At 36.8% G+C, this 72,089-nt stretch overlaps 1 protein-coding gene and 3 non-coding genes across 4 annotated transcripts; 1 reads left to right on the top strand and 3 right to left on the bottom strand.

Moving 5' to 3' along the window:
* Positions 1 to 12,686: 12,686 nt before the first annotated feature.
* LOC148567086 (small nucleolar RNA R71) lies at positions 12,687 to 12,794 on the bottom strand. The gene has a single exon (XR_015881589.1). It is a non-coding gene; the product is annotated as a small nucleolar RNA R71 (small nucleolar RNA).
* A 31,204-nt stretch (positions 12,795 to 43,998) lies between these two features.
* Positions 43,999 to 44,106, bottom strand: LOC148567085 (small nucleolar RNA R71). The gene has a single exon (XR_015881792.1). It is a non-coding gene; the product is annotated as a small nucleolar RNA R71 (small nucleolar RNA).
* An 8,201-nt stretch (positions 44,107 to 52,307) lies between these two features.
* LOC148567084 (small nucleolar RNA R71) lies at positions 52,308 to 52,415 on the top strand. Its single transcript, XR_015881594.1, has one exon. It is a non-coding gene; the product is annotated as a small nucleolar RNA R71 (small nucleolar RNA).
* A 2,177-nt stretch (positions 52,416 to 54,592) lies between these two features.
* Positions 54,593 to 56,580, bottom strand: LOC110271011 (uncharacterized). Its single transcript, XM_088485765.1, has 3 exons — positions 56,153 to 56,580; positions 55,313 to 55,487; positions 54,593 to 54,983 (listed from the first exon to the last, which is right to left on the bottom strand). Exons 1-3 carry the CDS (start codon positions 56,174 to 56,176, stop codon positions 54,949 to 54,951), a joined length of 234 nt encoding a protein of 77 aa, XP_088341891.1. The 5' UTR covers positions 56,177 to 56,580; the 3' UTR covers positions 54,593 to 54,948.
* Positions 56,581 to 72,089: the final 15,509 nt, after the last annotated feature.

Raw genomic sequence — 72,089 nt, 5'->3', positions numbered from 1 at the left:
AATCATGTTTTACTTTAGGCAATGTATCCCCAAATCCTAAAAACCATTAAATTTTCTATGGTGGGGAGAGCTAACCTTGGTCCTTCTATGATCAACGTTGAACATATCAAACGTGTGCAACTAATATGAATTTTAGATGTTTCAAATGAATTTGTGCTGATATAGTCCTATTAAATGTGCCCTACCAAGAATAAGAAATTGACATTTAAGATTAGCCATTATTTATTGTGAATTAGTGATGTTCAAAATATTATTATCACAAAACATCATAGGAATTAGAAAAAAAATTATAATCAGTTTAGTAAGTGGAAATGTACGGTACATATTCAAATCATCCAAATGTTGGAATTCATTTTTCATTTTGAAGTGTTATGCATTACACTTTGTTGTTCTGTTAAATAACAACAGGACATTCGCAAGATAACATTTGCAGTACTGTTTTGTGTAAAAAAATAGTTCAACAATGAAGTAACATCTTAAAAATTGTAGCATAAACAATCAAACTGTCTGAAAGAATTATTCAACGCATTAGGTTTGATCAAATCCCAGCAAATTACAACTTATATGAAGGCCGTAGCTGGAACTCAAAGTAGATTTCCTTTCACATTAACCAATCCTTCTTCTTGTTCAGATATTTCACTAAAGTATGAGTTTGAATCCTGAAGCACTTCATGGGATTTCAGGTTGAACATTTTCATGATGTGTTCATGAACCTGCCGCAACCTTGTCGTTTCATTTACCTGATATTAAAAATTAAAAAACAGTCTTCTTAGCATAAGTACATTGTTAAAAGGGTTCACAAAATCAAGACTTGAAGTTTATAATTACGTGCATTATGTAGTCATCCACCCGTTGGCACTGCCCCTCGTTGACTTAGTCACCCAAAACCCACAATCGTCTCTTGCACATTAAAAAGATGTTATAATTTATATTTAGCATATCATGCTTAGTAAGCAATGCTGGAAGCAAGAGCAGTGTATAGTGAATTAACAATATAAATACCATTCCATCATCCTTATATGTTAGCAATCGTATCCATTTAAATGTGATGCATTCATATTTCTTCTGTCAATTGTTAATAATTAGTTTAGTATTGTTCCCGACTTCATTCTTCCTCATTGTATTTTCTTAAAGAGAGACTGGAAAGGACTACCATATTCGATAGCAACGGAGGTTCCAGCCGGGGATGGATTATAGGTAAAATGGAGCAAGAAAGAAGATGACAGTGTTTGGTTGAATGCATGTCGGTACTGAGTTTTCAAGTTATTGGGATCAAAGCATGAGTATTTTGTGATTTTTAAGTATAATGGTGAATCGAAATTTAAGTTCCTGGGGATCCGTTTGAGTGCTTCAGAGATTGATTACTCAAGTTTGAGAAGTTTCCATAATGTTCACCCCGTATGAATTGGAAAATTATTTCCCACATGGTGGTGATCGTCATGGAAACTTGTCAAACTCGAATAATAAATCTCCGAGTCACTTGAACGGCTCACTAGGAACCTAAATTTCGAGCCACCGTTACACTTAAAAACCATACCCATGCTTTAACCCCAATAACTAGACAACTTTGTGCCAACCTACACGCAACCAAACACTAGCATCATCTTTCTTTCTCCGTTTTCTTGGCAACACGTACTTAACTAATTACTAACAAGCGAGAAAGAAAATTGAACAACATTGTCTGAAATACGTATGGACTATTACTGATTACATTGTTTTTTGTCTACAAACTATTAGATATAATACAAAACCCAAAAAATTATTCATTTTGATAATAACATTTTGCATAACAAAAATTATTAGGATACGAACCCATTCTTGAGAAGGAGTTGCATGCAGGGAAAAAGGATCTAACTCAAAGAAGTTGGAGCTGCTCCTTTGTGTTAAAATGTTCTTTGCGTTATTCCTTAAGAGAAGAGACTAAGTTGGACCCCTGAAGGGTACTCGCCATCTTCAACGGTCAGGAATTCTTCCACCTTATCCGAAGGTGTGTAGGGTCCGTGGGAACTCAGATCACTTAGCCATTGTCAACCAGAAATATGATGAACCAAACAATAAATCAAATACGAAACTTGCTCAGGTACAATTCAATAATGATCAAAGTCACACATCTGAATCCAACATGATAGGGCAGAGGACTTACGATGAAGACCGGAACGTATGACACGAATGAATTGTTCGACAATTCTGGTTCTGTGTGTGATGAATTCGGGTTTAGGGTTTTCATTAATTCTTACTTGTTCTGGATGCCTTCTTGCCTCACCCCTTTTGTTTTCCATTTCCTGGGCCAAGACAAAAATATTCCTACCCGAACCGAAGCCCAAGCCCAACCCCATAAGACCACACCACATCTTCCGCTCAACTTTGAAGTAGTATAAGCCCAATAAAACTAAACGTCCGAACCCTTGATGTAGGAAAACAAATACTTAAACAATGGCCCACTCCATCTCTCTAAATCCAAATGGGGATCTGCTAACAAATGTTTTTCTTGAACTTTTTAAACTTTCATGTTACCCATGTTCAAAAAAAAAATATTTATCTAACTGTATTTTTGGAATTATATTTACAATTTACACCTAGAAATGACATCAAAACAATGAAGATTATTTGTTCCCTTAAGGAATCAAGCTAATGGAGCTTAAATATTAAAAAAAGTCTACACAACTTAACAGTTGATACCAATAGTAATGACTAACGAGAGAATAACCTTGAAGCTTTAGGGTGTGCAACAGTACGAAGTCAATAGAGTATTTTATGGCTAGTGTAAGAGCCATAAATGTTTTCAAAAAAAGTCACAAAAATAAAAAAGAACAACATGCAACAAGAGGACATATTTGTTAATTTCTTCCTACTACCAAACTGAAAGTCTTAGCAACATATATGCAAACATATTTCAAATACAGGGACATAATGCCTTATGCTCCTCATCCTGTAGCATCCTATCTGCATCGAACCTGGATGATCGTCATCAGATCAACAAAGATGACCTCGAAGACACCTACACCACCCGGCTTAAAGTTGCACAATGAAGCAAATGTTTCGCACCCTCCAAAAATAACCCCGAAGCTACCATCTCTTTTTCCACTATATCTTGTGTATGTGGTTTCAACCTCTATGTGGCTGTGGGTAAGGAGGAAAAGGTGCCTCTGAGCAGTGAAGAGACTAAGATGCGGGACATTGGGCTGATGGTAGCACACGATAAATCAGCGCTTGTAATGATTATGGTGGAACATATCGTTAACAAAAGAGGTTGCAAGTAGTATATGCTTACCAACAATCGAGAAGACAGCTTGGGCCCAGTAAGTTCCATCACAAAGAAGGGCCACTTGGAGGATACACTTGCGGCAACGTCTTTAGCCTTCACTGAAGAAGGCTTGTTGATACATTTTGCGGTTTCGAATTTACCTTTCCTTTCATATAGCTGTTCTTTCGGAGGTCGGGGTTGGTATGAATTCTCAATGCCACCGAAATCAAAGATTTGGACCTGGAAATCAGAGTTTCCTTTGTGTTTGAAATAGAGCATAGAGTCCAGCTTGATTTGGTACCTCCTATAGAAATCTGGCCAGCCACGCGTCAATGCGACTTTGCCATTTTGATTTGGTGTCCAGAAGCACCGAAAATGGGCGTTCCTTCCATCAGGGACTACAAGGTTCAGGTATAGAGTACAGTTTGGGAGCTCATCCAGAGTTATCGGGAGCGATTGTTACATGTTTACAACATTGATAGCATCAGATAATTTATAAACCCCAAAGTTCATATCATAGGGATGCGATTTACTAGTTTGAACATTGCTGGCCTAATTACTGGCTTAAGAAACCTTAGTTTGTAGTTCTGATGGTTATTCTGATCGCTAGTTGCCGGTCTCTTACCCTTGTCCCTCAACGAAGTCATATGCCGCAAGTGCAAAATAATGTTCATCTTCGAAACAAGTTTCAACTCAAATAACATGATAAACAACACATACGAGATCCATTCTACCAAACGGTTTAGGATAATCATAAAAATACCCAAAAATATCAACTAGGGTTTCTTCAAACCACTGAAAAAATTGATTTAAATTTTACAGGCATGCAGCTGATCGGAATAAACAATAGTAGTACATTTCATGACAAACATTGCAACTTCCGTTTCAAGTACCAGTTGTTTGAAACCTATCATTCAATGGTTTAAAGAACGTTTTAATCAAACCTACATATGAAATACAGTTGAACAACACCAAAGCTGAAACAAACCCTGTCGTTTGGTTTTTCATGAATTAAGATTTTATTAGTTGTACATTAGGTCAAGAGGAATAGAACGATTGATGTTCTTGAAGTGAAAGGAACCAGTAGGGTTTACCTTCATCGTCGTGTTGGCAGGACTGATGATCTTCGACACAGTTTGAGATCAGCCAGGCGTGTTGGTTGGAGGAACCAAAAAGAAGAAGAGTTTGCCTTGAATGGTTGATGGATAGTGATGTAGTCGGCTAGTGAGTAGTAACCCTTTTGATTTTAAAAATACAAACTCCTAATTAAAAACTAATTTTAGAAAATAAAAAATCCAAATGTGACCTTATCACTTGTAGTCTTCCACAGGCAATTTTTTCAATCCCCAGTCCTCTCTCTTCGTAAATCTGGCTTCATTAATGCCTATGTTTTTAAATTACGTTGAGAAAATAAAAAATTTAGTTTCCTTGGAAAATTAAACAATAAATGATTCGTAAACTAAAAATTGTAACAAACAAAAATCAAATATTAAAGGAGTTTGTGACAATATACAGTATAGTTTAACAATTAAATATTTAATTTTGCGATTTAAAATATTTATAAAATTTATTAAAATATTTAATTTAATTTAAAGCATCAAACACGTTTAAATACATTAGTTAATTGCACGGTTTAGGGTTTAAGTTTTCACATAATGTGAGACTCATTAATATAATATAATTTGATTAATTTCAATGGTTTAGGGGTTTATGGTTTAGGGTTTATGGTTTAGGGGTTTTACGATTTAGGGTTTAGGGTTTAGGCATAAGGGTTACTGTTGATGGTTTACAGCTCAGAGGGTCAGGGGTCAGGGCTCAGGGATCATGGTTCAGTGCTTAAGGATTTATGGTTTAGGGTTTAGGGTTTAGGGTTTAGGGCTTATGGTTTATGGTTTAGGATTCAGTGTATATGGTTTGTGGCTCAGGGGTCATGGCTAGCGGCTCATGGCTCAGGCGTTTAGGGGTTTATGGTTTATGTTTAACGGTTATGGTTCACAGTTTAGGGTTTAGGGTTTATGATTTATGATTTAGTGTTTATGGATTACGACTCAGGGATTAGGGCACATGGCTCAAGGCTCATGGTTCAGTGCTTAGGGTTTACAGTTTAGGGTTTATAGTTTAGGGTTTAGGGGATTATGGTTTAAGGTTTAGAATTTATTGTTTATGGTTTAGGGTTTAAGGGTTATGGTTTACGGTTTAGGGTCTAGGGTTTATGGATTATGATTTAGTGTTTATGGTTTACGACTCAGGGGTCAGGGATCAGGGCTCATGGTTCAGTGCCAAGGGGTTTAGGGGTTTACAGTTTATGGTTTAGGATTTAAGGTTAACAGTTTACGGTTTATGATTTAGTGTTTATGGTTTAGGGCTCAGGGGTCAGGGCTCAGGGCTCATGTTTCAGTGCCGAGGGGTTTAGGGCTTTAGGGTTTAGGGTTTCTGGTTTGGGGTAGGGGGTTTGGGGTTTATGGTATATGGTTTGGAGTATAGGATTTAGGGTTTATGCATTAGGGTTTGGGCATTGGGGATTAGGGTGTAGGATTTAGGGTTTAGGCATTAAGGTTTGGGGTTTGGGGTTTCTAGTTTATGATTTAGGGTTTAGGGTTATTGGTTTAGGCATTAGGGTTTAAGGTTAATGGTTTAGGGTTTAGTATTTATGGTTTATGGGTCATGGGTCAGGGCTCAGGGCTCAAGCTCATGGTTCAGTGCCGAGGGGTTTAGGGTTTAAGAGTTTGCAGTTTAGGATTTAGGGTTTACCATTTATGATTTAGTGTTTATGGTTTTGGGATCAGGGGTCAGGGCTCATGGTTCAGTGCTGAGGGGTTTAGGGCATTAGAGTTTGGGGTTTAGGGTTTCTAGTTTGGGGTTTGAGGTTTAGGGTTTGGGGTATAGGATTTAAGGTTTATGCATTAGGGTTTGGGCATTGGGGATTGGGGTATAGGATTTAGGGTTTAGGCATTATGGTTTGGGATTTGGAGTTTCTGGTTTACAGTTTAGTATTTAGGGTTATTGGTTTAGGCATTAGGGTTTATGGTTTAGAGTTAATGGTTTAGGATTTAGTGTTTATGGTTTATGGGTCAAGGCTCAAGGCTCATGGTATAGTGCCGAGGGGTTTAGGGTTTAGGATTTAGGGGTTATGGTTTATGATTTAGTGTTTATAGTTTAGGGCTCAGGGGTCAGGGGTCAGGGCTCAAGGCTCATGTTTCAGTGCCGAGGGGTTTAGGGGTTTAGAGTTTTGGGTTTAGGGTGTCTGGTTTGGGGTAGGGGGTTTGGAGTTTATGGTATATGGTTTGGAGTATAGAGTTTATGGTTTATGCATTAGGGTTTGGGCATTGGGGATTCGGGTATAGGATTTAGGGTTTAGGCATTAGGCTTTGGGGTTTGGGGTTTCTGGTTTACGATTTAGGATTTAGGGTTATTGGTTTAGGCATTAGGGTTTAGGGTTTAGGGTTTAAGGTTTAGTGTTTATAGTTTATGGGTCATGGGTCAGGGCTCAAGGCTCAGGCTCATGGTTCAGTGCCGAGGGGTTTAGGGTTTAAGAGTTTGCAATTTAGGGTTTACCGTTTATGATTTAGTGTTTATGGTTTAGGGCTCAGGGGTCAGGGCTCATGCGTCAGGGCTCATGGTTCAGTGCTGAGGGGTTTAGGGCTTTAGGGTTTGGGGTTTATGGTATATAGTTTGGGGTATAGGATTTAGGGTATATGCATTCACTACAAGAAAATGGAACATTTGTAAACAAAAATTTGTATCAAATTTAAAATTGTTACAAATAAATAGTATTTTGTAATAATAATATGTGATTGTTACAAAAGAATAATGTTTTGTAACAACATTACAAGTTGTTGCAAAACATGATAATATTTTGTAACAACCTGTTTTATTTTGTTACAAATTATGTTAGTTTTTGTAACGAGATAGTGTTTTGTTACAAAATATTGTAATATTTTGTAACAAAAAAATACAAGTTACAAAAATTCAAAATGTTTTGTAACAAATTTTGTTTTTTGTTTCAAAAACTCCAATTGTTTTGTAACAAAATAAATTTTTATTTCAAAAACTCCAATTATTTTGTAACAAAAAATTAATTTGTCACAAAATTCAATATTGTTTGTAACAAGTTAATTATTTGTCACAAAACATAAATATATTTTATAACAATTTTTTTTCAAAATCTTTAACACTTTAAGAGTAAAAAAAATTGTGTATATATTTTTTTCAAAATAATTTTATTTTGTAACCTCCTACATTTTTGAAAATCTAAATATAAATAAATTGTGATTTTATCTTATTAAGTTTAAACTTTATAATTTTAGAAATTATTTTATTAGAAATAATTAAATAGATTTGGAGATAATTTCATTGTAAATCAATTAAGATTGTTAAGTAATTTTACTATAATTGAATATTTTGCGTAATTTTAGTAATTAAAAAATAAGAAAGAATTGTATAGCTTAATTTAAGTAACTTTTATCATGAAAAAGTTATGACTTATTATTAACTTAAACTTCTTATTTTATAAACTAATCTATTAAGAGTAATTAAATTAGTTTTATTAATATTTGGAGTTAAATTAATTAATATTCTTGTGCAAAGTTTATAATTAGTTATTTGAAATTAAAATTCAATAATAGAAGTATTATACAATTTAATTTAAGAAATTTGTATTATGATTGAATTACGGTTTGTTTTATTAAATTGAGCTCTTAGAGATTAATTTGTTAGAAATGATTAGATTGATTTTTCTAAATACTTTAAATTTAAGATAATTAATAGTTATGCACAATTTCTATTTTAATTAGTTATTTTATATAAATTAAAATTAAAGTTGTGATAAAAAAATAATAAAAAGTCATATAATTAAATTTAAAAATAATTGATATTTCGAGTTTTAACCATATTTAATAAAATGTGATTAGTATGTTCATTTTATAATTTAAATTAAAAATAATGATTTGACCTCATCAATAAATTGATATATAAAGTCTTATGCGTTTTAAAAGTAATCTTCATAGTATTATATTTGAATCTCAAATTATTATTTTATCTCAAATATTTTATAAAATTATTATATTATTCATATAAATTTTACCCTAACTCTAAATTACCAAATAAAAACCTAATTCTAACCTAATTTCACAAATCAACATCGTTCATACACTCAGTCACTCAGAAAAGGGGAAAAAGGGAAGGGTAGGGAAGGGGGGGGGAGGAAACGAGGAGAGGGGAGAAGGAAAAAGGGGGGGGGGGGGGGACGAGGAAGAGGAGAAATCGAGAGGGGAAGATGGAGAGCTCTAGAGTCAGGGAGTAAGGGAAGGGGAGGAAGACGCCGCGATGATTAAGGAGGCTTTGACTTCTTTACCCTCATGCATTCGTCGCTGCCACCATCATCAACCGAAGCTGCTGCGCTTGGAGAGAAGGGGAGACCGCGCCCAGTCGTCACCACCGCACCGTGTCCTGCTGCTGCCACCATCGCACCTGGGTGTTTGATGAGCGGATAATTTATACGCTTTTTGGCATTGTTTTTAGTATGTTTTTAGTAGGATCTAGTTACTTTTAGGGATGTTTTTATTAGTTTTTATGTTAAATTCACATTTCTGTACTTTACTATGAGTTTGTGTATTTTTCTGTGATTTCAGGTATTTTCTGGCTGAAATTGAGGGACTTGAGCAAAAATCAGATTCAGAGGTTGAAGAAGGACTGCTGATGCTGTTGGATTCTGACCTCCCTGCACTCAAAGTGGATTTTTTGGAGCTACATAACTCCAAATGGCGCGCTCTCAACGGCGTTGGAAAGTAGACATCCAGGGCTTTCCATCAATATATAATAGTTCATACTTTGCCCGAGTTTAAACGATACAAAAGGGCGTTGAACGCCAGTTCTACGCTGCAGTCTGGAGTTAAACGCCAGAAACACGTCACGAACTAGAGTTGAACGCCAAAAACACGTTACAACTTGGAGTTCAACTCCAAAAGAAGCCTCTGCACGTGTAAACTTCAAGTTCAGCCCAAGCACACACCAAGTGGGCCCCGGAAGTGGATTTATGCATCAATTACTTACTTCTGTAAACCCTAGTAACTAGTTTAGTATAAATAGGACTTTTTACTATTGTATTTTCATCTTCGGATCATTTTTAGTCTTGGTTACTCCGGTTCCCCTCTGGGGCCGAGACCAATGAACTCCATTATCACTTATGTATTTTCAACGGTAGAGTTTCTGCACTCCATAGATTAAGGTGTGGAGCTCTGCTGTTCCTCATGATTTAATGCAAAGTACTACTGTTTTCTATTCAATTCAACTTATTCCGCTTCTAAGATATCCATTCGCACCCAAGAACATGATGAATGTGATGATTATGTGACACTTATCATCATTCTCACTTATGAACGCGTGCCTGACAAACACTTCCGTTCTACATGCAAACAAGCTAGAATGAGTATCTCTTAGATATCTAATACAAGGACCGAGTCCGAGATATTAGAATCTTCGTGGTATAAGTTAGAACCCATGGATGGCCATTCCTGAGATCCGGAAAGTCTAAACCTTGTCTGTGGTATTTCGAGTAGGATCTGGGAAGGGATGGCTGTGACGAACTTCAAACTCGCGAGTGTTGGGCGTAGTGACAGATGCAAAAGGAGGGTGAATCCTATTCCAGTATGATCGAGAACCTCCAGATGATTAGCCGTGCCGTGACAGAGCATTTGGACCTTTTTCACAGAGATAATAGGATGTAGCCATTGACAACGGTGATGCCTTACAGCAATCTTGCCATGGAAAGGAGTAGGAATGATTGGATGAAGACAGCAGGAAAGCAGAGGTTCAGAGGAACGAAAGCATCTCTATACGCTTATCTGAAATTCTCACCAATGAATTACATAAGTATTTCTATCTTTATTTTCTGTTTATTTATTATTTTTATTCGAAAACTCCATAACCATTTGATATCCGCCTGACTGAGATTTACAAGGTGACCATAGCTTGCTTCATACCAACAATCTCCGTGGGATCGACCCTTACTCACGTAAGGTTTTATTACTTGGACGACCCAGTGCACTTGCTGGTTAGTTGTATCGAAGTTGTGACAAATTATGAATTAAGATTAGAGCACCAAGTTTTTGGAGCCATTACCAGGGATCACAATTTCGTGCACCAAGTTTTTGGCGCCGTTGTCGAGGATTGTTTGAGTTTGGACAACTGACGGTTCATCTTGTTGCTCAGATTAGGTAACTTTCTTTTCGTTTTCTTTTCAAAAAAAAAAAAATTTTTTTTCAAAAATCTTTCAAAAAATTTTCCCTTTGTTTTCAAAAATTATTTTAAAATTTTTAAGAATGAATTCTAAAGTTTCAAAATGGTATGCTGAAGTTTGGCTGGCCATCAAGCTTTAGACTAACCTGGTATGATTCCTGGAATCTTGATTGAGGACTATGAATTCATTGCTTTATTTTCCCTATATGTTTTCAAAAAAATAAAAATATACAAAAATCCAAAAAAAAAAAATTAATAAAATCATAAAATAAAAAAATATTTTGTGTTTCTTGATTGAGTCTTGAGTCAATTTTTAAGTTTGGTGTCAATTGCATTTTTTTTTAAAAATTTATGCATTTTTCGAAAATTCATGCATTCATAGTGTTCTTCATGATCTTCAAGTTGTTCTTGGTAAGTCTTCTTGTTTGATCTTGATGTTTTCTTATTTTGTGTCTTTTGTTGTTTTTCATGTGCATCTTTGCATTCATAGTGTCTAAGCATTAAAGATTTCTAAGTTTGGTGTCTTGCGTGTTTTCTTTGCATTAAAAATTTTCAAAAATAAGTTCTTGGTGTTCATCTTGACATTCAAAGTGTTCTTGGTGTTCATCTTGACATTCATAGTGTTCTTGCATGCATCACATGTTTTGATCCAAAATTTTCATGCATTGAGTCAATTTTGTGTTTTTCTCTTTCATCATTAAAAATTCAAAAATAAAAAAATATCTTTCCCTTTTTCACTCATAAATTTTTGAAAATTTGAGTTGACTTTTTCAAAACTTTTTAAAATTTAGTTGTTTCTTATAAGTCAAATCAAATTTTCAATTTGAAAATCCTATCTTTTTCAAAATCTTTTTCAAAAATAAAATCTTTTTCATTTTTCTTATTTAATTGCGAAAATTTTAAAAATATTTTTCAAAAATCTTTTTCTTAATTTTATATCATATTTTCGAAAATATCATCAACAATTAATGTTTTGATTCAAAAATTTCAAGTTTGTTACTTACTTGTTAAGAAAGATTCAAACTTTAAGTTCTAGAATCATATCTTGTGATTACTTGTGAGTCAAGTCATTAATTTTGATTTTAAAAATCAAATCTTTTTCAAAACTAATTTCAATCATATCTTTTCAAAAATATCTTTTTATCTTATCTTTTTCAAAATCATATCTTTTTAATCATACCTTTTCATATCTATCTTTTTCAAATATCTTTTCTAACTTCTTATCTTCTTATCTTTTAAAAATTGATTTTCAAAATTTGTTTCAACTAACTAATTAACTTTTTGTTTGTTTCTTATCTCTTTCAAAACTACCTAACTAACTATCCCTCTCTAATTTTTGAAAATACCTCCCTCTTTTTCAAAAATTCTTTTTAATTAATTAATTGTTTCAATTTTTAATTTTAATTTTAATTTTATCTTAATTTTCGAAAATCATTAACTCTTTTTCAAAATTTATTTTTCAAAATTCCCTCTCTCCCATCTCCTTCTATTTATTTATTCATTTACTAACACTTCTCTTCATCTCAAATCACTGCTCCTATCCTCACCTTTGTGTTTGGATTATCCATTCTTCTTCACTCTTATTCCCTTTCTTCTTCTACTAACAACAAAGGAACCTCTATACTATGGTAAAAAGGATCCTATTATTATTTCCTGTTCCCTTCTTTTTCATATGAGCAGGAGCAAGGACAAGGACATTCTTGTTGAAGCAGACCCTGAACCTGAAAGGACTCTGAAGAGGAAACTAAGAGAAGCTAAATTACAATAATCCAGAGACAACCTTACAGAAATTTTCGAAAAGGAAGAGGAGATGGCAGCCAAAAATAATAATAATGCAAGGAGGATGCTTGGTGACTTTGCTGCACCTAATTCCAATTTACATGGAAGAAGCATCTCCATCCCTACCATTGGAGCAAACAGTTTTGAGCTTAAACCTCAATTAGTTTCTCTGATGCAACAAAACTGCAAGTTTCATGGACTTCCATCTGAAGATCCCTTTCAGTTCTTAACTGAATTCTTGCAGATCTGTGATACTGTTAAGACTAATGGAGTAGATCCTGAAGTCTACAGGCTCATGCTTTTCCCTTTTGCTGTAAGAGACAGAGCTAGAATATGGTTGGACTCTCAACCTAAGGATAGCCTGAACTCTTGGGATAAGCTGGTCAAGGCTTTCTTAGCCAAGTTCTTTCCTCCTCAAAAGCTGAGTAAGCTTAGAGTGGATGTTCAAACCTTCAGACAAAAAGAAGGTGAATCTCTCTATGAAGCTTGGGAGAGATACAAGGAACTGACCAAAAAGTGTCCTTCTGACATGCTTTCAGAATGGACCATCCTGGATATATTCTATGATGGTCTGTCTGAATTAGCTAAGATGTTATTGGATACTTCTACAGGTGGATCCATTTACCTAAAGAAAATGCCTGCAGAAGCTCAAGAACTCATTGACATGGTTACTAATAACCAGTTCATGTACACTTCTAAGAGGAATCCTGTGAGTACTGGGACGCCTCAGAAGAAGGGAGTTCTTGAAATTGATACTCTGAATGCCATATTGGCTCAGAATAAAATATTGACTCAGCAATTCAATATGATTTCTCAGAGTTTGAATGGAATGCAAGCTGCATCCAACAGTACTCAAGAGGCATCTTCTGAAGAAGAAGCTTATGATCCTGAGAACCCTGCAATAGCAGAGGTAAATTATATGGGTGAACCCTATGGAAACACCTATAATCCCTCATGGAGAAATCACCCAAATCTCTCATGGAAGGATCAACAAAAGCCTCAACAAGGCTTTAATAATGGTGGAAGAAACAGGTTTAGCAATAGCAAGCCTTTTCCATCATCCACTCAGCAACAGACAGAGAATTCTGAGCAGAATCCATCTAGCTTAGCAAATTTAGTCTCTGATCTATCTAAGGCCACTCTGAGTTTCATGAATGAAACAAGGTCATCCATTAGAAATTTGTAGGCACAAGTGGGCCAGCTGAGTAAGAAGATCACTGAAACCCCTCCTAGTACTCTCCCAAACAATACAGAAGAGAATCCAAAGAGAGATTGTAAGGCGATTGATATAACCATCATGGCCGAATCCAAGGAGGAAGGGGAGGACATGAATCCCAAGGAGGAAGACCTCCTGAGACGTCCAGTGATCAATAAAGAGTTTCCCCTTGAGGAACCAAAGGAATCTGAGGCTCATTTAGAGACCATAGAGATTCTATTGAACCTCCTTATGCCCTTCATGAGCTCTGATGAGTATTCTTCTTCTGAAGAGAATGAGGATGTTACTGAAGAGCAAGTTACCAAGTACCTTGGTGCAATCATGAAGCTGAATGCCAAATTATTTGGTAATGAGACTTGGGAAGATGAACCTCCCTTGCTCATCAATGAACTAAGTGATCTGGATCAACTGATATTACCTCAGAAGAAACAGGATCCTGGAAAGTTCCTAATACTTTGTACCATAGGCACCATGACCTTTGAGAAGGCTCTATGTGACCTTGGGTCAGGGATAAACCTCATGCCCCTCTCTGTAATGGAGAAACTGGGAATCTTTGAGGTGCAAGCTGCCAGAATCTCATTAGAGATGACAGACAACTCAAGAAAAGAGGCTTATGGACAGGTAGAGGACATGTTAGTAAAGGTTGAAGGCCTTTACATCCCTGCTGATTTCATAATCCTAGATACTGGGAAGGATGAGGATGAATCCATCATCCTTGGAAGACCCTTCCTAGCCACAGTAAGAGTTGTAATTGATGTGGACAGAGGAGAATTGATCCTTCAACTAAATGAGGACAACCTTGTGTTTAAAACTCAAGGATCTCTCTCTGTAACCATGGAGAGGAAGCATAAAAAGCTTCTCTCAGTACAGAGTCAACTAAAGCCCCCACAGTCAAAATCTAAGTTTGGTGTTGAACTCCCATATCCAAACTCTAAGTTTGGTGTTGGGAGTCTATAAAATTGACCTGATCACCTGTGTGGCTCCATGAGAGCCCACTATCAAGCTATTGACATTAAAGAAGCACTTGTTGGGAGACAATCCAATTTTTATTTATTTAATTTTATTTTCATTCTTATTGTTCTTTCATGTTTTATTAGGTTCATGATCATGTGGAGTCACAAAATAAATAGAAAAATTAAAAACAGAATCAAAAACAGCAGAAGAAAAATCACACCCTGGAGGAAGGGCTTACTGGCGTTTAAACGCCAGTAAGGAGCATCTGGCTGGCGTTCAACGCCAGAACAGAGCATGGATCTGGCGTTGAACGCCAGAAACAAGCAGCATTCTGGCGTTCAGACGCCAGAAATGCATACTGAGGAAAGCTGGCACTGAACGCCAGAAACAAGCATAGAACTGGCGTTCAACGCCAGAAACATGCTGCATTTGGGCGTTGAACGCCCAGAACAAGCATCAATTCGGCGTTTAAACGCCAGAATTGCATGCAAAGGCATTTTACATGCCTCAATGGTGCAGGGATGTAAATCCTTGACACCTCAGGATCTGTGGATCCCACAGGATCATCTCAGCATCTGTGGACCCCACAGGATCCCCACTTACCTCCACTCATATTCTTCCCTCTTCTCAATATTCATCCTCTCTTGCCAATAAACACCCTTACCCAAAACCCTTCACCACTCACATCCATCCACTCTTTTCCATACACCCCACCTACCTTCAAAAATTCAATATCTCTTTCCCACCTAATCCCACCTATATAGCCAAATACACACATCCCTCCATCTCCTCCATATCTTCTTCTCCTTCTTCTTCTATTCTTTCTTCTTTTGCTCGAGGGCGAGCAACATTCTAAGTTTGGTGTGGTAAAAGCATAGCTTTTTTGTTTTTCCATAACCATTGATGGCACCTAAGGCCAGAGAAACCTCTAGAAAGAGGAAAGGGAAGACAAAAGCTTCCACCTCCGAGTCATAGGAGATGGAGTGATTCATTTCAAGGGTCTATAGCTCAGTGGTAGAACATTTGACTGCAAATCAAGAGATCCCTGAGATACCTCAGGGGATACATTTTCCTCCACACAATTATTAGGGACAACTAAGGATGGAGTACCAAGAGCACTCCATCACCCTCCATGAAATTAGAGAAGATCAAAGAGCAATGAGGAAGGAGCAACAAAGACAAGGAAGAGACATAGAAGAGCTCAAAGACATCATCGGTTCCTCAAGAAGGAAACGCCACCATCACTAAGGTGGATTCATTCCTTGTTCTTAAATTTTCTGTTTTTCGTTTTTTTATGTTAAATGTTTTTCTATGTTTGTGTCTTTATTACATGATCATTAGTGTCTAAGTGTCTATGCCTTAAAGTGGTGAATATGAATCCATCACCTCTCTTAAATGAAAAATGTTTTAAAAAAAAAAGAACAAGAAGTACATGGTTTCGAATTCATCCTTGAAACTAGTTTAATTATTTTGATGTGGTGGCAACACTTTTTGTTTTCTGAATGTATGCTTGAACAGTGCATATGTCTTTTGAAGTTGTTGTTTAAGAATGTTAAATATGTTGGCTCTTGAAAGAATGATGATAAGGAGAAATGTTATTTGATAATCTGAAAAATCATAAAATTGATTCTTGAAGCAAGAAAAATCAGTGAATACCAAAGCTTGCAGAAAAAAAAAAGAGAAAAAATATATATAGCGAAAAAAAAAGAAGCAAGCAGAAAAAGCCAAAAGCTCTTAAAACCAAAAGGCAAGAGCAAAAAAGCCAATAACCCTTAAAACCAAAAGGCAAGGATAATAAAAAGGATCCAAGGCTTTGAGCATCAGTGAATAGTGCTAAACCAAGCTGTCCCTAACCATGCTTGTGGCGTGAAGGTGCCAAGTGAAAACTTGAGACTGAGCGGTTAAAGTCAAGGTCCAAAGCAAAAGAAGAGTGTGCTTAAGAACCCTGGACACCTCTAATTATTTTGTAACAAAATAACTTTTTGTTTCAAAAACTCCAATTATTTTGTAACAAAAAATTAATTTGTCACAAAATTCAATATTGTTTGTAACAAGTTAATTATTTGTTACAAAACATAAATATATTTTATAACAATTTTTTTTCAAAATAATTTTATTTTGTAACCTCCTACATTTTTGAAAATCTAAATATAAATAAATTATGATTTTATCTTATTAAGTTTAAACTTTATAATTTTAGAAATTATTTTATTAGAAATAATTAAATAGATTCGAAGATAATTTCATTGTAAATCAATTAAGATTGTTAAGTAATTTTACTATAATTGAATATTTTGCATAATTTTAGTAATTAAAAAATAAGAAAGAATTGTATAGCTTAATTTAAGTAACTTTTATCATGAAAAAGTTATGACTTATTATTAATTTAAACTTCTTATTTTATAAACTAATCTATTAAGAGTAATTAAATTAGTTTTATTAATATTTGGAGTTAAATTAATTAATATTCTTGTGCAAAGTTTATAATTAGTTATTTGAAATTAAAATTCAATAATAGAAGTATTATACAATTTAATTTAAGAAATTTGTATTATAATTGAATTACAGTTTGTTTTATTAAATTGAGCTCTTAGAGATTAATTTGTTAGAAATGATTAGATTGATTTTTCTAAATACTTTAAATTTAAGATAATTAATAGTTATGCACAATTTCTATTTTAATTAGTTATTTTATATAAATTAAAATTAAAGTTGTGATAAAAAAATAATAAAAAGTCATATAATTAAATTTAAAAATAATTGATATTTCGAGTTTTAACCATATTTTATAAAATGTGATTAGTATGTTCATTTTATAATTTAAATTAAAAATAATGATTTGACCTCATCAATAAATTGATATATAAAATCTTATGCGTTTTAAAAGTAATCTTCATAGTATTATATTTGAATCTCAAATTATTATTTTATCTCAAATAATTTATAAAATTATTATATTATTCATATAAATTTTATCCTAACTATAAATTACCAAATAAAAACCTAATTCTAACCTAATTTCACAAATCAACATCGTTCCTACGCTCAGTCACTCAGAAAAGGGGAAAAAGGGAAGGGAAGGGAAAGGGGGGAGGGGAGGGAACGAGGAGAGGGGAGAAGGAAAAAGGGGGGGGGGGGGCGAGGAAGAGGAGAAATCGAGAGGGGAAGATGGAGAGCTCTAGAGTCAGGGAGTAAGGGAAGGGGAGGAAGACGCCGCGATGATTAAGGAGGCTTTGACTTCTTTACCCTCATGCATTCGTCGCTGCCACCATCATCAACCGAAGCTGCTGCGCTTGGAGAGAAGGGGAGACCGCGCCCAGTCGTCACCACTGCACCGTGTCCTGCTGCTGCCACCATCGCGCCTGGTTGTTTGATGAGCGGATAATTTATATGCTTTTTGGCATTGTTTTTAGTATGTTTTTAGTAGGATCTAGTTACTTTTAGGGATGTTTTTATTAGTTTTTATGTTAAATTCACATTTCTGGACTTTACTATGAGTTTGTGTATTTTTCTGTGATTTCAGGTATTTTCTGGCTGAAATTGGGGACTTGAGCAAAAATCAGATTCAGAGGTTGAAGAAGGACTGCTGATGCTGTTGGATTCTGACCTTCCTGCACTCAAAGTAGATTTTTTGGAGCTACAGAACTCCAAATGGTGCGCTCTCAATGGCGTTGGAAAGTAGACATCCAGAGCTTTCCAGCAATATATAATAGTCCATACTTTGCCCGAGTTTAGATGACGCAAAAGGGCGTTGAACGCCTGTTCTACGCTGCAGTCTGGAGTTAAACGCCAGAAATACATCACGAACCAGAGTTGAACGTCAAAAATATGTTACAACTTGGCGTTCAACTCCAAAAGAAGCCTCTGCACGTGTAAACTTCAAACTCAGCCCAAGCACACACCAAGTGGGCCCCGGAAGTGGATTTATGCATCAATTACTTACTTCTGTAAACCCAAGTAACTAGTTTAGTATAAATAGGACTTTTTACTATTGTATTTTCATCTTCGGATCATTTTTAGTCTTGGTTACTCCGGTTCCCCTCTGGGGCCGAGACCAATGAACTCCATTATCACTTATGTATTTTCAACGGTAGAGTTTCTGCACTCCATAGATTAAGGTGTGGAGCTCTGCTGTTCCTCATGATTTAATGCAAAGTACTACTGTTTTCTATTCAATTCAACTTATTCCGCTTCTAAGATATCCATTCGCATCCAAGAACATGATGAATGTGATGATTATGTGATGCTCATCATCATTCTCACTTATGAACGCGTGCCTGACAAACACTTCCGTTCTACATGCAAACTAGCTAGAATGAGTATCTCTTAGATATCTAATACAGAGGACCGAGTCTGAGATATTAGAATCTTCGTGGTATAAGTTAGAACCCATGGATGGCCATTCCTGAGATTCGAAAAGTCTAAACCTTGTCTGTGGTATTCCAAGTAGGATCTGGGAAGGGATGGCTGTGACGAACTTCAAACTCGCGAGTGCTGGGCGTAGTGACAGACGCAAAAGGAGGGTGAATCCTATTCCAGTATGATCGAGAACCTCCAGATGATTAGCCGTGCCGTGACAGAGCATTTGGACCTTTTTCACAGAGAGGATGGGATGTAGCCATTGACAACGGTGATGCCTTACAGAAAGCTTGCCATGGAAAAGAGTAGGAATGATTGGATGAAGACAGCAGGAAAGCAGAGGTTCAGAGGAATGAAAGCATCTCTATACGCTTATCTGAAATTCTCACCAATGAATTACATAAGTATTTCTATCTTTATTTTCTGTTTATTTATTATTTTCATTCAAAAACTCCATAACCATTTGATATCCGCCTGACTGAGATTTTCAAGGTGACCATAGCTTGCTTCATACCAACAATCTTCGTGGGATCGACCCTTACTCACGTAAGGTTTTATTACTTGGACGACCCAGTGCACTTGCTGGTTAGTTGTATCGAAGTTGTGATAAATTATGAATTAAGATTAGAGCACCAAGTTTTTGGAGCCATTACCAAGGATCACAATTTCGTGCACCAGTGTTGCCGTCAACCTCGCAGCTATCGTCACCATGGAGACTGCCAGCATCATCTCTGAAGTCGCGTCGTCGGTTAGGGCAGGCAGAGGGGGAAATACGAACAACCAGGAAGAGGAGAGAACACTGGTGGGTGTTTTCTTAGCCATTGCCGCCGAAGGAAGCTCTGCCATGGTTGTCTCCTCCGTCACTACCACCATCGCCGTTCCGATACCCATTCTCAAAAACACCCCTTTCACCCTTGTTCTGTTTTAGACTTTGTTTCTCTACTATGTTCCTATTTTACTCATGGTAGCATATACCTCTAATTTGGTTCGGCCCCTTTGCTTCACCTGTTTTTCTACTGCAGTTATCTGGAATACTGGCGTTGATGCTATTACGAATCTATTAGAGTTGCTGTCGGTGAGTTCGATGCTATTTCTTTAATTTTGGATTGATCTTTTCCTTATTACGGTCTATTTACACATTTTACTATCACTGCTATGCTTGTTCTGAGTTGATTATGGTATATACCTTGTTTTTAAATCCCCAGGACAGTAATTGCTTCTTACAAGTACTGTTCAAACTTCAAAGAGAGAAGCTTCAAGCTTGCTCAACCATTATCAAATTTTCTTGATCCTGATCAAGTTCTACATATTCTAAGAGAAAACGCTTGTTGTAAGGTTCTGAATGTGTAAGAAGTTTATTTGATTTATAAACTAGAATTATGAAGGAATTGAGAAGCAATAAGTAGGATTGAGATTCGTAAGGATGAATGAACTGTATATTGATAAAATTGAGAAACTCCAGATAAAGTTCCACTAATATTTTGGATGATTCTCTCTAGTTCCATAATTGCTTTTATGACATTTTGTCACTCTAACAAACTAGACACCTCAGCTCACAGTTATAATTAAGACCAATCTAGGAATAATTACAAAATGAAGAAAATTCTAATATTTAATGTTACCAAGAGCTCTTTTCAATTTAATTAACTTCCTCTCATAATTCTATTTTGATGATTCAGCATTTCTAAAGGCAGACTCTGAAGCTTTGAGTTTGCTATCAACCTCTTCACTTTCTTTCACCCAAGTGGCAGCTTTTGTATTGATGCTGAGAGTTTCAACCTCACAAAGTTTCACAGTGGATTCTAACTTGTCCTTCTTCTCATACAGGGTTTTCAGTTTCAGCTCCAAGTCATTGATTTCATTTGACATTCCATTGAACCTTTCTTTTCCCTTGGAAATTGAAGAATAAAATTGGGCCTGCCAGGATTTAGCTGTTTCTAACTTCTTTTGAAGCTGATTCTTGGATTCAATTAACCTTCGATGATTGCCAAAGACTTCTTTTGGTTAATTTTCCTTTTGTAATAATTTTTATGGATAAATTTTTTTGTGAAAGAAATACCCTATATGCTAAAAGAGTATCACTGGGATCTGCTACAGGTTACATCTTTGCTGTCCTAAATTTAGGGATAAGTTAGTATAATGTCTTTTCTACCATAGTACTATAACAATTGTTTCTTAATGCCAATTCTAGAGCCGTTACAACACATGGCAATAGCAACATATATGATCCATGTCAATTAAAGGTAAGAGGCCAATGATTGCAAGCTAAATTAAAATGCTTGAAGGCTTCATCAAGCTCACATTGAAGATAATAAAAATAATTCTACATTGAAGGCTTCATCAAGCTTTCCTTTTTAAATTCATGCCTCAAAATGAGACTTTTGGTTTTCCTTCAGAAATTTAAGGGTGCTTTATTTTATCTTTTTTTTTTGTTAATCTGCTACTTATTTCAGGCTCTTGTCCAAATGCAAGATGTTGCTTCAGCCATTAATGCTTTACAATTTTATGCAAATGTTCAGCCAACCATAAGGTATGCACAGACTTAGCTTGTTTATTCCTCCTGTCTTTAATTTGTTGTTGCCTTAACTATTGTTTTGATAATTTGGTATCATGGTATGTTATGTACTTTTCTTTTCTATTGATTGTGTGAGTTCCTAAACAATCTAGTTCTTTTGTTTTACTCTAGGGGGAGGAATGTTTATGTCCAGTTTTCCTCACATCAAGAACTAACATCAATGGATCAAAATCAAGGGCGTGGAGATGAGGTTGGCATTTTAGAGTTTTCATGTTTGAGTTAAAAGTTATTACTGAAAGTTCATGGTGTCAATTGATAATTGATAAATTTGGTTGTGTATTGGCTGAGAAATAAGTTGTGAATTGGTTATTTTTGTTGGAACCGTAGACGGTAGAAATATTCAAGTTTTAGAGGAAGTTCTGCCAAAATTTTTCTAAACATTTTGGATAAAACTTAATGGAAAAAATTATAATTAGTGTTATATATTGTTTCTAATTTTTTGTTTCGGTTTTTCTTATTTACAGGAGTGCTGAAATGGTGACCACATGCTACCTTGAGAGCGCAAGAATATTTTGATTCATAGAGACACTAATCTATGTTAGAACTTTTAATTTTTGGTTGAACTTATGCTAGACATATAACTTGTAGAACTAATCAATGTACTCACTAAGGTTATTTTGTTTTAAAACAATTTTAGCTAAATGAGGCATGTTTGAATTATGTATGTTTTTTGCATATTATATAAATGTAGAATTGCTTATTAAAATAGTTAATATATTAGTTAATTTAAAAAATAATTTAGTAAATTATGCATGCAATTTGTATTAAAAAAATGGTTACAAAATAATTATTTTGCTTTTGTAACTAAAGAAAAAAAACGTTATAAAATCAAGTTACATTTTGTAACAAAATTTTATGATAGGAAAAAATAGATTGTCATTAAAAATACCTTGAAGATAAAAATTTGTTACCACTTTTGTAACGACTTCTGGTTTTTTGTATCGGAAAAATTTGTTACAAAATATCACTTTGAATTGTAACAGTTCCATTTTTTGTTACAAAAACTTTTTGTAACGGGACATACTGCAACGGTCCCTTTTTTTGTTACAAAATTTTTTTGTTTCAAAATTTTGATTTTTTGTAACAATTTTTTTGGTTACAAATATTGCTTTTTCTTGTAGTGATTAGGGTTTGGGCATTGGGGATTGGGGTATAGGATTTAGGGTTTAGGCATTATGGTTTGGGGTTTCTGGTTTACGATTTAGTGTTTAGGGTTATTGGTTTAGGCATTTGAGTTTAGGGTTTAGGGTTAATGGTTTAGGGTTTAATGTTTATGGTTTATGGGTCAGGGCTCAGGGCTCATGGTATAGTGCCGAGGGATTTAAGGTTTAGGGTTTAGGGGTTATGGTTTATGATTTAGTGTTTGTGGTTTAGGGCTCAGGGGTCAGGGGTCAGGGCTCCGAGCTCATGGTTCAGTGCCGAGGGTTTAGGGGTTTGCAGTTTAGGGTTTAGGGTTTACGTTTTATGATTTAGTGTTTATGGTTTAGGGCTCAGGGGTCAGGGCCCAGGCTTCAGGGCTCATGGTTCAGTGCTGAGGGGTTTAGATCTTTAGGGTTTGTGGTTTTAGGGTTTGGGGTTTGGGGTTTAGGGTTTATGGTATATAATTTGGGGTATACGATTTAGGGTTTATGCATTAAGGTTTGGGCATTGGGGATTGGGGTATCTCTCAAACGTTGGTAGATGAGACATTTTTTCGTCAACAACAGGTTATTCCAACTGCTAACAATAACACCAGTAACACAATCTTCTGCCAACCTAATTTTGATTGGATGCAACATCTCGCACAATTAATCTCTTAGACAAATTTAAGTTCATTTCGTATAAAATAACCACGGACTTCCAGCAAATAAAATGCATCATACATTCACCTAACGAAAAGCAAGACTACCAACCGTGCCTAGAAAAAAATGAGTGATATCCCACTAAATTATCTTCCGTTACCAGTTATTCCGGATGAACTGCTGCAAGAAATCTTCTTGCGAAGCAGTGCCAAAGTTGTAGGGAGATGTATGTACTTGAATAAATTCTGACTCTGACGCCTAAGCAAATCAGACACATGCTTAGAGCACATGTGAAGACAAGTTGTGTTAAATCAACATGTCTTGTTTCATGTTGGATATTCTATACTCTTAATGGGTTCAGATTCACTAGTCATAGTGGATGCCGTTTTGGGAGAACATGTTAATGTTTAGAAAGCATTCGGAGTTGGCTCTTTTGGGTGGTTTCGTATCGTCGGAGCGTCAAATGGGAACATATGTTTCAAGTTCTCTCGGGACCAAAATGACACAAGACTTCTAGTATGGAATCCAATGACAAGACGTTCGAGAGAAATTTTTGACTCCCACATGGAGCACGGTAGATCATATTTCTGTATTTACGGTTTCGGTTATGTCCCAAATTCAGATGCTTACAACATCATACATATGTGCAAAAGAGATATTTCTGATCCTTATATTTTTTTTCTCTAGATATTGTTCAACGCGATTTTTATGGTTTTACTGTGTTAATTGTCTGCCTGGTGTTGAAAAAATTGATCCTAACTTTGTTTTTCAAAATTGTCATTCATACTTGATAACTGATACAGGAGATAGTTATGCTACTCCAAAGTCTATTTTATGTTACAGTCTCGAACATGAATCTTTTAGCGAGGTCTCTATTCCAGTAGGAACATTATATAGCAATCACAGCTTACTAGCCCACAAGGACAAACTTTCACTTCTCACTCATACACAAAATGAATTTGGTTATGTCGCATCAATTTGGCACTTGAATGAGGACGCCGGTGAAAACAAAATATTCGAGCAATACTACAGGTTTGGAAGTCGAAGCATAAGAGAAAATCCAATACTATTCGTGGATAATAATCTAATTCTGTTGGTTAACAATTCAAAGAAAAGGGAATTACTCCTGAATTCCAGATACAGAGAGCTTATGTTGACAGAATATGACATTGAACATGGCACTAGGAATTTATTAGTTAGGAGAGAATGGCCTACCTCAGAAACACCGCACCCTATAACAATTAGGTCTACGCTCAAGTATTTTGAAGGCATGTCTCTGGTGTATAAATTAGACACAATAAAATCATTCCGACTTAATCGATTATAGAACCTTCATGTAAACATCTATATTTGGTCTTCTGATTGGACGTTTATGTGGTTGTTTTTTTGGATAGCTTATTGCTTTGTTGTAATAATTTACAATTTCGGTTATATATATTTTTTAAGCTTTAATTCAATTTGTTGAATTGAGTTTATCTTATTCCAGTTGGTATTTATGTTTTCCGTTGGTTTAACCTACTTTTAACTAAAATTTAAGTTTACATATCAAATTATTTTTATCTGATTCTATGAATCCTTTAGTGTTCTTCAACTAAAAGTGATTTATAATAGTGTTATCCTAACCACCTTACTATATAGATCATGAAACTTGTATCTACTTAACACAGACATATTTGTTATCAAACACAACTTTTCCACAAACTACTTACGAAACTAATCTACTAAAAACTGTTAATCAATTAGAATCAATCAGAAATTTAACAAAATAAATTGCTGCAATTATCAGACATATCTATGAATGGATATGTAAAAATTATCTGAATCAAAGGTGTCATTGCCTCCGAGGGTCAGGGGAGTGATAAACCCCAATTTTGTAATTTTATCTTGTGTTTAATTTAGGAGATTTTATCAACTTTTCCCACATTTATTCACTAAAATAGCATAGTTTTGTAAATTCTCCTTAAATTATGCTTAAGACTGAAAATATACTTTTTAGACCCAAAAATTGATAATTTTAATTCACTTTAATTCCATTTGATACCTTGATATATTTGTTAAGTGATTTCAGGATTAGAAGGCAAAGATTGGATTGAAAAAATGAAGAAAAAGCATGTAAAAATGAAGAACTCATGAAGAAATGTAGGAATTGCTAAGCTGTCAATCCTGACCTCTTCGTACTAAAACGATGATAACTTGGGCTACAGAGGTCCAAATGAGGCGATTTTAGTTGTGTTAGAAAGTTAACATCGGGGCTTCAAAATGATATTCATTTTGCCATAGTTTCCTTGCATTGAGGCGACGTGCACGCGTCGCCCATGCGTGCGCGTCGCAGGATCAGCGTGGGCCATTTTAAGCAACTCGTGGCCAGTGATTTCTAGCTCATTTTGGGCCCAATCCAACTCATTTATGATGCTATTGAACCCAAGGATTGAAGGGTGAGGAACCAAGTAGTCATAATTGGAGTTTCAATCATGTTTTAGGTTAGAATTCTAGAGAGAGAAGCTTTCTCTTCTCTCTAGAATTAGGTTAGGGATCTTAGGTTAATTTCTCTTAGATCTAGCTTTTAATTCTTGCTTTGATTTAGTTTTCTTTACCATTTCTTGTTCCTACATCTTTGCTCTCTTAGCTTTATTTGTTTTTTTCTTTATTTTGTTATTCTCATGTTCATGCACTTTTGTTCCCTTTGATTTCAATTAATGCAAATTATGTTTGATGTTCTTATTGTTTAATTGCTTTGCTATTGTTGTTTTCTTACTTTGGTAGTTGTAGATTTTACATTTCTTACAATTTTTTACCTTTCTTTCCTTTTGTGCCTTCCAAGTGTTTGATAAAATACTTGGTTGGATTTTAGAATAGATTTTCTATTCTTGGCTTGGGATGGTAACTTGGGTGACCTTGAGTTGCTAATGTCCAAGTGATTGATAATTGGTGTCCATTGACACTAGCTTTTACTAAGTCAATTAGTGAGTGGCTAGGACTTATGGATTGGGATTGATAAAGCTCATTTGACTTTCCTTCACTAGTTAGAGGATGACTTAATGGGATTGATCCTTGCAATTATCATATTGTGGTTAGTAACAAGGATACAGATCCTTAACCATCAACCCCTGCCAAGACCTTTTTATCATTTGAGTTTCATTTACTTTGTTGTCATTTATTTTTCTTGTCTTTTATTCCCAAACCCCAAAAATATACTTTCCATAACCAATAACATGAACACTTCCCTGTAATTCCTTGAGAGACGACCCGAGGTTTAAATACTTCGGTTATTTTTATTGGGGTTTGTACTTGTGACAAATGAATTAAATTTTGATTGAGGATTGTTTGTTGGTTTAGAACTATACTTGTAACGAGATTTCATTGAGAAATTCTTTAACGACCAATTTCCCTTCATCAAATGGCACCGTTGCCAGGGAATTGTAAATGTGTGCCTTGTTATTGGTTATTGTACATATGTTAATATTGTGAATAGCTTGATTCTTAGATTGTTTGTTAGTTTTTGCTAGTTTTAGGACTTTGTTCGTTATTTCTTATTAGATTTTGATTTTATTTTGTCTTTTTACTATGAATTCTCATCATCATATTGGCTGAGTTTAGTTCAAATTATGTTGTACGAAATGGGAATTTAAATGAGAATATGCATCAAGGATGAAACAATCAAAGGTGGGAGGAGCCTCAAGCTTATGGACAACCTTTTTGGCAACAACCTCCTCCGATTTCTTATAGGTATAATTCAATGCCTAATGTATATTAATCCAATGGATGTGGTGACCCTCATTGTGGTTGTCAACAACCACCACCATATGCCTATGAGCTTCATCCTCAACATAGCCCTCAACCATACTCACAAGTCCCTTTTTACCGAATACCTTCCTATGACCCTCATCCATCATGTAACCAATCACCCTTACCTCATCCTTGTGACCATTATGAGAGAAAACCCATAGAGCCAACCACATTCTAATACAATTACTCCCAAGGAACACAAATTCCATACACACCACCTCCATACCCTTACCAAGAAGAACCACTTTTCTATCATGAACCCTTCCTCCAAAACAATGAATCCTCCTATCCACCCCAATCTCCAATAGATAAAACCCTTGGTCTCATTCTTCAAGGGCAAAGTGAAATGCAAAGGGAGGTACTAGAATTCACAGCCACCTTAACCAAGGTAGTAAACACTTCGGCCTCCCGATACTCATGCACGCAAAGTACTTCCATGACCACATGTGAAGAATCAAATGAAGAGCATAGCATGAAGGAAAGATTAGAAAATCCGGTGGAAAATGAGGAGTCAGATTTTGTATTGGAACAATTGGAGGAAGCTATGATTGTTGAAGAAGAGGAAGAAGTGGTTGAAGATTTAGGAGATGTTGAAAGTCCATGGGAATGTAGAATCATTGAGCCCTCTTCCAAGAAGCTTGAAATTGATGTTGAGGAGGGTGCGCAACCTCCAAAACATATCATGGTTGAAGATTTTGAAGAGGTTGTTCAAGAGATAGATTCAATCATTGATGAATTCTTATCTACAATTGAATCCTCTCCTATTGGACTTGACATGGAGATTAAATAAGGAGAGGCACAACCTCCCATGCCCTTGGTAAGCAATGAAGAAGAGATTGAATTGGAAGAAAGCTACTAAGAGGAGAAGGTATAAATTGAAGAAGCTTGCAAGGAGGTGGAAGTTGTCAAGGAAGAACACAAGGGAGTGGAGTTTGCAAGGACATCGGAGATACCTCTCTCTAAGCCATCACCATCTGTTCTTTCATTCAAGTGGGTAAATCTCTCATCCCTAAGCTTTATGATTCCACTTGAATATGGTTTGCTTGAGACGGATGGGCAACTTAGAGCTCTTTGTGGCTTTAAGAGCAAAAGGGAGATGGTTAGTAGTTGGCATTGTAAATCAAAGTTCATGATGGTTGCATGTTCAAGGTTTAATAGCAAGAGTTGGTGTAGAACCAAATTGCATGGGTTTAGGAAGTTGTTTGGGTGCTCAAATGAGAATTCGGTTTGCCTACCACCCAATGGGAATCATGATGATCAATTAGAAGATGGGTGTGAAAACAAGGTTTGGGATCCCGGATCGCACAATGAGGATCAACTTTGGGAGTTCCAAGCTTGTGAATGACTCCATCAAGACTTGGTGTAACTCATTAGAAACCTTGGAGCACAATGGAGAACCAAGCATTAGTGGGAGTTCTAAGAAGAATTCAAGCACAAGCCACCTTGATAAGGAGCCTCCCAAATGTCCAACTTAAGGACTTAAACTAAAAGTGCTAGGTGGGAGACACCCCACCATGGTAAACTCTTTTAATTCTCTTGTATATATAATCAATGAATGGATTGAGTTGCCATTGTAGGTAGTTTTTCTTATTTTCTATACTCTTATACATTTTGCTTTTATTGATAGGTTGTTTGTTAAATTCATGTTTTGATTAGAATAGTTGTTGTTAGATTGTATTTTGCTCGAAGTGTAAGTTTTGTTTATTTTGTATTTGAAAATTTTTCAAAAACCAAAAGATTTGTTGTTAAATTTGAATTTTGGGTGATTTAGAATGCTTATAGGTTAGGAAAGTGCTAAATTCTGTTTTAGGCTTCTTTAAAAAAAAAGGGGGTCAACCCCACACTTAAGCGTTGGCGACGCTTATGCGTCGTATGCCATATGGGGACTCCTAGTACAAAAACCAAAGAGTTGTGCGGGAATTGTGCTGCCTTTGTGCGAATAGCACAATCTGGACCCACGCATACGCGTGGGCGACGCTTACGCGTCGCTTGTCCTTGATGCACCCCACGCTTAAGCGTCTGCGCCCTGTTTTTCTCCTTTCTTCTTCTTTCTTCTTCTTCTCTCTTTCTTCTTTCCTTTTTCTTTCTTTCTACCTTTCTTCTTCTCTCTTCTTCCTTTCTTACTTCATTTTTTCCTTCTCTTCAAAAAATAATAATAATAATAAATAAATAAATAAATAAATAAAATAAAAAGAGAGAAAAAGAAAAAAAATTTCTTTTTATTTTTCTCATCTTTCATTTTCTTTTGTTTATTGAATTTGCATACTTTTATTCATTGCATTTTAATTTTGTTCTTATAGCTTGTTCTTCTTTTCCTTTCTAAGTTTCTTATTTTAATAATGGTGTTGAATTCTCTTACTCAATTGTTGAGAATTTCTTAGTTATATTGGTGCTTCTTGACTTGTTTGATATTGTTGGGTGATGAAACTTTTAAACCAATGCTTAATTTTTTATGACTCTTACATCTTTTGTGCATTGATATGTACTCATATTGTTTTTCATGACCCACTCATTCCTATTTGAACTTGATGCTTCTGAATGTTCTCTCCATGTCATTTACTTATGCCTTGATTTTACTCTTGCATCAAGTGTAGTGATATACCTTAGCTTGTATTATTTTCTCACTCACATGTTGTAGCTACCATGTAGTTGAGAACCATACTCTTACTTGGCATTAGCCCTCGCCTATGTTCTATTTGCTTTGATGTCTTTGTTGTGGGCTTAATTTTCTTTCTTTTTCTCTCCTTTTAGGATGGTCACCAAGAGGGGAAAAGGAAAAGTTTCTACATGGGGAAACAAACAATTTATCCGCACAATCTTTTGAAGAAACTCGTCACTTGTAGCAACCCATCCACCTTGCTCATCTTTGGATGTACCGAGGACGGTGCAATCTTTAAGTGTGGGGAGGTCGAGGACCAACCTCCGTGGGTAATAATTTTCTTCTTCAACACCAATTTTCAATTTTATTTGTTAGTTAGTTGTTGCATTTGCATGCTAGGTTGCATAATAGTTAGAAATTGTACATATTCTACCATTTTTTGCTTGCTAGGACTACTTGGTTAGAGTAATGAGTTCCTTTCCAAGAAAATATTTTAGGGCATTTCACTAATTTGAAAATTATTGAACTTGCTTGAAGGATGTATTAAGGTCTTTGAGCTAAGAACACACAACCTTGTGAGTTTTGAGCCTAATTGCGTGGTTACATCATATAACCACTACTTTCCTTCTTGTGTTCATCATTCTCTTTCTATGATTATAATCTTTGATTTGTTTGATTCTTTATGTCCATTAATTTGTGTATGAATGCATATATATGATTGAGGCCATCATTTCATTTATCTCACTTACGCAAATAGCCTACCTTTTATCTTCCATGGTTAGCCAACTTTGAGCCTACGATTAACCCACTTTATTCTTTAATTTAGCACATTACAAGCCTTAAAGACAAAAACAATAAATGTCCCTTATTTGAATCTTTGATTAGCTTAGGCTAGTGAATGTGTGTATCATTTAAGTGTGGGAAACTTGGGACATTGGTTGAGGTAAAAGTGTACTTTGTCTTTTTATTAAAAATATTGGGAATTGGGTACATACTCATACATTAAATATGTAAAACCATATGCATTGATATGTTTGTATATACTTTATTGTGAAAAAAATGTAGAAAGAAAAATAAAAAGAAAAAAATAGAAAAATAAAAAAATATATAGAAAAAAATGCAATAAAAAAGGGGACTGCAAAGTAGGAATAACAATGTATATGGAATGTGAATTAAAGAGAATGTATGAGTATGTAAAAAAGTGGGAATCGTGGGTAGCTAGGTATTGTATTAGAATTGTATAGGTTGTTATGTGTGTTTGGTGAGAGCTAAGGTTAATCAAAGATTCAAATTTCAAACTCACTTAACCATATGAATCCTTACCTTTACCCTAGCCCATTACAACCTATGAATAAGTCCTCACGATAAATGTATGCATGCATTGAATAATTATTGATTGTTAGATAAAAAACAAATCATGGAAAGCATGATTAGAGGAGAATTGAGTGATCAACCCTATACACTTGAGTGACTAGAGCAGATACACTTCCGGTGAGGGTTCGATGCTCAATTCCTTATTCCCGGCTTTCATGAACTTTCTTCTTGCAAGTCTGTGAACTTCATCTTGATATTTGAATTGGTAGGATTCATGAATCATCATACTATCTTTTTCCTACTTGCTTATATATGTTCTTAGAGATTGATTCATTCTTAAGCAAGTAGGTAGAATCACTTTTGCATCTAGTTGCATGCATATAGATAGGTTGTTATAGTTTATTTGCATTGAATAAATGTTCATGCCACTTTTCTAGTCTTTCTTGAGTTTAGCATGAGGACATGCTTGGTTTAAGTGTGGAGAGGTTTGATAAACCCCAATTTTGTGGTTTATCTTGTGCTTAATTTAGGGAATTTTATCAACTTTTTCCACATTTATTCACTAAAATAGCATGGTTTTGTAAATTTTCCTTAAATTGTGCTTAAGAGTGAAAACATGCTTTTTAGACCCAAAAATTGATAAATTTAATTCACTTTAATTCCGTTCGATACCTTGATATGTTTGTTAAGTGATTTCAAGATTAGAAGGCAAAGATTAGATTGAAGGAATGAAGAAAAATCATGTAAAAATGGAGAACTCATGAAGAAATGAAGGAATTGCTAAGCTGTCAATCCTGACCTCTTCGTACTAAAACGATCATAACATGAGCTACAGAGGTCCAAATGAGGCGGTTCTAGTTGCGTTGGAAAGTTAACATCCAGGGCTACAAAATGATATGCATTTTTCTATAGTTGCCTTGCAGTTAGGTGACACGAGCGTCACAGGATCAGCGTGGTCCATTTTAAGCAACTCGTGGCCAGCGATTTCTAGCTCATTTTGGGCCCAATCCAACTCATTTCTGATGCTATTGAACCCAAGAATTGAAGGGGGAGGAACCAGGTAGTCATAGTTGGAGTTTTCAGCATGTTTTAGGTTAGAATTCTAGAGAGAGAAGCTCTCTCATCTCTCTAGAATTAGGTTAGGGTTCTTAGGTTAATTTCTCTTAGATCTAACTTTTAATTCTTGCTTTGATTTAGTTTTCTTTACCATTTCTTGTTCCTACATCTTTTCTCTCTTAGCTTTATTTGTTATTTCCTTTATTTTGTTATTCTCATGTTCATGCACTTTTGTTCCCTTTGATTTCAATTAATGCAATTTATGTTTGATATTCTTATTATTTAATTGCTTTGCTATTGTTGTTTTCTTGCTTTGGTAGTTCTAGATTTTACATTTCTTACAATTTTACCTTGCTTTCCTTTTGTGCCTTCCAAGTGTTTGATAAAATTTTTGGTTGGATTTTAGAGTAGATTTTCTATTCTTGGCTTGGGATGGTAACTTGGGTGACCTTGAGTTGCTAATGTCCAAGTGATTGATAATTGGTGTCCATTAACACTAGCTTTCACTAAATCAATTAGTGAGTGGCTAGGACTTATGGATTGGGATTGATAAAGCTCATTTGACTTTCCTTCACTAGTTAGAGGATGACTTAATAGGATTGATCTTTGCAATTATCATATTGTGGTTAGTAACAAGGATAGAGATCCTTAACCATCAACTCTTGCCAAGACCTTTTTATCATTTGAGTTTCATTTAATTTCTTGTCATTTATTTTTCTTGTCTCTTATTCCCAAACCCCAAAAATATACTTTCCATAACCAATAACATGAACACTTCCCTGCAATTCCTTGAGAGACGACCCGAGGTTTAAATACTTCGGTTATTTTTATTGGGGTTTGTACTTGTGACAAACGAATTAAATTTTAATTGAGGATTATTTGTTGGTTTAGAGCTATACTTGCAACGAGATTTCATTGAGGAATTCTTTACCGACAAATTTTCCTTAACCAAGGAGACACATAGCATATGCTTGGGCTTAAATTTCCAGATGGCGTACTGCTTCCTCGGATTCGGGCCACTGTCTGAAGAAACTTGTCTTGAAGATTATTTTTTATAGCTGGCCCACTTTACTTGGACGGTGACCTACACTATAAAAATAAAAATTTTTTCGGGTTAGTTCAAGGAGCCCAAAACCAACCACAACATATAGACATTATTTCCTTAATTAAACTAACACTGGGGGAAAAATATGGAACCAATTCCTCTCCAATCCTACACCTTTGTTCCAAACAAGAGATCAATAGGAATGACAATGAATACACACGGTTGAAATAATTTACCTTAATGTGCAACAAAAATCGAACTTTACCTATGCAACAAAATAATAAACAGGCATTTAACTAAGTACTTGAGATAAGTAAAAATTGAACTTACATGATGGCCACATGTCTCATGCCAACCATTGTAGGAACTACAACTGTATTGGAGGATAACCCAACCTAACCTTTATATAGTCAGGCCTGCAATAACCCACACATTATGAAGTTTTGTGATGTACTAGATTAATGAAGACCCTAGTCGGGTGTCAATTATCTATTGTGGTGGCTAGATGATTACTGTCAGGGGAGTCATAAAGAAATCTATAAATTTTGTCAATTTTTATGCCTGCGACTCTTACAGACTTGCCAACCATTGAATTATAACATGATTGCAATGTTAAATTTTTATGTCAGGAGATTGAAATTTATTATTCCTGGTATCTGGACAAGTTACTCCAAGATAAGAGCAATTTTATGCTATTTAAATTATGGATGAACTAGTATAACTAACTCACAAGTCACAATCATAGACCATATCATGTACATGGATCTATATGTAGAACAAGAACACGTCAGTATATATATTCAAATTCCAACACTGAATTTTTGTCAATGAAAGTTTATTTCAAGAAACTGTAACACGAGTTTTTTTTATTTTTTCTTTTCTCTCAGTTTTTCATTTACATTATAAAAGGAAGAATCATAGACTGTAATAGATAACTAATTTGCCTCAAACTATCTTCAAACAAAGAATCATCAATGATCTTTCGTCACCCTGTAGCAATTTAATAATAATGGCATACTGTAGTCTTCGACAAACAGAACAAACATGAAAGTTAATGTTAAGTTATTGAACCTTTTAGAGGTGCTTGTGCTTCTGGTTTTCCTTTTTTCATCTGTCTTTGATGACGAACCTCCTTCTCTCTTGCTGCTGGTTTTCTGTTCATTTTCTTCAACTCTACTTCCACGGCTTCTATCAGTCCATCACCTTTCATTGCAAGCATCTGAAATAAACAACATCTAAAATCTTTAGTTCAATATCAGAAGGATGCTTATGTGACAAGGCATTAATTAATGGCTATTAAAACTACCTTAATTTCTTCAACTTTGGCTTGCAAGTTACTGTCTTCAACTTCACAAGACTTCCTCAGATTCACGACTTCTTTTTGAAGCTTATCATAAAAAAAACCTGAGACCACTTCTTGAGTGCCAAAATCATTCGAATTACTTGCATTACTTGATAATTGCTTTAAGCCCTTGCCACAACAGTTAATGCTTTTTCTCTGCTCTAGGTTTATTATTCTTTCCTCTAGATCAGCCATCATGTTCTCCAATTCTTTTTTCCTGAAATGTTCTTCATCATCATTCGGCTTGTTGTCACCCAATGTCCTAATTGGCACCACGCCTCTGAGTCTCACAATGTGTTCATCAACCCACACAAAGAATTTGCAATATGGTTGTTTCACCTAAATCGAATTGAACACAATGAATATATGTTGGTACAAAACACTCTTATTCAATATAATCCACATATATCACTGTAATTAATCCCTAAACTCAAATTCTCAAAAATTCTTTCTAATTTTTAAACTAGTTTTGATATCAAATCAGGTTCGATGTTAAATCATTTCAAAATTAATTTATTTATCTAATTAGATTTATTTCCAATAAGTAAACTTTTTTCCAAACCTCAATCTTTTTTTCAAAATTAACCAGCTCCAATATTAAATCATCTACAAGATCAACCCAATTCAACATCAAATAGCTTACGAAATCAAATCATTTTTCATATCCAATTATCAGGACATTCCCAACATTCCAAAATCATATCCACAACAACTTGACCATGGAAAAATGAGCAAAATCCAGGGTTTAAACCTCCAATCCAATAAATCACAATTTAATCCAATTTTAGCATAAACTTAGTATCCATACATGAAGAATTGCGATCTTACCTTTAATAATGGGCATCCAAAAAATAGCCTACTCGGGTTGGTCTTTGTCTTCGACATGTAAAAGATGGCATATTTTCTGTAGAAGCATCTTGGAGACACACTGGTGCACGAAGTTGTGATCATCAACAATGGCACCAAAGGACTTGGAGCTCTCAAACGTGAATCACACTTTGTCACAATTCCGCACAACTAACCAGCAAGTGCACTGGGTCGTCCAAGTAATAAACCTTACGTGAGTAAAGGTCGATCCCACGGAGACTGTCGGCTTGAAGCAAGCTATGGTCATCTTGTAAATCTCAGTCAGGCGGATTCAAATGGTTATGGAGTTTAAGGTGATGAAAATAAACATAAAATAAAGATAGAGATACTTATGTAATTCATTGGTGGATTTCAGATAAGCGTATGAAGATGCTTTGTTCCCCTTGAACCTCTGCTTTCCTATTGCCTTTTTCCAATCATTCATACTCCTTTCCATGGCAAGCTTTATGTTGGGCATCATCGTTGTCAATGGCTACATCCCGTCCTCTCAGTGAAAATGGTCCTGATGCTCTGTCACAACATCGGCTAATCAGCTGTCGGTTCTCGATCATGTCAGAATAGGATCCATTGATCCTTTTGCGTCTGTCACACGCCCCACAATCGCGAGTTTGAAGCTCATCACAGTCATCCCTTCCTAGATCCTACTCAGAATACCACAGACAAGGTTTAGACATTCCGGATCTCAGGAATGGCCGCCAATAATTCTAGCCTATACCACGAAGGTTCCAATCTTAGATTAGAAACCCGAGAGATACGCATTCAAGCCATTGCTAGTAGAACAGAGGTGGTTGTCAGGCACATGTTCATAGGTGAGAATAATGATGAGTGTCACAGATCATCACATTCATCAAGTTGAAGAACGAATGAATATCTTGGAGAAGAAATAGACTTGAGTTGAATAGAAAAACAATAGTACTTTGTATTAATTCATGAAGAACAGCAGAGCTCCACACCTTAATCTATGGTGTGTAGAAACTCCACCGTTGAGAATACATAAGAACAAGGTCCAGGCATGGACATGAGGCCAGCCCCAAACGTGTCTAAGATAGCATAAGACTTATCAAAGATGAAAATACAATAGTATAAGGTCCTATTTATAGAGAACTAGTAGCTTAGGGTTACAGAAATCAGTAATTAATGCAGAAATCTTTTTCCGGGCCCACTTGGTGTGTGCTTGGGCTGAGCATTGAAGCTTCCATGTGTAGAGACTTTTCTTGGAGTTAAACGCCAGCTTTTGTGCCAGTTTGGGCGTTTAACTCCAGCTTTTGTGCTAGTTTTGGAGTTAAACGCTAGAATTCTTGAGCTGACTTAGAACGCCTGTTTGGGCCATCAAATCTCGGGCAAAGTATGGACTATTATATATTGCTGGAAATCCCAGGATGTCTACTTTCCAATGCAATTAAGAGCGTGCCAATTGGGCTTCTGTAGCTCCAGAAAATCCACTTTGAGTGCAGGGAGGTCAGAATCCAACAGCATCTGCAGTCCTTTTTCAGCCTCTGAATCAGATTTTTGCTCAGGTCCCTCAATTTCAGCCAAAAAATACCTGAAATCATAGAAAAACATACAAAATCATAGTAAAGTCCAGAAATATGATTTTTAAATAAAAACTAATTAAAATATACTAAAAACATACTAAAAATAATGCCAAAAAGCGTATAAATTATCCACTCATCACAACACCAAACTTAAATTATTGCTTGTCCCCAAGCAACTGAAAATCAAATAGGATAGAAAGAAGAGAATATACAATGAATTCCAAAAACATCTATGAAGATCAGTATTAATTAGATGAGCGGGGCTTTTAGCTTTTTGCTTCTGAATAGTTTTGGCATCTCACTTTATCCCTTGAAGTCCAGAATGATTGGCATCTATATGAATTCAGAATCCAGATAGTGTTATTGATTCTCCTAGTGAAGTATGTTGATTCTTGAACACAGCTACTTTATGAGTCTTGGCCGTGGCCCTAAGCACTTTATTTTCTAGTATTACCACCGGATACATAAATGCCACAGACACATAACTGGGTGAACCTTTTCAGATTGTGACTCAGCTTTGCTAGAGTCCCCAATTAGAGGTGTCCAGGATTCTTAAGCACACTCTTCTTTTTGCTTTGGACCTCGACTTTAACCGCTCAGTCTCAAGTTTTCACTTGACACCTTCACGCCACAAGCACATGGTTAGGGACAGCTTGGTTTAGTCACTTAGGCCAGGATTTTATTCTTGTGGGCCCTCCTATCCACTGATGCTCAAAGCCTTGGATCCTTTTTATCACCCTTGCCTTTTGGTTTAAAGGGGTATTGGCTTTTTCTGCTTGCTTTTCTTTTTTTTTTGTTGCAAGCTTTTCACTGCTTTTTCTTGCTTCAAGAATCAATTTTATGATTTTTCAGATCATCAGATAACATTTCTCCTTTTCCCATCATTCTTTCAAGAGCTAACAATTTTAACATTCATAAACAATCAACTTCAAAAATATGCACTGTTCAAGCATTCATTCAGAAAAACAATAATATTGCCACCACATCAAAATAATTAAACTGTTTTAAAATTTGAAATTCATGCACTTCTTTTTCTTTTTCAATTAAAAACATTTTTCATTTAAGAAAGGTGATGGATTCATTTTCATAGCTTTAAGGCATAGACACTAATGATCATGTAATAAAGACACAAACATAGATAAACATAAAGCATAATTTTTGAAAAACGGGAAAATAAAGAACAAGGAAGTTAAAGAACGGGTCCACCTTAGTGATGGCGGCTTGTTCTTCCTCTTGAAGATCTTATGGAGTGCTTGAGCTCCTCAATGTCTCTTCCTTGCGTTTGTTGCTCCTCTCTCATGGTTCTTTGATCTTCTCTAATTTCATGGAGGAGGATGGAATGCTCTTGGTGCTCCACCCTTAGTTGTCCCATGTTGGAACTTAATTCTCCTAGGGAGGTGTTGATTTGCTCCCAATAGTTTTGTGGAGGAAGATGCATCCCTTGAGGTATCTCAGGGATTTCATGATGAGGAATTTCCTCATGCTCTTGATGAGGTTCTCTTGTTTTCTCCATCCTTTTCTTAGTGATGGATTTGTCCTCATCAATGAGAATGTCTCCCTCTATGTCAATTCCAACCGAATTACAAAGGTGACAAATGAGATGAGGGAAGGCTAACCTTGCCAAAGGAGAGGACTTGTCCGCCACCTTGTAGAGTTCTTGGGATATAACCTCATGAACTTCCACTTCCTCTCCAATCATGATGCTATGTATCATGATAGCCCGGTCTATAGTAGCTTCGGACGGTTGCTAGTGGGAATGATTGAGCGTTGGATGAACTCCAACCATCCCCTAGCCACGGGCTTGAGGTCATGCCTTCTTAGTTGAACTGGCTTCCCTCTTGAATCTCTCTTCCATTGAGCGCCCTCTTCACATATGTCCATGAGGACTTGGTCCAACCTTTGATCAAAGTTGACCCTTCTAGTGTAGGGGTGTGCATCTCCTTGCATCATGGGCAAGTTGAATGCCAACCTTACATTTTCCAGACTAAAATCCAAGTATTTCCCTCGAACCATTGTAAGCCAATTCTTGGGCTCCGGGTTCACACTTTGATCATGGTTCTTGGTGATCCATGCATTGGCATAGAACTCTTGAACCATTAAGATTCTAACTTGTTGAATGGGGTTGGTGAGAACTTCCCAACCTCTTCTTCGGATCTCATGCTGGATCTCCGGATACTCATTCTTTTTGAGTTTGAAAGGGATCTCGGGGATCACTTTATTCTTGGCCACAACTTCATAGAAGTGGTCTTGATGCACCCTTGAGAGGAATCTCTCCATCTCCCATGACTCGGAGGTAGAAGCTTTTGCCTTCCCTTTCCTCTTTCTAGAGGTTTCTCCGGCCTTTGGTGCCATAAAGGGTTATAGAAAAATAAAAAGCTTTAGCTTTTACCACACCAAACTTAGAAGGTTGCTCGTTCTCGAGCAACAGAAGAAAGAAGAGAGTATAAGAAGAAGAAATAGAGGAGATGAAGTGGGCTTTGTGTTTTGGCCAAGGGGGAGAAGTGGTGTTTAGGTTGTGTGAAAATGAAGGAGTGAAGATGGATTTATATAGGGGTGAGAGGGGTGTGTATGGTTCGGCTATAGAGGGTGGGTTTGGGAGGAAAAGTGGTTTGAATTTGAATAGTGAGGTAGGTGGGGTTTTATGAAGGATGGATGTGAGTGGTGAAGAGAATGGTGGGATTTGATAGGTGAGGGGTTTTTGGGGAAGAGGTATTGAGGTGATTGGTGAATGGGTGAAGAAGAGAGAGAGTGGTGGGGTAGGTGGGGATCCTATGGGGTCCACAGATCCTGAGGTGTCAAGGATATCTCATCCCCGCACCAAGTGGCGTGCAAAACGCCCCTTTCTGCCAATCCTGGCGTTAAACGCCAGGCTGCTGCCTATTTCTGGCGTTTAACGCCAGCTTCTTGCCCATTCCTGATGTTAAACACCAGTCTGGTGCCCATTTCTGGCGTTAAACGCCCAGAATGGTGCCAGATTGGGCGTTTAACACCCATTCTGCTACCTTTACTGGCGTTTAAACGCCAGTAAGTTTCTCCTCCAGGGTGTTCTATTTTTCATTCTATTTTTCCTTCTGTTTTTGCTTTTTCAATTATTTTTCTGACTTCTCATGATCATCAACCTACAGAAAACATAAAATAACAAAAGAAAATAGAAATTTAACATAGATAAGTAAAAATTGGGTTGCCTCCCAACAAGCGCTTCTTTAATGTCAATAGCTTGACAGTGGCTCTCATGGAGCCTGATGAGCGGATAATTTATACGCTTTTTGGCATTGTTTTTAGTATGTTTTTAGTAGGATCTAGTTACTTTTAGGGATGTTTTCATTAGTTTTTATGTTAAATTCACATTTCTGGACTTTACTATGAGTTTGTGTGTTTTTCTGTGATTTCAGGTATTTTCTGGCTGAAATTGAGGGACTTGAGCAAAAATCAGATTCAGAGGTTGAAGAAGGAATATATAATAGTAGACATCCAGGGCTTTCCAGCAATATATAATAGTCCATACTTTGGCCAAGAATAGACGACGTAAACTGGCGTTCAACTCCACAAATGGCCTCTGCACGTGCAACACTCAGGCTCAGCCCAAACACACACCAAGTGGGCCCCGGAAGTGGATTTATGCATCAATTACTTACTCATGTAAACCCTAGTAGCTAGTTTATTATAAATAGGACCTTTTACTATTGTATTAGGCATCTTTTTGATCATCTTAGGATCTTAGGATCATCTTTGAACGCATTGTTCTTAGATCAAGGGGGCTGGCCATCTCGGCCATGCCTGGACCTTTCACTTATGTATTTTCAACGGTAGAGTTTCTGCACTCCATAGATTAAGGTGTGGAGCTCTGCTGTTCCTCAAAGATTAATGCAAAGTACTTCTGTTTTCTATTCAATTCATCTTATTTCGCTTCTAAGATATCCATTCGCACCCAAGAACGTGATGAAGGTGATGATTATGTGTGACGCTCATCATCCTTCTCCCTTATGAACGCGTGCCTGACAAACACTTCTGTTCTACATGAAATAAGCTAGAATGAGTATCTCTTAGATCTCTTAACCAGAATCTTCGTGGCGTAAGCTAGAATGATGGCGGCATTCAAGAGAATCCGGAAAGTCTAAACCTTGTCTGTGGTATTCCGAGTAGGATTCAATGATTGAATGACTGTGACGAGCTTCAAACTCACGAGTGCTGGGCGTTAGTGACAGACGCAAAAGGAGGGTGAATCCTATTCCAGCATGATCGAGAACCGACAGATGAATAGCCGTGCCGTGACAGGGTGCGTGAGCATATTATTCACTGAGAGGAGGGGATGTAGCCACTGACAACGGTGATGCCCTTGTATACAGCCAGCCATGGAAAGGAGTAAGACAGATTGGATGAAGATAGCAGGAAAGCAGAGGTTCAGAGGAACGAAAAGCATCTCCATTCGCTTATCTGAAATTCCTACCAATGATTTACATAAGTATCTCTATCTCTATTTTATTATATATTCGAAAACACCATTATCACTTTATATCCGCCTGACTGAGATTTACAAGGTGACCATAGCTTGCTTCATACCAACAATCTCCGTGGATTCGACCCTTACTCACGTAAGGTATTACTTGGACGAACCAGTGCACTTGCTGGTTAGTTGTATCGAAGTTGTGACAATTATGAATTAAGATCAAAGCACCAAGCTTTGGAGCCATTACCAGGGATTGTTCAAGCCTGGACATCACAATTTCGTGCACCAAGTTTTTGGCGCCGTTGCCGGGGACTTAATTGTTCCTGTTTGGCGCCTAGAATCGTCTGAGATCCCAATCCCGGCAACAACACCATGTTTTTGGCGCCGTTGCCGGGGATTGTTTGAGTTTGGACAACTAACGGTTCATCTTGTTGCTCAGATTAGGTAATTTTCTTTTCGTTTTGTTTTAAAAAATTTTTCAAAATATATATATATATATATATATATATATATATATTTTCAAAAATCTCTCATCTGTTTTCGAAAAAAATAAAAATGTTTTCAAAAATTTTATTCAAGATTTTTAAGAATGAATTCTAGTGTTTCATGAAGCATGTGAAGCCTGGCTGGCTGTAAAGCCATGTCTAAATTCCTTTGGACTGAGGCTTCCAAACCATCAGAGGTAAGTTACATACTTGATAAATGATGAGCAGCAATTTGTTATCAAGAGCAACATACTCTGGTGTTAAATGCTGAAGCTTGGCTGGCCATTGGCCATGTCTAGTGTTTTGGACTGGAGCTTTCTTTGAAAGCTTGGCTGGCTATTAAGCCATGTCTAATTCCTGGACTGAAGCTTTAGACTAAGAATGCAAGATTCCTGGAATTCATATTAAAAATTTTTGAATCCTTATTTTCCCTTTTCATATAATTTTCGAAAAAAAAAATCCAAAAAATTAGAAAATCATAAAAATCAAAAATATTTTCTGTTTCTTGTGTGAGTCTTGAGTCATATCATAAGTTTGGTGTCACTTGCATATGCATCTAGCATTTTTCGAAAACCTCATGCATTCATAGTGTTCTTCATGATCTTCAAGTTGTTCTTGGTAAGTCTTCTTGTTTGATCTTGATGATTTTTTTGTTTTGTGTTGTATAGTGTTTTTCATATGCATTCTTGAATTCTTGGTGTCTAGGCATTGAAGAATTCTAAGTTTGGTGTCTTGCATGTTTTCTTTGCATTAAAAATTTTTCAAAAATATGTTCTTGATGTTCATCATGACATTCATAGTGTTCTTGGTGTTCATCTTGACATTCATAGCATTCTTGCATGCATTCATTGTTTTGATCTAAAAATTTCATGCATTGCATCTTTTTAGTGTTTTTCTCTTGCATCATAAAAATTCAAAAATCAAAAAAAATATCTTTCCCTTTTTCTCTCATAAAATTCGAAAATTTGATTGACTTTTTCAAAAATTTTTAAAATCAAATTGTTTCTTATGAGTCAAATCAAATTTTCAATTTGAAAATCTTATTTTTTTTCAAAATCTTTTTCAAAAATCAAATCTTTTTCAAAATTCTTAGTTATTTTCGAAAATTCCAAAAATATTTTTCAAAAATCTTTTTCTTATTTTTATATCAAATTTTCGAAAATAACATAATCAATTAATGTTTTGATTCAAAAATTTCAAGTTTGTTACTTGCTTGTTAAGAAAGATTCAAACTTTAAGTTCTAGAATCATATCTTGTGATTTCTTATGAATCAAGTCATTAATTGAGATTTTAAAAATCAAATCTTTTTCAAAATCAATTTCAATCATATCTTTTCAAAAATATCTTCTTATCTTATCTTTTTCAAAAATATCTTTTCAAAATATCTTTTCTAACTTCCTAACTTCTTATCCTTTCAAAATTTGTTTCAACTAACTAACTAACTTTTTGTTTGTTTCTTATCTTTTTCAAAATCACCTAACTAACTCTCTCTCTCTCATTTTCGAAAATATCTTCCCCCTTTTTCAAAATTTCTTTTTAATTTATTAATTATTTTAATTTTTAAAATTTGAATTTTCGAAAATCACTAACATTTTTCAAAAACTATTTTCAAAAATCACTAACTCCTTTTCAAAATTAATTTTCGAAAATTCCCTCCTTCTCTCTCATCTTATTTTATTTATTTATTCATTTACTAACATCTCTTCCTCACATCATCACCAAATTCGAACCCCCTCTTCTATCTGTGTTCGAATTTCTTCTTCTTTTCTTCTACTAACAATAAGGAACCTCTTTACTGTGACATAAAGGATTCCTCTTCTTTTCTTGTTCTCTTCTCTTTCTTATGAGCAGGAACAGAGAAAAAGGCATTCTTGTTGAAGCTGATCCAGAACCCGAAAGGACTCTGAAAAGGAAATTAAGAGAAGCTAAATTACAACAATCCAGAGACAACTTGATTGAAAATTTCGAACAAGTAAAGGAGATGGCAGCCGAACCCAACAACAATGCAAGGAGAATGCTTGGTGACTTTACTGCACCTAATTCCAATTTACATGGAAGAAGCATCTCCATCCCTGCCATTGGAGCAAACAACTTTGAGCTGAAACCTCAGTTAGTTTCTCTGATGCAGCAGAACTGCAAGTTTCATGGACTTCCATCTGAAGATCCTTTTCAGTTCTTAACTGAATTCTTGCAGATATGTGATACTGTTAAGACTAATGGAGTAGATCCTGAAGTCTACAGGCTCATGCTTTTCCCTTTTGCTGTAAGAGACAGAGCTAGATTATGGTTGGATTCTCAACCCAAAGACAGCCTGAACTCTTGGGATAAGCTGGTCACGGCTTTCTTAGCCAAGTACTTTCCTCCTCAAAAGCTGAGCAAGCTTAGAGCTGATGTTCAAACCTTCAGACAGAAAGAAGGTGAATCCCTCTATGAAGCTTGGGAAAGATACAAACAGTTGACCAAAAAGTGTCCTTCTGACATGCTTTCAGAATGGACCATCCTGGATATATTCTATGATGGTTTATCTGAGCTATCAAAAATGTCACTGGACACTTCTGCAGGTGGATCCATTCACCTAAAGAAAATGCCTGCAGAAGCTCAAGAACTCATTGACATGGTTGCTAATAACCAGTTCATGTACACTTCTGAAAGGAATCCTGTGAGTAATGGGACGCCTATGAAGAAGGGAGTTCTTGAGGTTGATACTCTGAATGCCATATTGGCTCAGAATAAAATATTGACTCAGCAAGTCAATATGATCTCTCAGAGTCTGCATGGAATGCAAGCTGCATCCAACAGTACTCAAGAGGCTTCTTATGAAGAAGAAGCTTATGATCCTGAGAACCCTGCAATAGCAGAGGTGAATTACTTAGGTGAACCTTATGGAAACACCTATAACTCATCATGGAGAAATCATCCAAATTTCTCATGGAATGATCAAAAGCCTCAACAAGGCTTTAATAATGGTGGAAGAAACAGGTTTAGCAATAGCAAGCCTTTTCCATCATCAACTCAGCAACAGACAGAGAACTCTGAACAAAATACTTCTAAGTTAGCAAACTTAGTCTCTGATCTATCTAAGGCCACTGTAAGTTTCATGAATGAAACAAGATCTTCCATTAGAAATCTGGAAGCACAAGTGGGCCAGCTGAGTAAAAGGATCACTGAAATCCCTCCTAGTACTCTCCCAAGCAATACAGAAGAGAATCCAAAAGGAGAGTGCAAAGCCATTGACATAAGCGCCATGGCCGAACCTGTGAGGAGAGGAGAGGACGTGAATCCCAAGGAGGAAGACCTCCTGGGACGTCCAGTGGTCAATAAGGAGCTTCCCTCTGAGGAACCAAAGGACTCTGAGGCTCATCTAGCGACCATAGAGATTCCATTGAACCTCCTTATGCCCTTCATGAGCTCTGATGAGTATTCCTCTTCTGAAGAGAATGAGGATGTTACTGAAGAGCAAACTGCCAAGTTTCTTGGTGCAATCATGAAGCTGAATGCCAAATTATTTGGCATTGATACTTGGGAAGTTGAACCTCCCTTGTTCATCAATGAACTAAGTGATCTGGATCAACTGACATTGCCTCAGAAGAGACAGGATCCTGGAAAGTTCATAATACCCTGTACCATAGGCACCATGATCTTTAAGGCTCTGTGTGACCTTGGTTCAGGAATAAACCTCATGCCCCTCTCTGTAATAGAGAAACTGGGAATCTATGGGGTGCAAGCTGCTAAAATCTCACTAGAGATGGCAGACAGCTCAAGAAAACAGGCTTATGGACAGGTAGAAGATGTATTAGTAAAGGTTGAGGGCCTTTACATACCTACTGATTTCATAGTCCTGGATACTGGAAAGGAAGAGGATGAATCCATCATCCTGGGAAGACCTTTCCTGGCCACAGCAAGAGCTGTAATTGATGTTGACAGAGGCGAAATATTCCTTCAATGGAATGAGAACTCCCTTGTGTTTAAAACTCAAGGATCTCCCTCTGCAACCATGGAGAGGAAGCAGAAAAAGCTTCTCTCCAAGCAGAGTCAACCAGAGCCCCCACAGTCAAACTCTAAGTTTGGTGTTGGGAGGCCACAACCAAACTCTAAGTTTGGTGTTGAACTCCCATATCCAAACTCTAAGTTTGGTGTTAGATAGTCTCAACAAAGCTCTGCACATCTGTGAGGCTCCATGAGAGCCCACTGTCAAGCTATTGACATTAAAGAAGCGCTTGTTGGGAGGCAACCCAATGTTTATCTAATTCTTATTTTTATTGTTTTTCATGTTTTCTTAGGTTCATGATCATGTGGAGTCACAAAATAAATATAAAAATTGAAAACGGAATCAAAAACAGCAGAAGAAAAATTACACCCTGGAGGAGCATCTGTCTGGCGTTCAGCGCCAGAACAGAGCATGGTTCTGGCGCTGAACGCCCAAAATGGGCAGCTTCTGGGCGCTGAACGCCAGAACAGGCATGGTTCTGGCGTTCAACGCCAGAAATGGCACACAGATGGGCGTTGAACGCCCAAAATGGCCACCAACCTGGCGCTGAACGCCCAGAGTTGGATACAAAGGCATTTTTTCATGCCTAATGGGTGCAGGGATGTAAATCCTTGAACACCTCAGGATCTGTGGACCCCACAGGATCCACTCAGGATCTGTGGACCCCACAGGATCCCCACCTACCTCCACTCACTTCTTCTCACCACTCTCTTTCACACAACCCCATAAACACTCTTACCCAAAAACCCTTCACCAATCACCTCAAACTCTCTTCCCCATCACCTCTTCACCACTCACATCCACCCACTCTTCCCCATAAACCTACCTCATAAACTCCACCTACCTTCAAAATTCAAAACCAATTTCCCACCCAAACCCACCCATATGGCCGAAACTTAACCCCCCTCCCTTCCCTATATAAAGACCTCCATTCTTCATCAAATTCACACAACACACCCCTCTACACTCTCCTTGGCCGAAACCACATCTCCCTCTCCCTCTCCATATTTCTTCTTCTTCTTCTATTCTTTTGTTTATTGCTCGAGGGCGAGCAATATTCTAAGTTTAGTGTGGTAAAAGCTTAGCTTTTTTGTTTTTCCATTACCATTGATGGCACCCAAGACCGGAGAATCCTCTAGAAGAGGGAAAGGGAAGACAAAAGCTTCCATATCCGAGTCATGGGAGATGGAAAGATTCATCTCTAAAGCCCATCAAGACCACTTCTATGATGTTGTGGCCAAGAAGAAGGTGATCCCTGAGGTCCCTTTTAAACTCAAAAGAAATGAGTATCCGGAGATCCGACATGAAATTCAAAGAAGAGGTTGGGAAGTTCTAACAAATACCATCCAACAAGTCGGCATCCTAATGGTTCAAGAGTTCTATGCCAATGCATGGATCACCAAGAACCATGATCAAAGTAAGAACCCGGATCCAAAGAACTATGTTACAATGGTTCGGGGGAAATACTTAGATTTTAGTCCGGAGAATGTGAGGTTGGCGTTCAACTTGCCATACATGGAAGAGAACGCACGCCCCTACACAAGGAGAGTCAACTTTGATCAAAGGTTGGACCAAGTCCTTATGGACATATGTGTAGAAGGAGCTCAATGGAAAATTGACTCCAAAGGCAAGCCGGTTCAACTAAGAAGATTGGACCTCAAGCCTATAGCTAGAGGATGGTTGGAGTTTATTCAATGCTCAATCATTCCCACTAGCAACTGGTCTAAAGTTACTATAGACCGGGCCATCATGATCCATAGCATCATGATTGGAGAAGAGGTGAAAGTTCATGAGATTATACCTCAAGAACTCTACAAGGTGGCTGACAAGTCCTCCACTATGGCAAGGTTAGCCTTTCCTCACCTCATTTGCCACCTATGCAATTCAGCTGGGATTGACATAGAGGGAGATATCCTCATTAAAGAGGAAAAGCCCATCACTAAGAAAAAGATGGAGCAAGCAAGAGAGCCCAGTCATGGAGCTCAAGAGGCGCAAGAACCTCATCACCATGAGATTCCGGAAATGCCTCAAATGCACTTTCCTCCACAAAACTATTGGGAGCACATCAACACCTCCCTAGAAGAATTGAGTTCCAATATGGGACAACTAAGGGTGGAACATCAAGAGCACTCCATCATGCTCCATGAAATAAGAGAAGATCAAAAAGCAATGAGGGAGGAGCAACAAAGACAAGGAAGAGACATAGAAGAGCTCAAGGACATCATTGGTTCCTCAAGAAGGAAACGCCACCATCACTAAGGTGGATTCATTCCTTGTTCTTATTTCTTCTGTTTTTCGTTTTCTATGTTATGTGCCTATCTATGTTTGTGTCTTCATTACATGATCATTAGTAGTAGTAACTTTGTCTTAAAGATATGAATGTCCTATGAATCCATCACCTCTCTTAAATGAAAACTGTTTTAATTCAAAAGAACAAGAAGTACATGAGTTTCGAATTTATCCTTGAACTTAGCTTAATTATATTGATGTGGTGACAATGCTTCTTGTTTTCTGAATGTATGCTTGAACAGTGCATATGTCTTTTGAAGTTGTTGTTTAAAAATGTTAAATATGTTGGCTCTTGAAAGAATGATGACTAGGAGACATGTTATTTGATAATCTGAAAAATCATAAAAATGATTCTTGAAGCAAGAAAAAGCAGCAAAAAAAAAAAACAAAGCTTGCAGAAAAAAAAAAGAAAGAAAAAAAAATAGGCAAAAAAAAAAAAAGAAGGAAAAAGAAAAAGCAAGCAGAAAAAGCCAATAACCCTTAAAACCAAAAGGCAAGGGCAAATAAAAAGGATCCCAAGGCTTTGAGCATCAGTGGATAGGAGGGCCTAAAGGAATAAAATCCTGGTCTAAGCGGCTAAACCAAGCTGTCCCTAACCATGTGCTTGTGGCGTGTAGGTGTCAAGTGAAACTTGAGACTGAGCGGTTAAAGTCAAGGTCCAAAGCAAAAGAAGAGTGTGCTTAAGAACCCTGGACACCTCTAATTGGGGACTTTAGCAAAGCTGAGTCACAATCTAAAAAGGTTCACCCAATTATGTGTCTGTGGCATTTATGTATCCGGTGGTAATACTGGAAAACAAAGTGCTTAGGGCCACGGCCAAGACTCATAAAGAAGCTGTGTTCAAGAATCATCATACTGAACTAGGAGAGTCAATAACACTATTCAAAATCTGAAGTTCCTATAGATGCCAATCATTCTAAACTTCAATGGATAAAGTGAGATGCCAAAACTATTCAAGAGGCAAAAAGCTATAAGTCCCGCTCATATGATTGAAGCTCTGTTTCATTGATAGTTTGGAATTTATAGTATATTCTCTTCTTTTTATCCTATTTGATTTTCAGTTGCTTGGGGACAAGCAACAATTTAAGTTTGGTGTTGTGATGAGCGGATAATTTATACGCTTTTTGGCATTGTTTTTAGTATGTTTTTAGTAGGATCTAGTTACTTTTAGGGATGTTTTCATTAGTTTTTATGTTAAATTCACATTTCTGGACTTTACTATGAGTTTGTGTGTTTTTCTGTGATTTCAGGTATTTTCTGGCTGAAATTGAGGGACTTGAGCAAAAATCAGATTCAGAGGTTGAAGAAGGACTGCTGATGCTGTTGGATTCTGACCTCCCTGCACTCAAAGTGGATTTTCTGGAGCTACAGAACTCGAAATGGCGCGCTTCCAATTGCGTTGGAAAGTAGACATCCAGGGATTTCCAGCAATATATAATAGTCCATACTTTGGCCAAGAATAGACGACGTAAACTGGCGTTCAACGCCAGCTTTCTACCCAAATCTGGCGTCCAGCGCCAGAAAAGGATCCAAAACCAGAGTTGAACGCCCAAACTGGCACCGAAACTGGCGTTCAACTCCACAAATGGCCTCTGCACGTGCAACACTCAGGCTCAGCCCAAACACACACCAAGTGGGCCCCGGAAGTGGATTTATGCATCAATTACTTACTCATGTAAACCCTAGTAGCTAGTTTATTATAAATAGGACCTTTTACTATTGTATTAGGCATCGTTTTGATCATCTTAGGATCTTAGGATCATCTTTGAACGCATTGTTCTTAGATCAAGGGGGCTGGCCATCTCAGCCATGCCTGGACCTTTCACTTATGTATTTTCAATGGTAGAGTTTCTGCACTCCATAGATTAAGGTGTGGAGCTCTGCTGTTCCTCAAAGATTAATGCATAGTACTTCTGTTTTCTATTCAATTCATCTTATTTCGCTTCTAAGATATCCATTCGCACCCAAGAACGTGATGAAGGTGATGATTATGTGTGACGCTCATCATCCTTCTCCGTTATGAACGCGTGCCTGACAAACACTTCTGTTCTACATGAAATAAGCTAGAATGAGTATCTCTTAGATCTCTTAACCAGAATCTTCGTGGCATAAGCTAGAATGATGGCGGCATTCAAGAGAATCCGGAAAGTCTAAACCTTGTCTGTGGTATTCCGAGTAGGATTCAATGATTGAATGACTGTGACGAGCTTCAAACTCGCGAGTGCTGGGCGTTAGTGACAGACGCAAAAGGAGGGTGAATCCTATTCCAGCATGATCGAGAACCGACAGATGAATAGCCGTGCCGTGACAGGGTGCGTGAGCATATTATTCACTGAGAGGAGGGGATGTAGCCACTGACAACGGTGATGCCCTTGCATACAGCCAGCCATGGAAAGGAGTAAGACAGATTGGATGAAGATAGCAGGAAAGCAGAGGTTCAGAGGAACGAAAAGCATCTCCATTCGCTTATCTGAAATTCCTACCAATGATTTACATAAGTATCTCTATCTCTATTTTATTATATATTCGAAAACACCATTATCACTTTATATCCGCCTGACTGAGATTTACAAGGTGACCATAGCTTGCTTCATACCAACAATCTCCGTGGGATTCGACCCTTACTCACGTAAGGTATTACTTGGACGACCCAGTGCACTTGCTGGTTAGTTGTATCGAAGTTGTGACAATTATGAATTAAGATCAAAGCACCAAGCTTTGGAGCCATTACCAGGGATTGTTCGAGCCTGGACATCACAATTTCGTGCACCAGAGCCTCACAGATATTCAGAGCAATGTTGGAACCTCCTAACACCAAACTTAGAGTTTTACTGTGGGGGCTCTGTTTGACTCTGTATTGAGAGAAGCTCTTCGTGCTTCCTCTCCATGGTGACAGAGGGATATCCTTGAGCTTTAAACACAAGGGAGTCTCCATTCACTTGAATGATCAATTCTCCTCTGTCAACATCAATCACAGCTTTTGCTGTGGCTAGGAAGGGTCTGCCAAGGATGATGGATTCATCCATACACTTCCCAGTCTCTAGGACTATGAAATCAGCAGGGATGTAATGGTCTTCAACCTTTACCAAGACATCCTCTACAAGTTTATAAGCCTGTTTCTTTGAATTGTCTGCCATCTCTAGTGAGATTCTTGCAGCTTGTACCTCAATGATCCCTAGCTTCTCTATTACAGAGAGAGGCATGAGGTTTATACTTGACCCTAGGTCACACAGAGCCTTCTCAAAGGTTATGGTGCCTATGGTACAAGGTATTGAGAACTTTCCAGGATCTTGTCTCTTCAAAGATAATTTCTGCCTAGTCAAGTCATCCAGTTCTTTGATGAGCAATGGAGGTTCATCTTCCCAAGTCTCATTACCAAACAACCTGGCATTTAGCTTCATGATTGCTCCAAGATACTTAGCAACTTGCTCTTCAGTAACATCTTCATCCTCTTCAGAGGAGGAATATTCATCAGAGCTCATGAATAGTAGAAGTAAATTTAATGGAATCTCTATGGTCTCAGTCTGAGCCTCAGATTCCCATGGTTCCTCATTAGGGAATTCCATGGAGATCAGTGGACGTCCATTAAGGTCTTCCACAGTGGGAATCACTGCCTCTTCCTCCTCTCCATGTTCGGCCATGTGAGATGTGGTTATGGCCTTGCACTCTCTTTTTGGATTCTCTTCTGTATTGCTAGGGAGAGTGCTAGGTGGGAGTTCAGTAATTTTCTTACTCAGCTGACCCAATTGTGCCTCCAAATTTCTAATGGAGGACCTTGTTTCAGTCATGAAACTTTGAGTGGTTTTGATTAGATCAGAGACAATGGTTGTTAAGTCAGAATGGCTCTGCTTAGAATTCTCTGTTTGTTGCTGAGAAGATGATGGAAAAGGCTTGCCATTGCTAAACCTGTTTCTTCCACCATTGTTGTTGTTGAAACCTTGTTGAGGTCTCTGTTGATCCTTCCATGAGAGATTTGGATGATTTCTCCATGAAGGATTATAGGTGTTTCCATAGGATTCTCCCATGTAATTCACCTCTTCCATTGCTGGGTTCTCAGGATCATAAGCTTCTTCTTCAGAGGAAGCTTCCTTAGTACTGCCTGTTACTGCTTGCATTTCAGACAGACTCTGAGAAATCATATTGACTTGTTGGGTCAATATTTTATTCTGAGCCAATATGGCATTCAGAGTATCAATCTCAAGAACTCCCTTCTTCTGAGTTGTCCCATTATTCACAGGATTCCTTTCAGAAGTGTACATGAATTGGTTATTTGCTACCATTTCAATGAGTTCTTGAGCTTCTGCAGGCGTCTTCTTCAGATAAAGAGATCCTCCAGCAGAGCTATCCAATGATATCTTGGATAGTTCAGACAGACCATCATAGAAGATTCCTATGATGCTCCATTCTGAAAGCATGTCAGAAGGGCACCTTCTGATCAATTGCATGTATCTCTCCCAAGCTTCATAGAGGGACTCACCATCCTTCTGTCTAAAGGTTTGGACTTCCACTCTAAGCTTACTCAATTTTTGAGGTGGAAAGAACTTTGCCAAGAAGGCATTGACTAGCTTTTCCCAAGAGTTCAGGCTTTCCTTAGGTTGTGAATCCAACCATGTTCTAGCTCTGTCTCTTACAGCAAAAGGAAAGAGCATAAGTCTGTAGACTTCAGGGTCAACCCCATTGGTCTTGACAGTGTCACAGATTTGCAAGAACTCAGCTAAGAACTGATGAGGATCTTCCAATGGAAGTCCATGAAACTTGTAATTCTGTTGCATTAGAGAAACTAATTGAGGCTTAAGCTCAAAGTTGTTTGCTCCAATGGCAGGGATAGAGATGCTTCTCCCATAGAAATCAGGAGTAGGTGCAGTAAAGTCACCAAGCACCTTCCTTGCATTATTGGCATTGTTGTTTTCGGCTGCCATTGTTTCTTCTTCCTTGAAAAGCTCTGTTAGGCCCTCTAAAGAGAATTGTGCTTTAGCTTCTCTTAGCTTTCTCTTCAAGGTCCTTTCAGGTTCAGGATCAGCTTGAACAAGTATGCCTTTATCTTTGCTTCTGCTCATATGAAAGAGAAGAGAATAAGAAAGTAGGAAATCCTCTATGTCACAGTATAGAGATTCCTTGAGGTGTCAAAGGAAAAGAAGAATAGGAGGAGGAGGTAGAGAGAGGAGAATTCGAACTTATCAAGAGGGATAGGGTTCGAATTGCACCTTGAGGAGGAGTGTTAGTCCCTTAAATAGAAGGATGTGAGAAGAGGGGAAGAATTTTCGAAAATTAAAGTAAAAGATTTTGAAATAATTAAAAGAAATTTTGAAAATTTGATTGAGATTTTCGAAAACTAAGATTGGGAAAGAAATAAAGTGATTTTTGAAAAAGATTTTAAAATTAGAAAAAGATATGATTGAAAAAATTAATTTTGAAAAAGATGTGATTGAAAAGATATGTTTGAAAAGATATGATTGAAAATCAATTTAGAAAAAGAAAATTTTTAAAATTAAAGTTGATTACTTGACTATCAAGAAATTAAAAGATATGATTTTAAAATTTAAAGTTTGATCCTTTCTTAATAGGCAAGTAACAACTTGAAAATTTTGAAGTAAATCTTTAATTGAAGCAAGGATTTTTGAAAATAGTAAAAATAAATATAAAATGGAAAGAAATTGATTTGAAAGAGATATGATTGAAAAGATATGATTTGAAAAAGATTTGATTTTGAAAAATTATGAAGACTTGAAAAAAATGTGAATTAAAAACAAAATCTTCCCTCTAGTGTCATCCTGGCGTTAAACGCCCAGAATGGTGCCCATTCTGGCGTTTAACGCCCAAAACTCTACCTTTTTGGGCGTTAAACGCCCAGCCAGGTGCCCTGGCTGGCGTTTAAACGCCAGTTTTCCTTCTTCATTGGGCGTTTTGAATGCCCAGCTTTTTCTGTTTGATTCCTCTGCTGAATGTTCTGAATCTTCAATTCTCTGTATTATTGACTTGAAAAGACACAATTTTGAAAATATTTTTGAATTTTTAATGATGAGAAATAACAAAAAATGCAACTAAGATCAAATGAACAATGCATGCAAGACACCAAACTTAAATATTTTCATATAAGAGACACTAACAAATTGAGAATGCATATGAGAAACAACAAAACACACAAAACAAGAGAATTTAAAGATCAGAGCACTGAAATCATCAAGAACAACTTGAAGATCAATGAAGAACAATATATATAAATTCGAAAAATGCAAGAAGAATAAAAACATGCAATTGACACCAAACTTAAAAATTGATACTAGACTCAAACAAGGAACATAAAATATTTTTGATTTTTATGATTTTATAAATTTTTTTGTGATTTTCAAAACTTATATGGAAAAGAAAATAAAGAGAATCAAAACTTTTAATAAGAATTCCAGGAATTAGGGGTGTTCGCGGTGCGGTTTGGTTCGGTTTTTGAGAGAAAAGTCATCCGATCCGATCGTTTAATTAAAGTGCGGTTCGGTTTGGTTCGGTTTTTTTCTCGAAGTCATCCGAACCAAACCAAACCAATTAAATTCGGTTTGGTTTGGTTCGGTTTGTTCGGTTTTTTCAATCAATTAAAAAAAATACTACCATATTATTTCACAAGTCATAATATTGAAATCCACAAACACAAATACACAATAGCTAATAATAATAATAATAATAATAATAATAATAATAATAATAATAATAATAATAATAATAATAATAATAATAATAATAATAATATAGCACTAGTAGAAAAGCATTCTAATCTAGTTATACATTCTAATAATAAAGAGACATTGAGATGAATGGATTAATAGCAGGGTAACAAACTAACAATGTATCAGAATTGAATATATAGATATCATGAGTCAAGAGGAATGGAGTAAGTACAACAGACATTGAGATGAATGGATTAACAGGGTAACAATGACATCAATCCAGCATTCCAGCTCCCCTCACTGAAATTGTAAGCCTAAACATTCACTAGCCTGGTCACCATCCATGATGCCATAATCTCTAAGATAAGTTGTTTCAATGACATGCTTACGCCCTTCATAACATAAGCAAAACTGCCCCAAACATGAGCCCTACAATTCAAAAATCAATGGAAATATAATAAATCAGCTAAGAAATTATGATAATTTGGTAAATCAACTACACCATAACACCACCTTATGCTCAAAGAAGATATTATATTAGAAATTACACTTGACATCTAGTAAGAATAATTGAAGATCAAAGTGTGACTTGTTCCAACAATATTCCAGCATCAATAATATGAACAATAAAATGAACAATAAACTGATTTCAATAAACTGAACAATAAAATAGATTGAAAAAATAAAATAGACTGAACAATATTCCAGCATCAATAAACTGATTCCAACAAGTCCTCAACAAAAGCAATAAACTCAACTGAAGTTTAAATCAAGCACAGAACCAGCAATAAACAAGCAGCTGAAGTTTAAATCATTAAGCACAGAACCAGCACTGAACAATGCACTCGGAGATCTGATGCTTGTGGATTCATTCGGAAGAGAAACTGGCGGCAATCCGGATTCGCCCATATTCTCACTTGAACTGGCGTCAAACTACATAAATACAATAAATCAAGGCCAGAAACACAACAACAAATAAATTAATAACCAGCAATAAACTGCACAACAATTAATCAGCAAGTTATCAACATTCAACATTTAATCAGCATTCAACAAATAAATTACCAAGTTATCAACATTCAACAATTAATCAGCAACCAGCAACAGCAAGGCAGCAAGCAGGACATTTCCAATATAATGAACCATTAAACAACAATAACATGAACCATTAAACAGCAACGCAGCAAGCGCCAAGCAGGACATTTCCAATATATTCAACCATTAAACAGCAAGCCACTGAGCCAGCAACAAAACTTAGCCAAAAATTGAACCATTAATACTTACACTAATGAACAAATCAACAAAACTTAGCCAAAAATTGGTGGTCAGATACTCAGATATATAAAATTGGTGGTCAAATATATGAAATTTAAAAAATTATAAATTCAAAAATATTAATTTTGAAGATCAAATTTGTTAGTCGTGTCTACTCGGCCAATTGCACGTAGTTCATCTTTTTCTCCTCAACTATTTTGTTATTTTTCACATAGTGTAAGAAGTTCAACACTGAGCCAGCAACAAAACTTAGCAACAAATCAACAAATCAACAGTAGCAACAAATCAACACTAATGAACAGAATGCAAATGGTAAACATTACCTGAATCGGTGGCTCGGGCTCCATATTGACTTGGGAGGAAGGCTGAGTGGGAGATTGGGAGGTGCTGTCGTGCTGGGTTGAACTGATGGGTTAGGGTGGTGGTGTCTCAACGGCGGCGGCGTGGTGCTGTGCTGCCATGTCGAGTCGGTCGGTGGTGGCTTCGTCTTGACCTGATGTGCGACGGCGTGGCTTCGTGTTGGCCTGAAGAGGGAGCGATGGTGGGTGGCTGGGTGCGATGAATACTGAAGAGGGAGTGGTGGTTGGCTGGCTGGGCGCAGGTCGGCAGCCGGCAGGTGTGGAGATTTGGAGAAGAGGGAGCGATGAGTACTGAAGCCTGAAGGTTAGGGTATGGAACTATGGATTGTGGATTTGGGGGTTAGGGTAGACGGCTAGGCGCAGTTTCGTTTGGGGGGGTAGGGGTGTCGCGCAGTTTCGTTTGAAAGCGGGGGAGGGGGTATGGGCGTGTCACGCGTGTGGGGCCATGGGGGTGGGTTAGTAAACGTTTAGGGTTTTTTTACTAACCGGTTCGGTTCGGTTCGGTTCGGTTCGGTTAGGGTTTTCATATTTAAAACCGAAAACCGAACCGAACCGGACAAAAAACAGCAAAATCAGTTTTTTTCGATTTTTTCGATTTTCGGTTAATTCGGTTTTCGGTTTTTTCGGTTCGATTCGTCGGTTTAGTTCGGTCCGGATCGGTTTTGAACACCCCTACCAGGAATCATGCAATGTTAGTCTAAAGCTTCAGTCTAAAAAGATTAGACATGTCTGGCCAAGCTTCAGCAGGACATTACATTCAGCAGCTAAATTGATGAGAATCAATCAGCTTTTGTGATGATAAGAACATCACCTTGAAACTCTAGAATCCATTCTTAAAAATTCTGAAAAGTACCTAATCTAAGCAACAAGATGAACCATCAGTTGTCCAAACTCGAACAATCCCCGGCAACGGCGCCAAAAACTTGGTGCACGAAGTTGTGATCATCAACAATGGCGCCAAAGGACTTGGAGCTCTCAAACGTGAATCACACTTTGTCACAATTCCGCACAACTAACCAGCAAGTGCATTGGGTCGTCCAAGTAATAAACCTTACGTGAGTAAGGGTCGATCCTACGGAGACTGTCGGCTTGAAGCAAGCTATGGTCATCTTGTAAATCTCAATCATGCGGATTCAAATGGTTATGGAGTTTAAGGTGATGAAAATAAACATAAAATAAAGATAGAGATACTTATGTAATTCATTGGTGGATTTCAGATAAGCGTATGAAGATGCTTTGTTCCCCTTGAACCTCTGCTTTCCTATTGCCTTTTTCCAATCATTCATACTCCTTTCCATGGCAAGCTTTATGTTGGGCATCACCGTTGTCAATGGCTACATCCCGTCCTCTCAGTGAAAATGGTCCTGATGCTTTGTCACAACATCGGCTAATCAGCTGTCGGTTCTCGATCATGTCGGAATAGGATCCATTGATCCTTTTGCGTCTGTCACACGCTCCACAATCGCGAGTTTGAAGCTCGTCACAGTCATTCCTTCCCAGATCCTACTCAGAATACCACAGACAAGGTTTAGACGTTCCGGATCTCAGGAGTAGCCGCCAATAATTCTAGCCTATACCACGAAGGTTCCAATCTTAGATTAGAAACCCAAGAGATACGCATTCAAGCTATTGCTAGTAGAATAGAGGTGGTTGTCAGGCACATGTTCATAGGTGAGAATGATGATGAGTGTCACGGATCATCACATTCATCAAGTTGAAGAATGAATGAATATCTTGGAGAAGAAATAGACTTGAGTTGAATACAAAAACAACAGTACTATTGTATTAATTCATGAAGAACAGCAGAGCTCCACACCTTAATCTATGGTGTGTAGAAACTCCACCGTTGAGAATACATTAGAACAAGGTCTAGGCATGGCCATGAGGCCAGCCCCAAACGTGTCTAAGATAGCATAAGACTTATCAAAGATGAAAATACAATAGTATAAGGTCCTATTTATAGAGAACTAGTAGCCTAGGGTTACAGAAATCAGTAATTAATGCAAAAATCTTCTTTCGGGCCCACTTGGTGTGTGCTTGGGCTAAGCATTGAAGCTTCCATGTGTAGAGACTTTTCTTGGAGTTAAACACCAGCTTTTGTGCCAGTTTGGGCGTTTAACTCCAGCTTTTGTGCCAGTTTTGGAGTTAAACGCCAGAATTCTTGAGCTGACTTGGAACGCCTGTTTGGGCCATCAAATCTCGGGCAAATATGAACTATTATATATTGCTGGAAATCCCAGGATGTCTACTTTCCAACACAATTGAGAGTGTGCCAATTGGGCTTCTGTAGCTCCGGAAAATCCACTTTGAGTGCAGGGAGGTCAGAATCCAACAGCATCTGCAGTCCTTTTTCAGCCTCTGAATCAGATTTTTGCTCAGGTCCCTCAATTTCAGCCAGAAAATACCTGAAATCACAGAAAAACACACAAACTCATAGTAAAATCCAGAAATATGATTTTTAAATAAAAACTAATAAAAATATAATAAAAACTAATTAAAATATACTAAAAACATACTAAAAACAATGCCAAAAAGCGTATAAATTATCCGCTCATCACACACCATTGATAAACCACTATTTTATGGTTTATAATGTGTTTAATTGTGTGGTTTTATCATGATCTTTACCCACTTATTCATATAATTAGCATGCATTTATATTTTCTTCCTAAAATTATTACATGATTGAAAACTTGCTTCCTAGAGACTTTTAATTATGTATTTTAATTCTCTTTTATTCATTCGATGCCGTGATCTGTGTGTTAAGTGTTTCAGGCTTTATAGGGCATGAATGAGTTGGAGATTGGAAAGGAAGCTTGCAAAAATGGAAGGAACACAAGAAATTAAGGAGATGACCAGCGAGAAGTGACGCGGTCACATGGCTCACGCGACCGCGCGAAAGAGAGGAAACCGCAGTGACGCGGCTACATGGCTCACGCGACCGCGCGGATTGGAATAGCACAAGTGACGCGGAGGCGTGGACGACGCGCTCGCGTGGTAGGGCAAAACGCCGAATGACGCGTTCGCATGAATGACACGATCGCGTGACGTGCGCGATCTGCATAATCTGCAGAATTCGCTGGGGGCGATTTTGGGCCCTGCTTTGACCCAGTTCTCGGCCCAAAAAAGCAGACTAGAGCCAGAGAACATGCAGAAACTAACAACAACATTCATTCTACACAATTTTAGTTTTTAGATCTAGTTTTACTCCTCCTCTAGGTTTTCTCTCTACACATTCATAGTTCTTAGGATTTTATTTCTATTGCTTTTTGCATTGGGATATTGAGAATAGTTATTACCTCATCAAAACTTCGTCATTCTAGTTCGTTTTCTTTACTTGGCTCTACTTTTCCATGTCCTTTAATTTACTCAATTTTATTATTGGATTATTTTAGAATTTATTAATACAAGAATTACTTTTATTTCTAATTGATTTCTTTGATTTTTATTTATCATGTCTTTCTTTAGTTCCCTTTCCTATGTTATGAATTCTACATTCACAATGAGCGAGTAGTTTCCTAACTTGATGGGGAGTTGATTGAAAGGAACCCTTGAGTTGGAATGCTCAAAAGAAAAATTGTAATTGGGTTTATTGTTGGATTACCCTCTAGTCACTGACACCAATCCCTTTTAATTGAGTGGGTTGGAACTTGTGAATAGAAGTAGCATTCCAACTTGTTTGACTTTTCCTTACCTAGTAAGGGATAACTAAACAGAACAACCTTCAATTATCAATTAATCTTGAGAGTACTTCAACAAGAATAGGGCTTCCAACTAATCTACTCCCAGTCAAGGCTTTATTTAAATTATTTAATTTCTCTAATTTAATTTCCTGTTTATTCAACTCAAACCATTTTGAAAACATCTGATTAATAAAATAGCACACCTTTCTGCAACTCGTTGGGAGACGACCTGGGATTCATACTCCCAGTATTTTAATTTTAATTTTTGTGACACCCTTCTAAATTGATAAGCGGATTTCTGGTTGGTTAAGAACTATACTTGCAACGCATATCTTATAACAATTCTTGACTCGCCAATATCCTCCATGTCAACCATCTTTCACATTCCCAGGTTGCAACAAAATTAGGGTTGCATATCCAACCTTGAGTTTGTGCTGTCTGCCGTCTCTACCTCTGCTTTGTCTCGTGCTTGAGAAGCATGCATCACTGGCTATCAATCTAATTAACACCACCATGAAGAACTATGATCAACTACTACATTCGAAATTGAACTAGTCTTCTTCCACGAACAGTGATTACAGAAAGTGAGTAACAGAATAAATAACACAAAATTGGATGTGAAATTCGAAAAAATACAAATGCATGAGCTAGAAGAAGAAGCAGTAGGCCTTACAAGGTTATTTGGAGAGGGTTTCACAGTCGGGTGGCCGGATCCTGGCCGGAGTGGGAATGAGTTAGGGTATTCGAGGGAATCGAAAAAACTTAACCCTGCCGGTGAGTCACCGAAAAATACAAACGCATGAGCTAGAAAAAGAAGCAGCAGGCAGGGTCTTCGAGGGATTCAGAGAAGAAGAACGTTGCCGGTGAGCACCGAAGAATACAAATGCATGAGGTAGAAGAAGAAGCAATGGGCCTTCCAAGGAGGGTTTTGCTTCGACGAAATCACCCCTAATTTTTTAATTTTAAAACATTTGGTAACAAATAACTATTTGCACCTTGTACCCATTCATATTGGAGTACATATTGTTAGGTGGTATAATGTAAATAACATAAAATACAATGCAGTGTAAAACTTTTAAGGATTCAATTAATGAACTTTTAAAAATTTTACTTGATCAACGGCTGTGATGATGACACCTAATCAAGGGTAAATAACCCTTATACTTCTATAGAGTTTGGAAGAAATCACCACAATTTACTTTAACACCCTAAAATTCACAATTAAACTCAAAATATAAACAAACATCACGAAAAAATACAGCATGTCACGTAAATAGCTTAAACAGAATGAATTAAAAGCACATGATATAACGTCATTATAAATTTTGTGTTAACTAACACAATATACATGGATAATAAAATGAAAACCATCATTTTAACATATAAAAAAATTCCAAAACCAAAATCCCATTCCTTTTTCCCAAAACACTATAAAATAATCCATAAACCCTAAATTTTATATTCTCACTTGAAAAGTCTAAACTGTAAATCGTAAATCCTAAACAAAAAACACTAAATTCTAAACTCTAAAACCATTGAATCGTACCAAAAATCCTAACAATGAAAACTCAAAGCCCAAACTATAAATAAATTAACAAATATTATTCAACTCTTAATTGTGGTTGGAGGCTTGATTGAGTGGCATATCATATGCCTCCTTAACAACCACACCCGACTTTAAGTTTCACCAAAAAAAAAAAAAAAAAAACCAAAAAATAAACCCATATAATGTGTGTGAGTGTGTTGTGTGGATGTATAGTGCATAGATAATACCTAGGATAAGGGACATCCATAACATATAAAAAAAATAAAAATACAAAACTGAGACAAAAAAAACCCATTGAAATACATACTAAAAAATACTTCAAAAATTATCTTACAAGAGACTCCAAACAAATATATGAAAAAACTAGCCGAAGTAGTATAAAAAAAATAATAACATCAATTATTAAATAATAATAAAAAATAAAACACAGATCGAAACAGCCGTAAAAAATCTTTAGATTTAAATCCTTCACCCATTAAAAAAATTCCAGAACACTCAAGCAAAAAAACCATTGAGCTACTTTTTAAAAAATACATTAAAAAATTCCTTAAAAAAATTTTCAAAAAATATATGAACAAAATATCTAATTCTAAAATCATATAAACCATTCATGACATAATAAATCATCCTATATGTTGTATAACTAACAACCCTATTTCTGATTTAAAAAAAAAACAATAAATCATCCAAATAACAAAATAAATTATGCGTCAAATTCATAGGACACAAAATTATAGACATTATCAGATTAATAATCCAATTCATGTCAAAAGAACAATCTAAATTAATAATTCAATTTATGGAATTAATATAAGATTAATGCTTCTCACTAAACAGGTGAAAAGGTCAACGCAATGCTGGAATGCGTTTGTCTTCCACATCAAAGCAGTGCCTGCGGCAGCTAGATACCGGGGCGTGACTTAGGACGCGCGTCACTGCAGTAGCAAACTGAAACGGCTTTCTTAACTATTGAACAATAGCATGTGGCATCGAACAGAGGAATCTACAGAAGTGATACAAAACAGACGACGTCCACTGGAAGATGGTAGTGGCTTGCTCGGTGCGGATGAGGCTTCCTACTACGGTCGCTAAGGTTTTGAGAAGAAGTGCATGCGACGGTGCTCGTATGGTGGCCGGCGGGGTTACCGAAGTCTGGCGGTGGTCGGCGGCAGATCCTAAAAGTGCAATGGATGCTGTCAAAAGAGAGTCACACGACTCACACCCACGTGCTAAGTTACTAATCAATTAGGATTTGTGGTTATTATTTTTACTGTACACTATTAATAGGGTTAGAGTTAAATTAGGTTAACTTTTAAGATTTTTTTTGTTAAATGGGAAAGATCTGTACCTAGTTGGCTCTATTTGGCTATTCCCAATTAGTTTACTAGCGGAGTTGTCTCTAAATTAACAATTTGCGACGAATTGTTTTCTTTTTTTAATTTTCTACAAAATACAATTTACTGTGAAAAATTAGGATTTTTTCTATAATAAAATAAAAAAATTTTATTTTGCCAAACAAATTATCTGGGTTTTAAATTTCGGAATACGTTTTTATATTTTGGAATTTCAAATTCGCTGCACCTCCGATGAACTTTATTATTTTTGTAAGGTTCACCGCATCCCGACGAACTTTTATATTTTTATAGAGTTCACCGTATCTCCCGACAAATTTCACTAGGCATCTTTATAAATATCAAATTGGGTGAGAGAAAAAGTTGGAAAGTTAACAATGGTAACCATTATCATTGTCTGTGTACTTTTATGTACTCCTATATATTTTTGGAGATGATGATAATGACTTAGGAATTTGAATTTCATTCTCAGTTAGTTTTTATGAAGAATTTGGATGATATTCGCCGGGGTGCGGCAAACTTATTCTAAGAAAAAAAACGCATTCCGAAAATTAAAGTCCGTTTAATTTTGTTTGGAAAATAATAATTTTTTTTAATTTATAATAAAAAACCTAAAAAATTGACTTTTATAATTTTAATTTAAAAATATAATTTTGTTGGGAAGAATTGAATTTTTTTTAATTCTCAATTTTTAAAAAAATACAATTTGTCACTTCAAATTGACAATATGAAATCTGCTCTCGGTAATTTTTGGGTTAACCATACTTACGTAAATAATTAAATTATATAATTTTTATAAAATATATTTTATCAATGATCATATTAAAATTAAAAAGTGCAAGAATGATGTATACTAAACTAATCACTATGTATTTAGTATTTATGTATATTTATATGAGTTTAATTTTAATACACTATTAATGTAAAGTTATTTTATACGTGTATTTAATTACGTAACGCCACAGATGTGATTGCATGACCGTGTAAAATGTTTTACAACTGTCAGTGCATCAAAATTAAACTCTATTTATATATGATATTTTATATTTGTTAACAACGTAACTAATCATTAGAATAATAAATAATTATACATTCATATAAGGTCAAGTGAAATAAGAGTTAAATTTCGAAGTGGTCCCTGATATTCATAAAATTCATTGATTTAGTCCTTGATTTACCAATGGCATCATTTACGTCCCTGAGATTGTAAAAAATGCATCTAGTTGGGCCATCACCTCATTTTTAGCCATTTAATATTGTCGCCGACAGTGACGTGGTAAATAAGTACCACGCTGGAGCTTGCTTGCCTCTGCCGCTTTTGGGCCCTGATCTTGCTGCGTTTATGAAAGAGGAATTAGAGATCGATCGAGATGGCTCCAGCTCTGATTCCAGGAAGCTTCGAAGGATCGACAGTGCTGTCGAGGAGGCCGATTCGGCAGCTCCACCTGCCAGGTGTAACTAGTAGCCTTGTAGGGGAAGCTTGAGTTAGTTCTTCAATGGTCGTGGCTATTTGCAGTGCCTCCATCATGTTGAAGAAGAAGTTCAGTCTGCTTGACGCTCATAATAGTAGTATTTGGAGAAAGAAGGGTTCATCTACAAGATGTCGACCAATGAATCACCAAACTTGAGTCAAAGTATCACGCTCCCCAATAAAAACTCCAAACCCGTTCACATTCTATCCGAACCCAGTGTCTCGCCTTTTGATTTCTGGTAACTCATCCCCCCTCTCTTTTATGCGAATTTTTAATGTACCAAATATTCTAGGAATAGAGAGTAGCAGTACCTATTAATTTGCATAAGGTTGCTAGTTATTTTATTTGTTTGTTGTGGTCCATACGAATTGATCAATGATTGGAATAACATCGTGTAATTTAAGGCAATTGAGTTAAGGAAGCGCAAGAGCAGAGCAGGCAAGAGAGTTGCTTGGGCATTGCTCAAATAAGAGCTATCTTCACGAAATGCAGGCCTTCATGCTTACCACAAGTCTTGTTGAAGATGACATACTCCTCTCGCGATTCATATACCCTCTACGTCACTTATTTTTTTTCTCTTATGCCTACTTTGTATTTTCTAACACCCACATGCAGTGCTCCAGCATCTTTGTCTACAACAACATTATATGGACTCTCTCTTCTTCCAATCCCCTTCTTGGCCAGTGGAGCTACCGAATTGCCCTTCTCGGCGGCATTGTCAATCTTCTGGAGCTTCTTGGAGTCAAGCCGGAGCCATCTCGATTGGGGTCTAATTCCTCATCGGCAAACGCCTTAGTGTCGGGATCAAGCATGGTGGTGCAGTTGTCGAGTGGAAAATTGCTGGAGGAGAAGGCTTAGGAGGCACTGCCACGAATTGCATAGATGGTGAGATGGTGTCTTGCGAAGCGCGGTTGACGTCGAAAAAAGTTTGGAAGGGCTCTGAGGAGATGCTAAAGGCGGTAGCAAGCTCTGGTGGGATTAGAGCCCAAGAGTGGCAGAGACAAGCTCCAACATGGTACTCATTTTTCACGTCGTTGCTAGCGACAAGGTTGAATGACTAAAAATGAGGTGAGAGACCAACTTGGTGTATTTTTTACAATTTTAGAAACACAAATAGTGCAATTGGTAAGTTAAGGACTAAATTAGTGCATTTCGTGAATTTCAGAACCATTTTAGGATTTAACTCAATTAAATATACCTACTTTTAAATAAACATTGGTCTATTTTTGCCTGCATAAACATTGGATTGGCAGTTGGCCCATTATTTCACAAGTACTTTAAGTGACATAACCCATTTCACGAGTGCTGTTTGAAGTGAAATGATGCTTATAGTTTGTTTGGGTGAATTTTTGAAAAAAAAAAGTTATTTTAAAATTTATTTTTAAAAAATTAAAAATAATTTTATATTTAAATATTTTATGTAAAAAAAATTATTTATTATATAAAAATATTTTTTTTGAAATAAATAAAGTAAATTAAAAAGATAGAATTGTAACTTTAAAAAAATATATTTTTTAATTTTTTAATACTCTAATTTTTATTGTAAAAAATTTGTTAAATAAGTTAAAAAATAAAAAATAAAAATTATTTTTTATTAAAAATTTTTTTAATAGTTTAATATAATTCAAGCAAGCTCTTGATCCAATAGGATTTTTTTTGTATATAAAATAAAATAATTAATTATTTCTCCAGAAAAGATTTTCCAGCTTTATTTTCAAGGATACGATTTTTTTTTTTAAATAAGAGCAAGTTCGCCGCATCCCTGACAAACTCTATAATTTATATAGAGTGCGCCGTACCCCCTGGTGAACTCTATAATTTATATAGAGTTCGCTGCACCCCCGGGTGAATTCTATGATGAGTTCGGAAATAAAAGCAGGCTTATTAGAGAGAAAGATTAAGTAGCCACAATTTCTTTGTTTACTTTCTTTCTCACTATTAACATTGTCGCTACGATGTCAGGAAATCCATTGTTATCCATTCATTACGATGGTGAAATAGTGTATGATGAAGAAGGTTCAATTGTCTTTAGATCGGGCTAACCGATAATTACCTATATGACACCGGAAGTCAACAGTTTAACAACTTTGAAGAATGTGATATTGTATTCCGTCGGACAACAGAAATCTAAAAGTGTGAAAAAAATTTACTACAGATATCCGACCGAGTTAGATGGCAATTTGTTTTATAAAAATTATATTACAGTTGTGTTGTCTTTGTCTCTGTTACTAGTATATTTATCAGACCATTGTTGTGAGCGATATTTCTATTGTTTTGAATTAGGTACCAGTTGCGCGACGACGAGGACGTACAGCTTATAAGGTCCGTCCCTGATGGTGCTGCTCCCACCCACCTATACATCCACTTATAGGATCACCGTCAATCCTGAGTCCCAATTGATAGGCCACGTCCTGCAGGGTGATAGTCATCTCCCCGCATGGTAAATGAAATGTATAGGACTCAGGCCTCCACCTCTTTATCAACGCCGAGGCAAGCGACCAATCGTGCTCGAACTCGACCATATAGGCCCCGTATTCAAACCCGGCTCGTCTCAGATATGGCCTAATCTGCTCCGCGGCCGTGTCACCAGATTTCGTCTGGTGCTCAAGATCCGAGGCGCCTACCAAATGAAAAAAAAATTAATAAAAAAAGGTACCGTGAAGAAATATAATAGCAAGTTCACTTTTTATTCAATACAATAAAATAAAAAAATTAAAAAATCATACCACTCGATCAAACCTCCCAACAATGTGCTCAGCATGATCCAATCTATATATCTCATTCTCATAACCCAATAACTGCTGCTCCATCAAAACACAATCTAGTAAAATAAAATCACACTAGATTATTAAAAAATAAACTAAATGAAAAATAGCTTATAACCCTACTAATTTTAAGTTTACCCTATTTAACTGGCGTCGTCATATAACTAATTAACTTATAACTAACTCAACTCTAAATTTTATTGCTCAGGTTTCTTTCTTATCTAAGTTAACCTAATTAATTATTCCACTAATTACCTTCTAATTCACAACGCAAGCTAATAACGCTGACTAAATTAACTAATAATATACTTTCTTATATTCATTAACATGTTTATAGACAATAAACAATAACTATACTAAAAAACAGTTATATAAAATAATCTACCTAACATAACAACTGTAACACCCTACCACACTAAGCTTTACGCTTAAGTTATAAAATAGGGGTGGTGTGGTATTACGACCTCTAAAATAAAATGAGTACATATAATAGCAGAAGGATTATAATATGCTGGGAGCCTTGAAGAATAGAGGAAATAAAAAAAATCGCGAAATAAAAGCACAACACTCAAGGCACGAGTTAGCTTACGTGCTAAAAACCATAATTATTAAACATAAGATAACAGAAGTAGGAATAGAGTGCCAAAGATACAAAATAACAAGCTCCTAACTCAGCCCGCGAAGTCAACACTGGCCGGAGAATATTTACACACATATATATACATATCCAAAACCCAAAAGTTCATATACACAGACTTGCCTCTCCATAAACCTTTAAGAGGATCCAAAAAGAACAAGTTATACAGAGAGAAAACTAAGTACATATATATACATCACTGTACAACAAAACTACCCAGTAACCACTCCGCTTCAAGAGTCCAGACGCCTAACGAGATGCCTCTCGACCTGCATCTGAAAAATAACAACATAGTATGGAATGAGAACCAGATGTTCTCAGTATGGTAAAGGTGCCACAAACATAATATATAAGGTCCTGGGAATGCCAGAGGCAATCCTAGAATGCCGACACTCAGATTATAGAGCTTAAAGTATTAAGCAGGAGCCATAAAAGGTGGTTTTCTAAGAATATTTAAACCTAACTTAACTTAACCTTAAATCTAAGTCCCATACTACCATTCCTCCATAACTCCAACTCCATCATGCATTTTTACAGACAAATAGACAAATAAAGGTAAGCACAAGAAGGTTACAAATACTGCAGGTAACAAATACACATTTAATATGGCAAGTACATATAGGCACACGCAATTAAAGCACAAGCAAGTAATTCAAGTAATATGCATATGATGCATCCCTGTCCTATGGCTGATGAGGCTCGTCTGTCGATTATCCAGCCAACCCGACAACTCTGAATTGTACTTAGACTGTCCCCCGACGTGCATCCCTAAGAGTTTATGCATAGCTTTATTGATAAACCCATATTTTATGATATATTTTGTGCTCAATTTAAGTGATTTATTCAATCCTTCACCCACTTATTCATGTGAAATTGCATGGTTTTACTTTCCCTTCCTTATTATATGATATACGTGAAAAACATGTTTCCTATGCTTTAAAAATATCTATTTTAATTACCTTCTATTACCATTCGATACCGTGATTTGTGTGTTAAGTATTTTCAGATCTCCTAAGGCAGGAATGATTTAAAGGATGGAAAGGAAACATACAAAAATGGAAGGAAAGCAAAAAATGGAGTTTTTGAAGAAACTGGCAGCGACGCGAACGCGTGACTGACGCGAATGCGCGCCTTGAGCAGAACGCAGATGACGCGTACGCGTGACCGAAGCGAACGCGTGACAGACGCCACGTGCAGAAACTGCAGAAAACGCCCCCAGCGATTTCTGAGACCTTTTCTGGCCCAGATCCAAGTCCAGAAAACACAGATTAGAAGCTATAAAAGTGGGGGAATCCATTCATTCATAAGGAGAGCTGATAATTCATAATTTTAGGATTAGATGTAGTTTTTAGATAGAGAGGTTCTCTCCTCTCTCTTAGGATTTAGTTTTAGGATTTAGGATTATTTCAATTTTCTCTCAGGTTCAATATTTCTTTTACTTCATATTTCTCTCTTACTTTCAGACACTTTAATGCTTTCCTTTAATTACTTATGTTGCCAAATTAGCTTATGAACTCTCTATGTTTAGATTGATTTTCTTTTATTAATGCAATTGAGGTATTTTAGATTTATGATTCTTATTTAGCTTTTTATATTCTTGGCTTTAATTGATTAACTGGAGGCTCTTGAGTTATCAACTTATCGTGATTGATTGTTATGTCTGCTAATTGACTGGAATTCCACTAACTCTAGTCTTTCCTTAGGAGTTGGCTAGGATTTGGGAATCTAACTAATTAGTTAACTTGACTTTCCCTTGCTTTCGTAAAGGTTAACTAAGTGGGATTAACTTCAATTCTCATAGGAGTAACTAGGATAGGACTTCCGAATTTTCATACCTTGCCAAGAGTTTATTTTATAGTTATTTATTTATTTTATTTGTCATTTAAATTACTTGTTCCTTACTTTCAAAACCCCCAATTTACAAAACTCATAACCAATAATAGAACACCTCCCTGCAGTTCCTTGAGAAGACGACCCGAGGTTTAAATACTTCGGTTATAAATTTTAAAGGGGTTTGTTACTTGTGACAACCAAAACGTTTGTACGAAAGGATTTTCTGTTGGTTTAGAAGTTATACTTACAACGCGATCATATTTTTATATTTCTTTACCGATAGAAAAACTGATCGTCAAAATGGCTCCGTTGCCGGGGAACTGCAAACGTGTGCCTTATTATTGGTTATTGTAAATATTTTTCTTTTATTTGTTTATTTGTTTTTGTTTTTCCCTTTTATTTCTATTAGCTACTATGAATTCTCACCCCTCTCACTTTGAGTTTGGTTTTAAATATGTTGAAAGGAGTGGAAGCTACAACAGGAATATGCATCAAGGTTTAAGCAATCAAAGATGGATGGAGCCAAGAGGCCCTGATCAACCCTTTAGGTAACAACACCCTCCAAGATATCATGGGCAAGGACCACTCTACAATGCATACCAAGCTGATAGACATGGTGGGCCCCCTTCTAATTTCCAACAAGCCCCACCATGTGCTTATAGACCATCCTCTCAACGTAGCTTTGAACCACCACACTCACAAGTTCCTTTTCACCATTCACCATCATATGACCCTTATCCACCACAATCCCAATCCAATTACTTCCAAGAACCACCACATTCTTATTATGAACCCTCTCTCCCAACCAATGAACCCTCATACCCACCCCAACCTCCAATGAATGACAAACTTCGTGTTCTTCTTCAAGGGCAAGCGAGGATGCAAAAGGGCGTACTGGAACTCACTACTGCCTTAACTGAGGTAGTAAATATAATAGCTTCCCGACATCTGAGCACTCAAAGTACTCCCATGGCTGCATGTGGAGAATCAAAAGAGGAGCGTAACATGAAGGAGACACTAGAAACCTCGGTGGACAATGAGGAGCATGGCTTTGTATTGGAACAAGTAGAGGAAGCCATGATAGTTGTAGAGAAAGAAGTGGTTGAAGATTTAGGAGATGCTGAACCTCCATGGGAGTCGAGAACTGTAAAGGATTCTGTTGAGAAGTTCAAAATTGATGCCAAAGAGGACAGTGCACAACCTCCAAAGCATATACCTTGTGAAAAATTGGGCGGAACAGACCAAGAAGTTGATTCCATAGGCAGTGATGATCATGCATCAAGCTCTCCTAATCACAAACTCACATCCGTGAACTCCTTGAGCCTGAAGAACCTTATCCAAGTGAATACGAAGATGATGTCGAGGTAGATTTCTCTCAACCTCCAAAAGACTTTGATCAGGACGCAGTTGCAGTTGAAAAATTTTGCAAAGAAGTGGAGGAATTCACAGAAGAATACAAGGGAGTAGAGCTTACAGAACCACTGGAAACACCTATCCCAAGGCCATTACCACCTAATACAAGCTTCAAGTGGGTACAATCCTTAACCTTTATCTTTACTTTTCCACTTGAATATTGTTTGCTTGAAACAGATGGCCAGCTTAGAGCTCTCTGCGGCTTTAAGAGCAAGAGGGAAATGGCTCGTACTCAGAGCTGGTGTGCAAGATTCAATAAGGTCCTACGCTTCAATTCGAAGTGCACGGATTGGTACCAAGATCAATTGAATGGGTCTCGGAAGGCGTTTGGTCATCTTGGTGAGAATACAATTTCTAAACCGCCCAGATGGAAAAATATAGGTCAAGACAAAGGCGGATTTAAAAGCAAATTTTGGGATCCTGGAATCTATTCTGACATTCGTCACCCCAGGAGCCTGAGAATCTGTTTGAAGCTGCTCAAAAGCTTTACATGCCTAGTTTGGGACCCCAAAGGCTGTTAGCATTCCAAACATTGGTGGAGATTTCTGGATGAATTTAAGTACAAGCCACCATAATAGGAAGCTCATCAAATGTCCAACTTAAGGACTTTAACTAAAAGTGCTAGGTGGGAGACAACCCACCATGGTATGGTCGTTTCTTTTTTAATTTTATTTCGTATTGTTTGTTTTTATATTATATTCTTTTTATTGAACCTGGATATTATCCGTAGCATTTACATTAGCATTGCATATTGCATAATTTCAAAAAAAAAAAAATCGCACGCGACGCGACAGCGTCGCCGACGCGTCCGCGTCATAAGTGCATTAGGAAGAAAAGGAAAGTGAACAGAAAGTCACGCGAAAGCGTGGTTGGAGGCGTGCCTTTGGCACAAATTGTCCCACGCGACCGCATCGCTAACGCGTTCGCGTCAGTTGCGAAAAACACCTCCCACGCGTCCGCGTCACTCACGCGAACGCGTGATCTGGAAATCGGCGTAAAAAAATCCAACGCCCTGAAATCTGGGCCAGAATCGTGTGGCTGGTGTGCGTTTAGCAAAAAACGGCCCACGCGTCCACGTCCCTGATGCGAACGCATCACTTGAAAAACACTCATCCCACGCGAAAGCGTGAGCAACGCGTCCGCGTCGCATGGATATTATGGCCCCCTAAATGGAGACAGAGAGTTGCGCTGAAACGACGC

Source organism: Arachis ipaensis, chromosome B4 (assembly GCF_059453495.1).
Source record: "Arachis ipaensis isolate K30076 ecotype BB chromosome B4, ASM5945349v1, whole genome shotgun sequence".
In the NCBI taxonomy this organism is placed as follows: domain Eukaryota; kingdom Viridiplantae; phylum Streptophyta; class Magnoliopsida; order Fabales; family Fabaceae; genus Arachis; species Arachis ipaensis.
The sequence above is the reverse complement of the archived record's forward strand: the minus strand, read 5'-3'. Positions and strand labels throughout refer to the sequence as shown.

Bases quoted from the DNA above. Each gene is read 5' to 3' on its own strand.
- LOC110271011 (XM_088485765.1), bottom strand. From the start codon at position 56,176: ATGGAGCCCGAGCCACCGATTCAG. The intron at 55,488-56,152 runs GTAATGTTTACC...GTATTTATGTAG, and splicing joins AGCCCGAGCCACCGATTCAG to TTTGACGCCAGTTCAAGTGA. The intron at 54,984-55,312 runs GTTGAGTTTATT...TTTGAATTGTAG, and splicing joins TGTGCTTGATTTAAACTTCA to GGCTCATGTTTGGGGCAGTT.